Source organism: Calliphora vicina, chromosome 1 (genome assembly GCF_958450345.1).
Source record: "Calliphora vicina chromosome 1, idCalVici1.1, whole genome shotgun sequence".
NCBI classification, from domain to species: Eukaryota; Metazoa; Arthropoda; class Insecta; order Diptera; family Calliphoridae; genus Calliphora; species Calliphora vicina.
Genome location: NC_088780.1, coordinates 107,428,434 through 107,500,522, shown reverse-complemented (window position 1 = coordinate 107,500,522; position 72,089 = coordinate 107,428,434). Strand labels below are relative to the sequence as shown.

The 72,089-nt window shown below is 28.6% G+C and overlaps 2 non-coding genes across 2 annotated transcripts; both read left to right on the top strand.

Annotated features, from left to right (window-relative positions):
- The first annotated feature begins 34,718 nt into the window (after window positions 1-34,718).
- Window positions 34,719-34,926, top strand: LOC135949630 (small nucleolar RNA U3). Its single transcript, XR_010575881.1, has one exon. It is a non-coding gene; the product is annotated as a small nucleolar RNA U3 (small nucleolar RNA).
- Window positions 34,927-44,892: 9,966 nt separating this feature from the next.
- Window positions 44,893-45,100, top strand: LOC135949629 (small nucleolar RNA U3). The gene has a single exon (XR_010575880.1). It is a non-coding gene; the product is annotated as a small nucleolar RNA U3 (small nucleolar RNA).
- The last annotated feature ends 26,989 nt before the right edge of the window (window positions 45,101-72,089 follow it).

The following is a 72,089-nucleotide window of genomic DNA, read 5'->3' as shown; positions in this document are numbered from 1 at the left end:
TGGTTATTTATCGGAATTAATCTTCATCTATATATATATGTAGGTTTTTAATGTTTAAAAAATTAGCTGCCACTTTTTGCCTCAACGATTTTTATTTCATTTGGAGTTTAACATGTCCTTTTTGCTGCTATATCCTATCCAAAATAATGCTAAATGGATTTTTAAATGCCAAAAAAATGCTAAATTTGTTTTTAGTAATATTATGAAGAAATTCTTCAATATTTGTACCGCTGTTTCTACAAATTATGTTTGATTATCTTATATATAAATAGGCCACACTTTTTTTTGTGGTACACTTTTAAGTATGTTAATTTATTTTTTTTAAAAATTCTTTCCATAAAAATGTTAAAAAGTGTTTTTAAATTTGCTTGAAAAACAACAACAACATGTTTATGCACATCTGAATACACGTGTATTTGTGCACAATCGTGAAAAATATTTTTATTGTATAATTTTGTTACTAGTGGTCGAATTTTGACCACCAGGCTATCCTAGTATAAATAAAACCACATCGAACTCAAAAACAAAACAAATTATGTATTCTCTTCAAGAATGGTAAATTAAAATTATAAAACCAAAATTAAAACTATATATTTTTCAGTTTTTATACATATGTATATTTAAATTAGGCTTGCCAGATTTGAAATTGTCAAAAAACGTACATCGGAGTTAAAAAAGCAGTACAATTGAGTAAAAAGAAGTACAATTGTTTATTTTCAAAATTTATTTAGGCCCTAATTTTGTAAATCACTTCACAAAGTGATATTTATATGGAAAGCAAAAACAAAATTTCAAAAATTTTAAAAATTTGTTTTTGTTTTATATACAAATTCTTAACAGAACAAACTCACCAAAATTCAAACGTTGATTTGCCTTTCATAATTTGAAAATTTTGTATATAAAACAAAAACAATTTTTTACAATTTTTGAAATTTTGTTTTTGCTTTCCATATAAATATCACTTTGGTGACGTGATTTACAAAATTAGGGCCTTAATTCAATAAAAAAAACTAACAAAAATAGTTCACAACAGTAACAATGAAGATCATAAAAAAGAGATCATAACTACATATTTCTATTTAATATAATAAAATGAACTTAAAATTTAATTTAAATCAGTTTTTCTGATTTTAAATCTTTTGAATTTATATATATTTCAGACTAGACTAAAAACAATGTATATTATGATAGTATTATTGGTTTCTTAATTTAACTGAATAAAAACTCAAAAACTAATTTTCATTGTTTAATACTTCAAAATTAATTTAAAAAGTATAATTTTAATGGTATACTTTGATATTATAACAATTAAATTATCTTCAGTTTTTCGTGGTTTTCCTATGGAACGTGGCGGCTTGCGGATGGATAACGCATTGAAAACAAATTCCTGGGACGTCCTACTAATTTAGCAATTTCACGTTGAGATCGGCCGGAACAACTTAAATTTTTAATAATTTTCCTTTCTTCTTCAGTGCAATGTTTTGCGCGACCCATTTTTTGATAAATATTTTATTACCGATAGCTAATATTTAATAATTACTATTAAAATATTTTCTCATTAACAAAAAAATCCAAAAATGAAAAGTCAAAGCCAACTTTTAATTTCATTTTTTAAATGTGATTCTATTTATTGTCGCAATGTATTCAACAAAATTTACGTTTCATATCATTTAATTTGAAAAGTAACAATGTTATTAATATTGTAATAAGTTGTAATTGTAAGCGTTAGAGTTTAATATATTATATACAAAACATTGTTTTATATGAAATATTGGTAGTGATTCTATTGTAATGTCCGTCACTGTATATACATTTTTAATTTTTGGAAATTATTGACTTTAAAATGTACTGATACATTTAAATAAATTATAAATATTTTTCACTTTTTTGTATTTGTTGTACAATTTAATTTTTACCTTTTTCGGTTTTTAAAAAATTGAAAAACTCAGTACAACTGTATTCAAAGAATGTTTTTATTATTAACACGCTTTCCAAATTTTCTATTAAAAGTTTATTTCGTTCCTTCCTCCAAAAATTATACATTAAACTAAAAATTCGTTCACTGGCTGCATTAGAATGAGGAATTGAAAAGGCGAATCAACAAATCTTTTCAAAATTAGGAAATGATCCACTATTTAAGAATTCTTTCCATTTTTCTTCTGCAGATTTTTCTTTTTCAATGTTTTCAGCAAATGTTTTTAATGATACAGTAATTTTAACTTCCCTGCACAATCAACTTTTCACGATATTTTGTGCAGGTAAGTTAAAAATGCAGTTAACCTCAATGCACTTACCTGCTCATTGATGCTGGTAAGTGCATTTACAGTTTACTGCCCAAAAAAGCAGCTAACGGCAATTAATTTACACGAAGCTTTGTGATTTTTCCGTCTAAAAATAACGTCAAATTGATATTTTACGTCTGGCAAGCCTAATTTAAATAGATATGTCATCATATAGATATAAATACATAAAACAATTTTGGACAAAAGCGACCTTAAAAAAATGTATACAAACAGTCAGATACTTGTTCTCACACTCACTTCCCAACGCATTTTTTTATTTTATTTTTTCGTAGTTTTTTTTGTTACTTTTTTTAAAGTCAAATAATTACAAGCAAAAATCGCATTTAAATCCAAAGTTGGTGGAATAAATGAAAAATAAAAGCAACCAGCCACTTACTTCTCTTACCAACGAAATGGTATTTTATGAGTGTATTTGTATAATTCACATGAATGTATTTTTAAAATCCAAAAAATAACGGTTTAAAAGGTTGTATTTGAGTTGTTTTTGTTTTTTAGTTTTGAATATATCCGATATTGTTGCCAGTTTTTTTCTATGCTGTTGCTTATGTTGCTGCTTGCCTGCCTGAATGTTTCTTGTAACATTTTATGTATTTTATATGTTCTAAAATGTCATAAAACAAAAAAAAAACTATTTGCTATTTAATAGCATTTGTACTTCACAAATAAATTAGTTTAAACAAAAATAATAACTTTTGGCTACTTGTATCCAAAACTCAATAGTTGTCTTCTGATTTTTCCACTCGTATGAAGTTAATTTTTGCCATTGTAATTCTAAAGTTGTAATTTCATCATTTGAAAAATTTTCATATAATTTACTTTTATTTATTTTTAAGCTATTGTTTAAGCTTAAAAAATTTATGGGTAATCTTTGCATTAGTTAACATATTAACTCTTCTATGAAATTTCTACATATTATTCTAATTTCTTTTTCTTTTTCAGTTTCAGAATTTATATTTGTTCTTGTTTTCAAAAAATTTTCAAAATCATAATTAAAATATGGTGTAGGTATATAAAAATTGTCTAAAGATGAAGTTAAAGGATCAAAATATTCAGATTTTAAAACTGTTTGAGATGAAAGATTTCATTTCCTTACTTTCAAACATTTTATTTACTTTTTGCATATCTGATAATAAAGGCTTTAAACATTTTTAATACAATAAATTTGTATCTGTATATAACTCTTTTAAAATTTTTGCTTGATGACAAGATTCAAAATGGGTTTTCAAAATGGGGTTTTAGCTCCAGCCATTGAGTTTCTATATGATTTACAGCTGTTTCAATTGACAACCATCTGGTGTCACAGCCTCTAACTATTTTTAATGGTTGCATATCGTCATTTATTGCAGCGTAAATGCGTTTATAATTTTTTTTTGTCTAATAAAACCAGTTGTAGGTTTCCGATACCAAATATTCTATATCTTCTGGTAGAGTTTTCGATGCGAAAGACACTGACAATTGTATCGAGTGGCAGACACAGGGTACTAATACAATGTTTTTATTTTTTTATTGGCGATAACACCATGATTAATACCTGTCATTACTTTGGCATTGTCTGTGCCTAAACCATGTTATACAGCCCAATTATGAATAAAAAATTCCGCGGGAGTTTGTTCCCCGGGAGTTTTTTCCCATTGAATTTGAATAGGAAAAATGATAAAAGGGAAAAAACTCCCGGGGTATTTTTATTCATAATTGGGCTGATAGTATTTTCACACTGAGTGGTTCTAATGCAAAAGTTGGTTTTATCATAAAACCATCTTAAAACCTCTTTTGAATTGGTTTTAAGTAGGTTTTATGAAATAAATTCAGAGCTACCAGCATTAAAATGTTGAAAACAGCTGATAAAAGAAAACAAAACAAATATAAAAACGAAGAAAGCCAATGACAAAGTGTAAAAATTAAAAAATTAAATAATAAATTCAAGAGCAACAATAAAAAAATACAAAAGAAAAAGAGGCTTTTTCACAGAAAATACCGAAAATGTTTTTATTGAAATGTGGGAGGAAAAAAATAAACAAAAACAGCTGTTGTACAGTTTGTCCAATAAATGTTAAAACCAGATTTATGAAAACTTACAGTGTGAACACAAAATTAGCTTATTAAGGTTTTAACCTTAAAACCAGGTTTTAACTTTAGGTGTGAAAACACTATTAGAAATATTTAAATTAAATTCCTTTAAAACATTCAAAATCGAAAACTCAGTGTGTTTATGTTATAATCTTGTTATACTCATTCCCTTGTGGCGGTTTGTTACGAGAGAGTGTACGACGCACTTTCTTTGTGCCTGTAAGGTGGCTAATGTACACAGAACACGCCACCTATTAATTTTTATAAAATTCATCTATAATATATTTCCTCACTTTTTTCGAATATGACCATTTATATCATTTATCTTTATTAACTTGCCTTTCGATTTTAAATTAATTAGGTAATGTTTTTTTAAGGCTTTACTTTTATTCTCCACTGTATATTTGTTGGTTACATACTAACGTCGAGAGTATCATATTTATTTCATGTGAACATTATTACACCCCCAAACATTAAACAAAATATAAAATAAATGTATAAAAATATAGAAATTTTTCTTACTAAAAATTTAATAATACGAGTACCTAAATATTTGCTAAAAATAATATATTAAATTTCTAATGAAATAGAATATGTATGTTTAATGCAATACTTAGCTAAATAAATACGATTTTGAAATTTTAATAAAACAAACATTTTTAACAAAGCGTAAAAATAATATTTTTGTAATGATTAAAATTATACTTAACCCCCTATAACAATGACAAAATTATAATAAAACAGAAAATTTTACATATTTAGCATGGAAATTGATATAAAAAACGTTGGTCATTGTCATAATTATTAATTTAATTTAATTATTTATTTATATTAATTTCTAGTGAATTTCTAGTGTGATCAAATTTATCATCGCTGGTATCTGGCAAATCTTCTTTATTATACAAATATTGCTCTACAATGAAATTCTTAATATTCATTTCAAAGATATTTGTTTGCTATCTGTTGCTGACATTGGATACTCGCTACAAGTTTTGCAAAAAATACTAAAAATAGTCTGGACTGATATAACGATATAAAAACATTAAAGTCGCACAAATCTGAATATTATCAATTTACTATGGCTTTATGAAAAACTGGAACTTATATATTTGTGATGAGAAACGAGCATCTTATATTTCTAATATAAATATAACACAAATATTTTATTGGAACATTTTTTCTTTTTCTCGTTAAAATAAGTCAAACACTTGTAGTTTGAATGATATCCTTTCCAACAAGAAATGCTCAAAAACCTGTTTATGCAGATTTTTTTATACATAAAGGGTCCAATGGCACTATGCACGGGAAATGAAAAAGATGTATTGACCTAAAATACATAAAAATAATTGATTTTGCTTTGAAACCATGTTTTATATTTCAAATACCATGTAATAATGTAGACCATTTAATAATCTTTAGAATATGCCAGATTACAATAAATTACAAAGAACCTTTCTCTTAACAAAATATGAATGCAACTTCAAACGACATTTCTTGGCAATACACATATATGTTAAGTACAGTAGGTATTAAAATGTTAAAATATGTATGTTAACATTAGAGTGATCAAATATTCGACATATACAAAAAACCGATTTTCGAATAATTCGAAAAAGCGTAATTTTTAAAAACTGGTTTTCGGTTTTTCTATCAAAAACCGGTTCGATAACCGGTTTTTAGTTTTTTTTGTCACATTATGAATTGAGGTATAAATTATACTTAATTTTATTTTATTAAAACTAATTAAATCGTTTAGTCTTTTAAAAATTAATTTAACATAACTTAAATTTCTTAACATAACTTTAAATTTTGGCATACAAATTACACAGAATGTTAAATCAAAAGAAAGGATATATATTAATATAATATTAATACATACTTTTATATAATACTAATAGTTAGATGTATTTTTTAAAATAATATTTCAAGAAGAGAATACAATTTAAATGATTTGAGGCATAGATAAATACACAGATCAAAAACATAACTCAGTTGTCAAAAACAAAAGTGGTGAGAATGTATTAGTAAAAAAAACTATGTAAAAACAGAAACACCCCTCGTACATTTCATTATTTTGAGTAATTTTTTTGTTTTAGTATTTTTCTAGTTTCCGCTCTATGTATATTTCTCTATGTTTTGAGGACATACGATTCCTTAATTTATTTTTGATTAAAGAAGAAACAGAAATAACATGTTCTCTAATAGTTGAAGTGAGATTAACTGTTAAAATTGTATTGTATAAAATTGTATTATATTATCATAAAGTTTAGATAAAACTGAGATTTAAGAACCAGAATAAAGAAATTTTATAAAGCCAGCTGATTATTTTTTGCTCGCAATATTTACCGTCTTCCATCTGCAAAAGTTTGTTAATTTAAATATAACACAAATTACCATGATATCCCACGTAAGACCCATGTAAAACCTATAGTCGACCTATATCCTCGTATAGGAAGCTGGATAAATTAGTTTTTATGGTCTCCACCAGGGTTTATCCAAATTAAAAGACACTACGTAGAACAGGAAACGTTATACGAAGCTACATCACACACGCGCTAGAACGAGGCGCAAAATTGTCGAATGCGATAAAACGAAAACGAGCCTTAAGAAATAATGACAATGACGCGCGAGTTATTCAACCCAGACCTACTTTGCGATTGCGCCTGGGTCTTGATGTATAACTTGTGTATAAAATAAATAAAAAAAATTATTCGATTTTGTCGAATAATTCGAGACAAAAAACCCGGTTTGTCGAATAACTCGAAAACCGTCCTTTTATAAAAACCGGTTTAAAAAAACCGGAAAATTGGAAAAACCCGGTTTTTCGAATAATTCGAAAACCGGTTTGACCACTCTAGTTAACATACTCATACGTCTAATATTTAATGCACATACTCGTACATAACTTCATATCCCAGCGGTTCTAGGAGACAGTCCCGAACTAGTGATTTTACCCATCATTTTGGATGGGAACTAGTTACTTCAATAGCAACGTGACTAGTTATTTTACCACGTGCATGTCCTAAGACCCACGATACGATAGCTGGTCCAAAGTAGTCAACGCAATGAATTCAAATACTGGTTACACAGCGGAAGTTACTTTACTAGCTACCTAACTGATTACATAACTAGTTATTTTAATATGTACGGGTGCTAATTGACCACAAATAGTCATCTGAAAAGACATATCACAGACAGTCCAATAAACAAACCTTCTTCCGACAACTCTCCAATATATTGCTTCTGGTGGCTAAAATAAATATTTTCAAAAGTTCAGTTCAAAATAAACGTTTAAAGTGACTTCACTATAGGTTACAAGAGACACTAAAGTGACTATTGACTTCACGCTATGTTACATGGGATATCAGTATACTTAAGCAAAAATAAACTGTTTGAGAATTATATCAACACATTTTGTACGAATTTCACACAAAACGTTTAAAGTGACTACACTCTAGATTACTTAGATACACTTAAGTGACAATTGTCTTCACGCTAGATTACCTGGGATTTATAAAGTAACCAATTGTCTTTTCTCTCTACTACAAAGAGAACACATGTCAAATGACCCAAAATATATATTGGAGTAAGCCAAGTGATAATACATTAGTGACAATTACTGTCTATAAGGATACATTGACTACTTGCTTAACTACTGGGATGCATACATATTTACCTATATATAAATATTTACATATGTTTTAACCGTGTAAATACAGTCATATATACAAATAAGTAGTTATTAGACTGGAGCAAAAAAGTTAATAATTTTAATTGATTATAAGATACCTAACGAAAGTGTTTGTTCTAACCAATGTTTACCAAGAACAAATGACAAAGATAACGTTTTCTAAAATATTTTCACTACACTGTGCCCTCGAAAATTTTAAATTTATCATACAAATTTAACATTTTGAAACATTAGCTTTAATTTATATTCGTGAACCTGTCTAATATTTGTTATATATGTATAAACTCATATATACTAAGTGTTCATTTGTATCTGCTTATACTAAATGTAAGTAGAATATTTATTACACATACATATGTGTATTGTATGTATTTCCATTGGCAAACAACAATAGAAAAAGCTGACTATGCATACGACCAAATGTTACAATCAAATGCATAAAATTGTAAAGCGTTGAATTACACACTTCATGCTACATCAAAGTGAGTGTCGGAAAAACTCAAGTACGAATGCAAGTACAAAGTATGTACATACGAATGTATGGATATGTTTTGAGTTTGTTTACAAATTTCTTCACAACATTAAAGAAAATAGAACATATTACTCGTACTAGTGTCTGGGGGAATTCGTAAAGAAATTCAAAATTTACATACAATTTGATTACATTTGCAGATTTCTTCCTGTTCTCAAAACAGTAAGAACTAATTTTCCAGCGAAAGTTGAACTGAAATATGCTCTAGACTTTTTAACCCAAAACTTAGTGTTTTAACGAGACATCAACATAATTTTCATTTTCACATGAACTAATTACTCGTATTTATTTACATACATACTTGCACATGTGAATTGGTATTTTTATATAAAATTTGTTTTACTAAAATTTAAGTTTTTACATAAATAATAATTATTGATGAAAATCTGGTATTTTACGACATGTACCAGATCTTATCAAGTTTGGCAACCGAAACGAATAACGGTATCGGTATTAATTTTATTATTATTTCGGTATTGGTATCGGTAATGGTAATTAAATTATGTCGGTATACCGGTATAAACCTAATATATTGGTATTTATACCGGTATTAAAATTAAATGAATCAAATGTGACAAAAAGTTTAAAAAAATCTAAATATATGTAATCAAATTTCTTTTAATTATTAATTAATAATATGTAATAATGCACGTTTAAAGCTTAGGAACACAAAAGTAATTAAAGACTTAGGCCAAAAAACTTATACCCACTACTCCAGCCAAAACTTATCCTTAGTCCAAAAAAATGATTATTTTTTTAATCACGTTATATGTTATTATCTCTTCTAAATCATTAATTTCCAATTGTTATTTCGGTCAAAGTGGTCACAAAAAAAAGTACGTGAAAAAATAATTAATACCTCTCAAAAAATTCCAATATGGACTTTGAAAAAATTGCTAAAGATCTGAAGGTTCTTCGTCACACTGTTTCCAAAGCCATTAAACAGTATAAGACATGAACATTGAAAGAAAACCTTGATCAGGAAGAAAAAAGGCTTAACAGATACTGGTAAGACAAAGAAGTCGAATAAGTCTTTCGAAGAGCACCGAACACTTCTATCAGAAAAGAAGCTCGTAAAGTTAAATGGTCTGATTCTTTTATGCACTAATGCTGGGTTGAAAGTTTAAAGTTCAGATAGTTCTAGATCGTAATGTGGTAAAGACGTGTGAAAAAATTGAGGCAAAATTTTATAAAAAATATTTCTGTTGTGTGATAAAACTTATGTACTGAAAGACTTTTCACAACTTCCGGGTTAAGATTTGTACATATGTGGCTGATGGACTAAAAAACAAACAAAATTCCAATCATTTGTGACATCTGGCACGATAAACACAGAAATATATATTACGGAGTGTCTACAAAAACGGCTTTTACCTTTATTAAAACAGCATAGAGTGCCTTCATATTTCTGGTCCGATTTGGCTTCATGCCACTATGAAAAAAACTGTCCAGAACTTCGGCCAGTGGACTTTTGTAAAAAAAATAATTAAAAAACACAGAAAAGGTATAGCAGGACGTGTCCGATTTTAAGCGTAAGTAGATATTGTCCAATAAGGCAACGGAAGCAAATATAAAATCTTTAATGGGGGGATTTACGGAAAAAGTGGATAAATACCGAGCAATATGACAATATTTTAATGTTTAATCAATTCGTACAATATTTGAATAAATTCATATTTTTGAGAATAGTATCAAAAAAGTACGATCGTAATAATTTTACCATTCCTTGGCGCCAAGGTTCAAATACTATTTTCAACCAGCAGCAAAATTGCTACATTATGTATGTAATTTTAATCATTTTTGCAAAATTTATTTATAATTCCGGTATGATATCGGTATTGAAACTGGCATGAAACCGGTATTAAGAGAAACGTTATGTGATCCAATTTTGTATGATTATCACTATTCTATAGACATTTATGTATCATACAACCATATTCCGGGAAGATATTTATATGGGTGCTAGGAGATCTCATATACCGATTTTTAAAATTTTCTATACAAATTGTTCACTTTTAATAGAAGTAACATGTGGAAAATTGTAATGTATTATTTGCAACATATTTAAAGAAAATTGAAAATCATTTTTGAAAAATGTCAACATTTTTGGAGTTGCCTCAGAACTCTGGTTCTACTTGAACGATCCCAAACATTTCTGATACACAAAGAATATTTGAAGTAAATTTTATCGCCCTAAGTTCTTCCCTGTAGGCGCTATCATGCCTTCAACAGACAGATGGACGGACGGACATAACTAGATTGTCTTTGTATTTTTTAAGGACCCAGAATATTTGTACTTTTGAGGATTTCCGTTGAATATTTCGATGTGTTACAAACTGAATGAGAAAATTAATAAACTTTGAATTTTTAATTTTAATATGTAATTGTGTTCATTGAAATCTATAAAATATACAAATTCTAACTTTGTTAAATTATTTTTAATTTATGTAAATTTTATTAAAAATTTAATTCTGGATGAAATTACCGTTATCATTAAAATTGGAATCAAATATTTAATTATTCCAGTCAACTGCGGAAAATTGGCAAATAATTTGACTTTATCTTCTAATTTTCTAAAAGTCACTTAAAATTGTCTGTCCGGTACTTTTTGGCTTCAGTTAATTGTTTACCTATAATCAAACATTTTAGAAATATAGCGCATTAATGTCACGCTTCGATATGTTCATCTTAGAATAACATTCTTGTACATAGTACGTTGTTTGATAATGTAAATTTTGTAATGATATTACAAAATTATTATCAATTAAAATTATTACACTCTTTCCATGGCGAAAGGATTAGCATTACCGATGTTTGTGCCATTTTACCGACATTTTTAATTTTAGTACGTTTGATTCAGCAAATTACTACCGTAATAGTTACCAAAGAAACTCATTTTCATTGCGAACATCACCAACTATTTTTGCCACCAAACTGAAAAGAAATACATAGTTGAATTTAGTATTATTTTACTTGGCCATAAATATAATGAAACTTTCTTTGTAAACATTTTGCTTTTCAACATTGTTGTGCAACCTAAATAACTTCCATTTTATCCACTTATTATAGTAAACATTTGTCGCCCCATTTACAGTCCACATTTACAATATCCACATGATTCTCTCTTATTTGTGCGCCTCATTTAGTGTTGCCGTTTAGTTATATTGTTAAATATTTTGTAATTTGTTAATTCCCTGTGTAATATTTATGCACATACATAATTTTATTTAAATCCTTTTTGATACTTACAATACACCATTTAAGAGTTTATGTAATATTAGATGGAGCATGAGTGATGAACACTAATTTGCAACATTTGTTCTTGATATAGATTTTCACTATAACCCAATATCTTTCCACGAAGCAAAAACTATTCGATCTGATCAATTGAATTAAGAGTTTCGGGTTCGGTGTTAATTAAGGTCTACCACCGAACACCGACAATTGTTATTATTTCTTTTTGAACTGTTTTTATGAGAAAATACAAAATTTTAAAATGAAAAACATTTTTTATTATATACAGTGAACCTCAAAAGTGAGTATACACCAAAAATTATTTGATTTTTTTTAAGATAATAAAAATCCTAAAACATATCCATCGATTAAAATTTAAAAGTTTCGGTTTGTTGGAATTTGGGTTGAATAATAGATTCGGTTCTGAAAAAAAAGATTTAAGTCGGACTATAATGATTTTCATGATCTTAAAAAAATCAAAAAATTCACTGGTGTTTACTCACTTCTGAGGCTGTGTGTATATTATAAGGTAATTGACAAAAACAGTATATTTGTATAGAAAATGCAGACCGAATAGGATTTTAGATCCTGATGATTCATTAAATTTGTCTTAAGTCAAATCGATGTAAACATATCATTGGATTTATTTTAATTTTTTAAATTTCATAACAATAATTGCTTCAGTATGCTGCCTTTCGTAAGCTAAGCAACATTATAATCCATTTTTTGGAAACCTTCCAATTATATACAAATTTATTTAAAAATATTGATCACATTTGCTTCTTTCAATTTAAAGGAAAAATAATGCAAATTGAAAAATTAAAAATTTTTAATACCGAAACTTTAAATTGAATAGTTTATTAATTGTGTTGGAATATCAATTCTTGTACAACAGTTTTTCTTATGCGTTAATTTTTGTTTTGTTTTTTAAAATGAAGAAATCCTGTTAGACCATTTTTTTCTTCCGGATCCAGATTTTTAGTACTGCATTTAATGACTTTTAAAACAGTATTGTGAAAGTTTAAAACTACTTATACAATTTCTTTGAATCTTGTTTAGGTTTTCAGAATAGTGTTAGCTGATTCATAACATTCAAATTGTAAATTTTGTATTAATTTGAATGCACTAGTCTTCTGAATTGTAAACAGTCGACAGAATGTGTCAAAAAGTTGACAATTAATCAATGAATCTTTAACTATTTTGGCAAAAAAATTAAAAATTTAACAAGTTTGGCTATCGTTATCCCTAAAATACCTTTTCAGCTCGACTAACGTTACCGCTAGACTACTGTTACCGAAATAACTACAATTACCCTTACCGTTGTCGATATAATCGTAAATACTGTTATCGCTATTCGAAAGATAATTTCAAATTATGAAAATACTATTTTTTTATTTCAATTATTGAGTTTATTGTAATACAGATAATTTCAAATTTCTGTTAATTTTGTTAAACATTTAATTCAGATCGAAATTACCTTTAGATACCGCTAAAATACAGTTACCGAAATAAGACAAAATAATGTTCAAAATGGAATAAAATAACAAATGTTAAAATAAGTGACCTGTCAAAAAGCCTCAATTTCACACCTAAGACAACGCTATGCTGAATTTATCGTTACCCCGGAGGAACTACATGATTAGATATATGCCAGATCCATTTGAAAATCAAAATGTTGGAAAAAAATATGTTTGGAAAATAATGCAACATTTTAGAGGCAAAATATTTGCTTAAAGAAAACCTTGGCAACACTCATATCAAATGCGGAGAGCAAGCATTTTACTTCGTAATTCGAATCTCTGTTTAGTTTCATCCACATTTTTTGCCGGCATTATTGGAGCTTCTGTGACTTCAATTTGTTTGCCAAACCATTGTTTGGCAGCACACGTACGTTTGGTGTTTAGTCAACTTTGATAAGTCAGACATGTTGGTATTTTTGTTGTCGTTGGTTGTGTTCCTTTTTGGATTGGTTTTTAGCAAACAACAAAATACCGTAATTATTTTTCTTTATGGTTTAATACCAAACAAGAATACCAGCATGGATTGAAGAGTTCCAGGACTATCCAAAGGCCACATTAGTTGAGTAGAGTAATTTTAATAGTTTCAAGAATATTTCATAAAATTATGAAACTTTTAAATTTAATTCGAAAAATTTGTCCTACACAAATAATGTACTCCAAACGAAATTCTGGACTAACCCACCTACTGCAACATTTAACTATAAAATATGGCACTAGGCCAGTGATAGGCACTCATAGCCAAAAGGAGACGAACATGGCGGATTATTTAACTGTAAACAATACGAATGTCAACGATGTTCACAAAAATATTGATAAGAATTATAATAACTTACAATAGAAACAGAAAGTCTAAAACATATTACTATAATCCATGTTCAATGTTCTATCTATGCCGACCACTGATCTGATACCTAGAGCATACGAAATGAGTATTTAAACGAATACTGAAGTCATATCGGAAACGAAGGACTTTTTTTAAAAAAATTTCATAAATCATAATTTTACAACATTATCAGTAGCTTTCAAAAAAGTGTAAAGTATCTTCCAAAGAAGATTTGGTTCAAGAAAACTTGATTTCCAGCGTTAGGAACGGGACTCTTAAATCCATGTAGTAAGTACGTAGGGGTATGCTTATGTATATTGGCTGAATGTATGTAAGTTTCATGCGTGCTGAGTGAAATATGATATTAAAATGTTAAGAATTTTTGCGTGTATTGGGTATGGTTTTCATGACATTCATTGTTTATTGTTATTGTCTTATTATGTAAATGCTGTATGTATTAATGCTTATATAAATGTATCTATGTACGAGTACAATTGTCTGTATTTGTGTAGATTTTTTTTTTGGGAAAAATGAAATTTAGCGTATTTTATTTGTTTTTACGGGCTGAGTTTAGTTGGTATGAAATTGTCAAATAAATCTAAGTGTCAAATCTCATTATTGATCCTGTTTAATAATATTCCGTTTGTTGAAGAAATTGTTTTGTTAGTATGAAATTAACATGTTTACTCTGTGTGATTATGTTCATACAAAATATGAAATACTTTTTGAAATGTATTAAAATAGATAATTCTTTGCTACTATAAGCTAATTTATAGGGCTTATGATAATATATGAATAGTATATGAATTAAGTGATATTATGTACAAGGAGTGCTTTGGTTTAAAAATGTAACACATGATTTTTTTCATAATGAACAACATAATATTTTGGTATTATTTAAAAGTTTTTTGAAAGGATCAGAGAACAGCATGAACATTTCAAAGAAAGTCGAATAATATTAGAATTTTTCGAAATTTTTTAACACATTTAGTTTAGTTTGGAAATTTTATATTATTGAAGGTTTAGGTTGTGAAAATTAACCTTTTTGAAATAAATAAGTTTTCTACACAAATCAACTCTAAATACAACCACAAAAACAATACTTTTTAATAAATTAGGGTTTTGGCTTTTAGTTACCATCTAGAGGTTGCATATTTGAAGTTTTGGGTTAAAGTGACAGAAAATGTAATGTTGAAAAAATATTAAATTAGAAGCAGTTTTTATATTTTACTAGCTGTAGCTATTTACTAATGCCTTGTATTTCATCTATATATATAAAAATTAAATGGTCCATGTATGGAAAAATGAGAAGTGAAAAGGAGTCAGTAACAATTAGGTTTTTGAGTTTCCTAAAATTTTCTCATACTCCAAAAAATTAGAAGTGAATTAAAAACTTAAAATTTCCAAGTTTTACCATTAATTTTAGATTTTTTGTCTCCTCCCATCTCCTGAAAATTTCGAATCGAATAAAAAAATCAGAAAAATCGATCCAGCCGTTCTCACGTGATGCGATTACATACATGCACCATTTCATTTTTATATACAGTCAGAGTCAAAATTTAGAATACAACACGCACTTTCATTTATGAATTAGAGAAAGAAATATATAATGTTGAATAAACTTAAAATAAAATTTAGATTTTAATTTTTTACATCTTTAGTAATTTGGCCCTTCCGTTAAAGCTGTTCGGAGTTCGTCCGTAGATGAAATGCTTCGATTTCAAATAATCCGGTCTAAAATTTCGCGCAGGTTCTCTATTGGGTTGCTTTGGGTCAAGACTAACTTTTCAGCATTTACTTTCAAATTGTCCTTTAAAATTTGTAAGCAGTCTCAGCTGTTCATTATACTTTTCATGAAAGGTCCTGCATCTGACATACACCCCCACACCATCAAAGACCCAACGCATGTGTTTTCGAGTTGATTTACGTTTGTTCAGCTTCCTAGCGCTAATGGGGGCCAATGTATAGCACCTCAAAGTTGGTCCACTCGGGTATTAAATTTTTAAACAAAAAATCGCCAAAAATCAATTTATAATCCGAATGAGCTGAAATTTTAAATATAAATAGTCCTTGAGATCTACGTTTACATGTGTAGGTTATCTCTATTAGCCCCATTAACACGAAGTCTGGTTATGTTTTAACTAGGGTATTCAATTAATCGGGTTTCTGGATTAATCGGTTAATCGGGCAAATAATTAATCGGGGTTTAGATTTAATCGGTTAATATTAAATTATTCGATTAACCGAAATAAATATATACACATGTGAGTTCTTTTTTCGATTTTAGGGAGATCTTCTGAAATAATCTTTTAAAAAAAGAATGTAATTTAAATGCTTCCATTTTAAACGATTTTTTTTTAGTTTTAATTAAACTAAGCATATTTTTTTAGATTTCTAATACTTTAATAGTTTCGTTAAGTTCCGATTAAAGACTCGTTTCAGTAATGTCTTTAGTTTTGTCTATTACCATGTCGTCCTTCGACTCATTAGGACAAAGTTCATCATAGAATATTCTAGAAAAATGTAATTTTCAAATTCCTTAGTTTCAGTTTTCGTACTATACTTCAAAAAACTATTGCTAAAAGGGAATGTTCACGAGTTAAGAAATAAAATTTAAAAAATATTTCTGTATAAAGTAATATCTCTTGTAATACTATTGGAATCCATAACTGTCGACATCTACAGTCTGTATATAATGCAATATTTATCCAAATAAGTACGTATGAAATTACGAAAAATAATTGTAAATTTTTCTGAAAAAATGATTTTGGTTTGGAATTGTCAAAATATTTGGTTGCTTTGATTTTTTAAATTTTTTTGTCAACAGAAATTTAAATTTAATTAAAATAAATAATTAAATCAATTAGTAATTCTATTGAATGTAAAATCAAAACCAAAAAAAGTTTTAATTTAAAAAAATCTACATTTATTTTTTCTGTGTACATGGGCAATAATGTATAAAGTAACCAATTGCTTTCTCTCTGCATTACAAATAGGAGATACGTGTCAAATAAGATTGAATGCTACTTTACATCACGATCTAAATATTAACGATTTTCAAAGTCAAGTCGCAAGATAGATGATTTAAAGATTATTGTTTTAAACAAGTATTCATACCAAGATATTATAAATAATTTTACAATTGAGAAGATCCATGTGAAAGCGGACAGCAGTCGGATTTACCATCTCCGATTTTAATGAAATTTACCAAATACAAAATATATGCAATATGTTCCTCATATCAGTGACTTTTTCAATGGAAACTCATTCCAATGTAAAAATATCGCGATTTGAAAATTGAAAAATTTCTTAAAATTGTCTAAAATTATATACGCATAATTGTCCATAACTTTGGAACTACTCAAAGACCAGTATAATTTTTGACTCCATTTTAAAGCTAAAGATATTGTCGTTAAAATGGTGTGAATAAAATTGCTTACTTCCAAAAGGTTAGAGGTCAATTTTTGGAATATATATTTCAATGTAAAAAATATCAAAGATCGCGGTGTTAAAAATTAAAAAAGAATATGGTGTGAGGATAGCTAAACTCTTATAACTCCTGAACTAATCGAGTCTCCATTAAAATTATGAAATTTTTTTTTCTGCAAACTTGACGAGATTCTCAATGTCAAATGTTAATTGTACGTCGAATTCCTAAATAAAACTTCTCATGAGCTTTTTCCGACTTGATTTCAGATTGTTTTTGAAAAAACAAGGTAACTGACATCGATTTTCAGTTTTAATGTCCAAAAATTAGTTCAATGAAATCAGAAATCTTTAACATTGTTTAAAATTTTGTTTTGTTTAAAGTGCATGCACAATAACATAAATTCATATAAAATAATTAGTGAAATATGTTTAAAACTTTAAGTGTGTTTTCAAAAAATGGAATTACCTAGTTTTTCCATACGACCACAGAAATGTACAATGTTGTAGGCAGATTATTCAGTGAAACAAAATATAGAATACATAAGTTAGAAATGTCAAATGTGAAAACTTTAGGACCGATGGGTACTACATCTTGCAGTACGAGTACTGCTTATATAAAAATTATTTGTGCTGAGTTTGGTTTGGATATGTTTATAATTAAGATATTTATGAGAGCATAACTATTTTCAGATAAGTCAGTTGTATGACTGCTAGGGGAAATAATGGATTACAGGTTTTGATTAGAAGGTTTACATTGACGGACATCGCAAAAAGTGATCCTGCGCAGATTGGTATAGTTTAAGGTGGACAATACTTTTGCACGTTACACACATCAGCACTAACCCAATATACCCTCCCCACTATGGTGGTGTAGGGTATAAATAGCTCGAAAATTCATCAGTTTTAAATACAGATAATAATTATAAACGTTGTTATATGTTAGAAATGTTACAAAGTATAAACGTACCAACTAATCTAAGAGTTAATTTTAAAATATATACAGATAATGTTGCACAAATCTTTAGGCACTTACTTTTTAAAATATTGTTTGTTAGGGTAATATTTAAAATTTTTAATTTTGATAATTTTGATTGTTGTTTTAAAAACATTCTGGTTTATAGTTAATCAATAGCTTAAAATTAACTTTAAAATAACAGCAAATCTTTATTTACAATATTTTCATTTCTTTTACACATTTTTTTTCACCATGTTCATATCTTAAAGCTAACGATAATGTTGTCAGCATAAAAAGGGTAATTAAAGGTTTAAGGAGAAATCCTTAGAAAAAAACAACTAAAGAACTGTAGCAGACACTGAAACAACCTTGTGTAGGTCTTCGAAAGAAATTCTCAAGAACTTGTTACTTTTAAAAATACCCACTAATACCGTCGTACCAAGTACCACTTAATGATAAAATGTAACAAAACAAACATCAAAATTATAATATGCAATTGATTATAGTTTCAGGCAATATACTCAAACATACATGTGTACATCGCGATGTACATAAACCAAAGAAAAGGAAAAACCTAAAGAAGAAAAATTATATTTTCTTTATTTCAGAGAAATATAAATGCAAAATAATTTATGGGCTGTCGAAGTAGTTAATGGAGATATAAAAAAATATTTAAATAAAAATAACTAAGTATGGTCTGTCGAAAACGAACATAAAATAACCTACACCGAGTATTTATCTTTTAATATTTGTTGTGCATTACCTTGGAAAAGTTATCAAGTTAAAACTTAAAGTCTATTTCAATGATTTCACATTTTATGTTAATGTATTGCTGTTAACAAATAAACTTAAACTCTTAGAGCTAGTTTCTTACTTGTCAGTTAAACTTAGCTTAACACGCTGTTATATTAAACCTGAAACATATTTAGCCGGGATTTAAACAATGATTGTGTTTCTCACTAATGGATTAATTTTGTTAGCAATGCCCCATACTTTTCAATCAAATCACATGTGCATTCCTCAAAATTCTTCATATAAATATGACAATACTTTAAATTTTATAAGAAACAAATTTTTGTAAATTTTTACTTTGTAAAAGTTAATATAAAATGTATATTAAAAATTATATTGATGTTAATAAAGCAAATAAAAACAAAGAGCTGCTGTGCTGAATTGTTTATATTATTTTTCATCTGTTTGTGCTTTGTCATTTTATACTGAGGTTTAACTCACCAATGATGCTCAGTTAAACCTAGATTATATAGCATATAAACAATAAGTGAGAAACACAATTTTTAGTTTAATTTAGGTTTAAACGAAGAATGTAGATTATCTTTATCCCCGAAACTAGCTCTTAGTCATTTCATTACACCAAACATAGTACATATGTGTATGTTTTACGGAGCATATGAAAATGTGTATGGTAAATAGGGTATTCAATCGATTAACCGTTAATCGGTTAACCGATTAATTTTGGACGGTTAACTGTTCGAATAATTTGAAATTGCCGATTTTCAAATAACAAATAAACCGATTAATTTGTGTCGTTTAACCGATTAACCGAAATTCCTTTTTTTTGCACTTTAAAAATTTTTTTTGTATTCATTTTTCCGTTTGAATTCAAATGCAGATTTCAAATTAAAATTAGATATTTTTTTAACATCCAATAAACATGATTAATGAGTATGTATAACAACTGACATATTAAATTTACATGTATTTGAAACTTTGTCTTTTATCATAACTAAACGAAACTGTTAAATTAATCAAAATCTAAAACAATCCAAAAAGGAATATTCTTTATCATGTTTTTGATTTCTCAAACATATACAATCAGCGAGAGAGTTTTTTTCCAAGAAAAGTTTTATTAAATCTAAAGAAAAAAATCGTTTAAATTATATTCTTTTTATAAAAGATTATTTCAGAACCCTAAAAAACTCACATATCGTTCATTTGCTGCAAACAACGTCATAATTCAAAAGAAGTTCTTTCGACATTTTACTATTTCTTAAATAAATTTTCAACAAATTAGGCGATTTCAGAAATATAAATAGTAGATGTTAATATCTTTCTAATCTGTATTTAACCCAAATTTTTACTTATCAAATATACGAGAAAACATGAATTTTAATTTTGATGTTTACAACAAAAAAACACTCTCATACAAAAAATAATTGACTTTTTTTGAAAACTGATGAAACTATATGAAAGATTATAGAACAACGCATTTTGTATTACTCAGTTCATAAAACACGGATTTTGAGTTATGACGTTGTTGCAGCAAATACAAAAATTATCTCAAATACCTTATTAGCTGTTTTTTTATGTTTTTGTACACAAAATTCATTGTTGTATTTTCAATTTAAAATGAAAATAGAAATTATTCGGTTAATCGAATAATTTAAAATTAACTGATTATTAACCGAATAAATGTAAACCTCGGTTAATTATTTGCTCGATTAACCGATTAAACCAGAAACTCGATTAATTGAATACCCTAATGGTAAAAGTATTTTTTTAGTCTTACACCAGTTTTCCTCAAGTGTCTATTGTATTAATTATTTATAAGATTTTCTACCATGGATAGTTTCGATACAGTAATATAATGTATTAAGTTAGTATATGTATGTGTATATATGCCAATAAAGATAAGTTTTATAATAATGCTAACAAAACCCTCAAATAGAACTCAAAACTTAACCCCAAAATAACAAGAACTAAGATATAATGAAAAGAAGAAAAAAATCAAAATAAGAATATCTCTAACAATTTATCAATTTATTTAAGTGTTAAAAGGAGGGGCCATTTCAATAGAAAACTAAAGTTTTAGCAAACAAAATAACGTTAAATGTAAGTTTGCAGTTAAAGCCAAATTCTACAAAGGATTTAATATGGATACTTGTAGTAAAATAGTATTTGGCATGTTACATTAAGTAAATATTAAGCAAACAAATATTTAAGCTGGTCATGCTTGGTATCTGTAGGTTGTCTTTGTAGAAAATGTAGGAAAAATTCTGTACAAATTATTAATAATTACAGAATAATTGTAAATATGTATGCTTTCGTAAACAAAAAAGTCTTTGTTGTCTGGTGACAAAAGAAAAAGTAGTTGTAGTTAATATTTATACATATTTTTACTAATTACTTAAAATAAGTATTGTATATATCTTTATTATTCTGACAAAAAATTGCAAATGATTCATCAGACATGTAGTCAGTTTTCAGGAGCAAAAACATTTAAAATTTTAATTTATAATGTTAGCTTAGTGTGCAAATTAGCTAAGTCAATTTTTTATGCAAATTTAGTTTTCAATATAAATTGATAGAATAAGTAAAAATACATACATTAAAATGATTTTGTGTGATCTTGATGTTATGCCATGACAAGCAAAAGTGTTATTTCGAAATACTGACAAAATCTGCTTGCTTACTCTTCTTAAAAATTTCAAATTTATCATCTCTGTGAAAGCAAGTTGTTAAAAATTTTAATTTTTCCAAAAACGAATTTTGTCTTGCATTTCGAAAAACTCACTATAAAAAATTAGAATATTTGAGTTTATTTTTAGACGACGGACCCCATAGATCCATTTAAAGTTACGTTTAGAGAAATTAAAAAAATTAATGGGAAGCAATTTGAAACCGTAATGACTCAATAATCACTTAAATAATGTTGCCATTAATGGAGCTATCTATTGTACATATTGTATATAAAATAAAAATGTTTCTACCAAGTCAAAGTATTTTCGAATAGTCGGGGCAACAAATTTGACAAAGACATATTAAAAACATACTAAGGTATATAAAACTATGTTCCAGAGTTTAGAAAAAATATGCTAATTCCGAAATTCGATATAAAATGAGTAAAATTTGCAAGGACCTTTGAAGGACACCTATTAAAAATTCTATACATTTTTGATGTTGAAATAATTTCTGTATATATTTTGGATTTGGAATACATCGCAGTATCTAAAACTTTTGCTCATTTTGTATAAATCTGTGGTCTTTTGGAAAAAGGTGACTCCATTTTTTGAAAACACGAGTTTTAACCATATTTCATTAATTATTTAATATGAATTTATGTTATTATGCATGCGCATTAAACGAAACATATTTTTAAATAATTTATGGTTCCATTGTACTCATTTTTGGACATTAAAACCGAAAATCCATGTCAGTTATCTTGTTTTTTCGAAAAATGGAGTTACCTAGTTTTTACAAAAGAACATTCTTTTCAATTTATTTTTATACTTTACGGAATTAAGGCAACTTAAGCAATCATATTTTTCCCTTTTATTCTTATTAAATTCGGAAGGGCCAAGGGAAACGTTATTAGCATATTTTGGCATATTTTATTGTTTACCGAACGGAATATTTTTATTAAAATCGGTCATATATACTATACGAAATTAAGAGAAAAAAATCTGGGTATGGTTATGGAGTAACTCAATAACTATCCGAGATATATTGCACACGTTACTGTGTTCTTATTGGCTTAATCGAGACAAACCACAAAAAATTCGCAACCGTTGCATGTCTGTGCTCTATTTTGAGTCCCCACAGCGTCGCTCCTGACGGGCCCATCGTCAAAGACTAAACTTGAATACTCCTCTGCTACGCCTTTGTCGGATGAACCATTTAAAAGTTGCAGATTAATTTCAAAATATATGCAAAGTACAAAGTAATATAGTCAAAGTGTACATTTTCTCATTAGCAACCATACAAAATAAGGTAAATAAGTGTACAAATTTTTAACGCGAAATTGTTTGTCTCTCCTATAAAATTGTACTTAACACCTTTGCACCCTAAGTTAACGATATGAAATTTCTTATTACTTAATAATAAGTGTGAAATAATTGTCTACATGCATTCAATTTTAAGGAACTCGTAAATTTTAATTAGTTGCAAATGAATACAAACAAATTGCCATATTTATTAATTTCTTGAGTACAAAATCGATGCTAATTGCACATGACAACTTAAGGCAAGACCTGTTGGCAATTAAACGATATAAATTGTAGCATTCACAAAAAAAAATAAATAAAAATAGTGAAAAATAATAACATTTTAACAAATTATGCAAGTTTTATTTTTCGTATTTTTCATTAAAAGCCAGTGAGTGTGATAAACATGTTATTAAAAGTAATGAATTGGTCATTTATACATATATATTTAGTTGCTTAAAGAAGGCAACTTGCATATGGTTTTATTTGAATTCGTGAGTGCAAGTGCGAATTAAATTCATTCATGCACACACAAAATATTGTATCTCTTAATACAAGTGCAACATGCAATTGGATATTTAACGTTAAAAAGTTGGCAAGATTAACTACATATATTGCTGGTTATGTAAAAAAAACAAAAACAAAAATAAAAAAAGAAATAACACACAAGGTAGAAAGTAATTATTAAAGTTAACACGTTGGTTAAATGTGTTATTTAAATGTTTGATGCATTTTGAATTGCACAGACCACACACACCGTCAAGTCATGATGATTAATGTTTGCACATGCCTGGTTATTTGCCTAAAGAGTGGCACTTTAAGTTTTGACGTTCCAATTAATTCTTAAATAATGTATATGTATGTAATTAAAGTTGTCTACACACTATAAGCTACATATTATGTTTTACACATTTTCACGCCTTAATTCTACAATTCAAATTTTTAGTGGATTTGAATTTTAAATTTTGTAGACATATTTTAATCAATTAATGTGATAACAAGCTAACATTGAAAGATTGTAAAGTAAACGTTGCTTACTATGTGGCTTACTGCAATTATAATTAGAAACAGAATAACACAATTCCTAGAAAATTTTGTAAACAAATACCATATACAGACAACATCCATTCGTCAGAATGAGGAGTTGAAAATCTGACTCAAATCTCAATGTATTTTACTTTACCATTTATGTGGAGTCTACAATAAAGACTGTACATATGACTCCAGTTGATCGAAAAAACTGCTTCGATTTATTATCTCCTGGGCAACTTCATGTCTTTAATTCTTTCGGCCTTTGATAACTCTAAGAGACAAATTCCTTCAAAACTTAGTATGTATATTTTTAACTTATATATTGCAATACTACCCAAACAGATCACACAAACTTTTCCCTTTTATAAAATTTCCTTCTACCGACCAATTAGCTTACTAAAGGGTCTTCCAATAGGGACTTCCGAACTTTAACAGTTAGTAGCGACCATACTGTTGAAAATATAGCTGTTGAATTGCAGCATTGGTCATTCTGCAAGAGCGATTTGAGGGCATGGTCTTCTCACTTGTAGGTGATGTAAACTTTGTCCCCGTTAGACTTGTAAGCCACAAACGATAGCGACCTTCAAAAGTCAACATAACCCATGCCATCGATAAAATTCAGCCTAATTTATGCGCCAGAGTCATGGAAAATTTGACGTGGAAATTAGGCCAGCTAAGTCGCGGCGGACATTTTGCACCTTATATTGCATAATTTATGGAAACATGGTTTCCCCTCAACTCTTAGTTTTGTCCACTTATTCAATTCATTAAAACAAACGAAAAATATTGGGTGTATGACTTAAAAATGAGGGATTTACAATAAATGGTGTAACTTTTGAACGCGGTTTTTGTTTTTAATAACTAATATGTCATTTTAAAGGTTACATATCTGTCATTTATTCTCACGTAGTTATTGAACATTATAGTGTAAAAAACAAAGTTTTTTTGCTTCGAAAACGCCGAACTTTGTACTATCTCTGAAGCACACCAATTGCTCACTAAAACTTATGGTGAATGCGTTCAATCGGTTTCAAACGGCGTTCGATGGTTTGTGCGGTTCACGGAAGGACAGCCAAAAAAATTTTTTGCATGATATAACATAAAATCAGTTTTGTATTGAATCAATACATGAGATGAAAATCGGATCCTTTACGATAACCCGAACCGTAAGAGATCATATGTGAAGCCCGGCCAACCAGAAGAATCGAATTTAGCAGAATTTTTGGGGATTGAGATTAATTGTTACTAATACATTCTTAGAGTTAGGTTTTTTCTGATAGTAGACATAGGTTATTTTTTGCCAGCGTCCCACTTCTTGTTATTCTCTGTTATATGGGTAATATTTATATTTTGAATGTATAATAACGGCTACTTAAAGACTTTCGAAGTTATACTACCTATAATTTCCTACTTCTTCTAAGTAATAGATTATTTAAATAAAAGTAATTTTATTTACTCCATCTAAATCCAAATAATCTGCACTTTAAAAGAAAATTATTAAGTTTACTTAAAGCTTAAAATTTAAGTAAATAAATTCCTAATAGAATTCAACACGTTTTATTATTTATTTAGTCACACGAAAGTATGTAGGCTGGCTGGATGGCTGTAATAAAGTTTCTTTCTCATGCCAAAATGATGAGTAAAGTTAAATTAAAGTTTTAAATTACAGGATGTAGAACACATAAAACATCCATGTTGTGGAATAAATAACAAATATTTATATACCTATATATATATAGAAGAATATTATCAGCAGAAGGAGAAAAAAACACGTGTTATATCCGACATTACCACACATTTAGAGTAACTCCCTTACTACCTATATAGTAGTATATGTACGTATGTAAGTATCTATGGTTATATAAACTGGGAATCGACCTTTCCAACTAATGCATGATACCAAAAACTGAACTTAACTGAAAATAAAGAAAACTTTTCATAACAAGATGTAGAGCTATAAAAATATCGTAAAAATATATAATTTCCTTTGTAGCCAAGTTTTACGACTTACGCTTCACTTGATGAATGCGTTTAATACATGCCCGTATATGGAAATGGTTATGGATTTTTTGTTTCTTTCTTTTCTTCATTTTGTGAGCTCAATTCTTTGCCATACTTACAACAGCGACAAACAACACCCCCTTTTTCTTCTATGAGGAATTCCTAGGTGCTATTTCTGGGAACATAAAAATTCCTTGTTTTTGCTGTTAGTTTTCTGTTAGCAATATTACAAAGAGCTTGTCGTAGTCATCCTTGTCGTCATTCATAAAACATCTAACCAGTGCGAACCAGTGAAAACGGTTTCCCTTCACAAATCCTAAATGAATAGAAAGTACAACATGGCAAACACTTGGCAACCAAAAATGAAACAAACAGAAAAACATGAACGAAGTTGAGCTTTTTAAGAAGAGAATTATAACAAAAGATAAACATTCCACTGTTGTTTTTTCACTTTTTTATACAATATTTTTTTCTTTTTTGTTATCTTTTATTTATTTATTTTTTTGTATATGTGGAAGGAAAGAAAAAATTAAGTTTATTATACCCAAGATATAAATGCATATACAACATAAATAGTCGTATATTTCACACATACATTTATTTAATTGTCAAGGAGTGAATTCAATATGAGCATCTTTCGAAATTTTGTCATTCTGTTTAAATATAAATTTAAAGTTTAGAATTGGCTGGACCTATTGATATGTAATTTATCAAAGAAATGCATTTGAGCATTAGTTTTCATGATTCCAAACAGGGCTGATCGGGCCTTAAATGTTTCTGTAAACAATTGGTTTGAGATGAATAGTCGATTGAGCTTCTACATCCGATGCTGAGTCCCAAATTACCCATAGATGTTTAAATATAAAAATTTTCAGACATCAATAACCAAATAAATTTCAATCCAAAAAGTGCAAAATAAAATAAATATCTATAATATTGAACTCTAAATGGTGACGCAGTGAAAAGAAGGATTAAAACGAGGTCATTAGGGGTAATTCTAAAAAATGTCAACCCTTGATGCATTTTTAATTTGTCATTATCCTTAAAAAACTCATTACTTTAAGACCCTGCATAATTTTGTTGGCTTACATATTTTATAATAATACTAAAATTTATATGTAGGTATGTACGTGTGTTTCAGTGAATTTGTAGGTGAACATTTTGCCATCAAGTTAATTAAAAATACCTTTGAGAAAATCTTATTTACATACACAAACTCACACGCACTCTGTCATAAACCTTTTACAATCATAAATATCATCACACATAAATATATTTTTATTTTATATATGCGTTTATAAACTCGTAGAAATTCTTTATTTGAATTAAAACCGAAAACAAGATGAAAAAAATCTCATAAAGCATTGCAAATTGTTTGACTAATATTCACAACCAATTTGGATTTTGTTTCTTAAACATACATATCAGCATTCGTATAAGTATGTTTAAATGTAAATATTACTTGTATCAAAAAACATATTTGTAATTTGGATTTTCCTTAAAACGATTCATAAAACCAGCAACCGCCGCCCGCCATTAACCATAAAAAGTCATAAAACATAATTTCATTTAATACTCCAAACTCACACTTCAACTTATGAATGCGAATGAACATTTATTCAGACTTTAACTACGCAACAACAAATTTCCAGAAACGAACAAATATTTATGGATGAGTTTTGAGATGGATAATGATGGCTGTTGTGTATGGAGTGTTAATTTTGACTGTCTGGTGGTATGTCAACTTGATTTTAATGTTAACACCATTTACAGTTTTTACACCACCAGCCAGCAAAGCCTGCCTGCCTACTAGGGTATTCAATTAATCGGGTTTCTGGTTTAATCGGTTAATCGAGCAAATAATTAACCGAGGTTTATATTTATTCGGTTAATAATCGGTTAATTTAAAATTATTCGATTAACCGAATAATTTCTATTTTCATTTTAAATTGAAAATACAACAACGAATTTTGTGTACAAAAACATAAAAAACAGCAAATAAGGTATTTGAGATAATTTTTTTAAACATATCGCCTATTTGCTGCAACAACGTCATAACTTAAAATCCGTGTTTTATGAACTGTTCTATAATCTTTCATATAGTTTCATCAGTTTTCAAAAAAGTCAATTATTTTTTGTGTGAGAGTGCTTTTTTTGTTGTAAACATCAAAATTAAAATTCATGTTTTCTCGTATATTTGATAAGTAAAAATTTGGGTTTAATACAGATTAGAAAGATATTAACATCTACTATTTATATTTCTGAAATCGCATGATTTGTATAATTTAAACGATTTTTTTCTTTAGATTTAATAAAACTTTTCTTGGGAAAAAACTCTCTCGCTGATTGTATATGTTGGAGAAATCAAAAGCATGATAAGGAATATTCATTTTTGAATTGTTTTAGATTTTGATCAATTTAATAGTTTCGTTTAGTTATGATAAAAGACTCATTTCAAAAAAAGTTTCGTCCATACATGTAAATACAAACAAAGTTTCAAATACATGTAAATTAAATATGTCAGTTGTTATACATACTCACTAATCATGTTTATTGGATGTTCAAAAATATCTAATTTTAATTTGAAATTTGTCTTTGAATTGAAATGGAAAAATAAATACAAAAAAATTGTTTAAAGTGCAAAAAAAAAGGAATTTCGGTTAATCGGTTAATCGAAACAAATTAATCGGTTTATTTGTTATTTGAAAATCGGCAATTTCAAATTATTCGAACAGTTAACCGTCCAAAATTAATCGGTTAACCGATTAACGGTTAATCGATTGAATACCCTACTGCCTACTTTGATGTATATGGATGTTGGCAATTTTCAATGTATGCTCCAGTGGCTTATTATGTGTAGCTTGGTTACTTTTACTGCTCTCATATCAATTTCAATTGTATTTGGTAGGGGCAAAAGCTATTTCTTTAGGTTAAACCGTATAATTTTAATTGTGGACGAAACTAGCACACTACGATATCAATGTTAATAAATGATTCATTTGTGATAAATGATGCACTTGCTTCAACTTCCATTAATTACCAATTTTGTATCGAAATGTATATATGTATGTATGTACATTAGAGCAACTCAATTCGTTTCAAGAGGAAAAAATTGATTTCAAAATAAACCTTGATTTATTTTAGGATATCTCACAAAATATTTTAAAAATAATCTTTTTTTTAGTTTTTTGAAAATATTTGAATTTAATCCCAAAACAAGACAAGAAAGGGCTCTTCCATCTTCATGTCCAAGTTTAACCTTAATATTGTGATATTCAATAAGGATTTTTTATGAAAATATTTATTTTTTCAAATTAAATTGAAATATTTAAAAATAGTCAAAAATTAACAAACCATTTCTTCAGTAAATTTATCAATAAAATTGGGAATTTAGCACAAAATTTTACTAAAATATTAATTTTGTATTCCCGAATAACCTTTTAACAATATTTTAATTTACTTTCAGAATAATAAACATTTTGAAAAAAAATCATTGAAAAATCTTATAAATTAAGAAATATATTAAGGGTAAGCTGGACAATACTATTTCAAATGACACCCGACAAAATATAAAAAAAAAAATTTTGAAAATGGTTCAGCTAACGAACGGTTATCTCTAGACCCAAAATATTGTGGGACACATCCTGAAACAAATCATGGTTGAGGAGCCTAACAAAATCACTTTTTTCTGTGAGTCGGCTTAATATAAATATTATGGTGTGTTTTTACTTTCTTTTGAATTTTGAGGAGTGTGGATTAGATTATGTGACATTTGGTATAAGAAACTTGAGACCACATGTAAATAAAAAATATATGAAACAATTTTATTCGTTGTGGGAAATTTTATAACGCACGACAATTTTTATTCTCTTAAGATTCATTACAAATCTGAAATTAGTTCGTATCTAACTAGATACAAATTACCTATTCCAATCGGCGCACTGTGGTTCCAATTCTAAATACTCTACAATGTAGAGTATGGCTATGTAGAGTCTAAATAGATTACAAAGACTAAAATCCCGATTACAAAAGGCTATGTAGTTATAATTAACTACTTCGGGTGCTTAAAATTATTACATTCCAAAGTGACTAGACCACAAATTACTTAAATTCATAAAAGTGACAATTGTCTTCACGTTACATAACACTGGATGTATAAAGAAACCAATTTACTTAAAAATATATAAATTGGAGTCAGCCTAGAAACCCATACTTTAATGTTTGAAATAAGATTTTATTTAATGTATATTTTATTTTATTGGTACTCACCTTTGTTCCATTTTAAGGTGGGTATGAAATAAAAAAGATTTAAAAAATATGTCAATATTATAACTTTTGAAAAATTCCATTTAATATATTTCCAATTTTAACGCTAAAGATTTTGTAGAAAATTTACGACAAAATTTAAACTTAAATAAATTTTGCTGTATAACAAAATTGTTTAAACTAGTTTTTGATAAGCCTTTATTATATTTAATCTAGTTTTCAAAATTTTTTTAGTAAAGAGATAAACAACTTGTAAAACTCGAATGACAGAACAGAGCCTTTTAAACATAATTTATTTGGTCAGAGATTTCTAAATGTTACCACCAGAGTCATACAAATTGTTAGATATTTATGTATGTATGTCTCAGAAATATTTATTAAACAAACAAATGCAGTTCCCTAAGTTCAGAGAATATCGAACTCATACTTTTATTAATTTTTGTGAACCAAATTTTGATCAAACAAAATTTATATCTCAGCCATTTATTGGCCGATTTTCTGGATTTTAAATAGCAACCTAAGGTAGATTATGACGCACGATGATTTTTATTCTCCTAAGATTCATTAAATACAAAATACCTATTCCAATCGGCGCACTGTGGTTGCAATTCCAAATATTTTACAATGTCTACAACCTAAGTTAGACTATACCGGAAATATTGATGTATTAATCATGTATGTAAGTTATTTTGGGGGCATTGGAAATTTGATTTCAACCAGCAGATGGATAGACGGACATGGCTATAGCGACTCCTCTATCTATATATATAGTTTGTGGTGTCACATAAGATAAACGTATATGTACCCTTGCCATGGTAAAGGGTAGAAAAAAATCACAATAAAGGTAAAGATTTTTCTTGTAAAAAGAGGACTTGTTTTGTTCAAAAAAATAAATGTAGGTTCAATAGCGCAATAAAACTTTTCATAATACATTGGGTGAAACATGCAATCAAAATCCCTCATGAACGTATTATGTACTTATTCATTGATTATATTTACGGCCCTGTATTTTCATAATTAACATATCAATCGAAAAATTTTGAATGCATTTTTTAATAACAACTATCAAGAATTATTGTATGATATATGTATATTAGAGTTCGTTTGTGACCAGGTCATGTCATTTGATTTTCGGGTATCATAATTTTTCTGAAGGTCTTTGCGCAAATAAAAATAATGGCGCACCTAAAGACGCGCATTTTGAGCACATTTTTCTGTAGAGCAAACACGGTTGAATATATTGCAAATCTGATTTCACTAGTCGATTGTGCATCAAAAATTAATACAATTGATGTTTTTTGAATACTTAAAAATAGTTCCAAAAACCCACAACAGGGGGCGCAAATTTCATAAAAAAGTTTTTTAGATTTTTTAAATATACACGATGAAAGGGCATTTTAAGCTTATCAAAATGGTACCAATATTTCCTTTCTATGACAACCCATTAAAAAGTTATGTGGCTTTAAAAATGTTTTGTTAAGCCAAGCTAATAAAAAAATGTCTAAATTTTTTTTTAACAAATATTATTTTCTTTTTAAATAAATAACTTTGAAGCCACATAACTTTTTAATGGTTAGTGATAGAAAACAAATACTGGTGTCGTTTTGCTAAGCTTAAAATGGCTTTTCAACGTGCATGTTTAAAAAAATTCTTTTGAAATTCTTTTTTTTATTTTTTTATGAGATTTGCGCCCCCTGTAGTGGGCTTTTGGAACTATTTTTAAGGATTCAAAAAACTTCAATTTTATTAATTTTTGATTCAGAATCGACTGGTGAAATCAGATTTTCAATATATTCAACCTAATGTATATATATGATTAAAAAAAAATATATTTTTTAAAAGCTAGATTGGTCATTTTTCATACAGTGCGATCCTCGAAAAGGCTCAATATTTGTATAACCCTATATGTTACGTAAATACTTACAAAGTTTTTTTGTCACCCATGGTAAAGGGTATAAAAAATCACAATAAAAGTAAAGATTTGTCTTGTATTGTACTTTATATATGGCCTGGGATAACATGATCCGATTTGATTCAAATTTCAAAGTTAAACTATTATATCAAGAGTAACAATAATCGAAATCTGTGAATTAAAAAAAAAATTGTTTATATTGTAAGAAGTTTAAGACAAAACTGCTTCCTATAACCAATAATACATACTAAACAAAACACCTATATAGAAAAGTTGCAATAATTTGCCATTAAGAAAAGTTGAAACGCAAACGCATTTTAATGTATTTAATCATAAAAATATCCATTTTATGACAATTTTATTATTGCAGTTTAGTTGCTTATATTTAAGGCATTTTCCACTGTAAATATAATTTCAATATGATGGCTGAATGAATTTACAAAGTTACATACATATTTAGCTGCTGAAACTGATGGTTGAAACGCGTTGGCATCTTATCGTTTGACATTTAATCATTTTATGCTTGTTAATAATTATAATTTTATTACAATATATAATAACTTATGGAGGCATAAATGTTTAATTTGTGATAAAAGAAAATATGATTTGCAAGACTCACATAAAAAGTGATCGATCGTAAAACACAGTTTAATGGCGGCATAAAATTATGATAATTTAATGGAAAAGTTTTATAAATTGTTTAGTAACGGCAATTGTAAATGGAGGAATACTCGTAAGTTGTAGATTGCTTTTAATGTGTAAGTAATCTGGTACAGGTTTTTTGTGTAAAAAAATACATATATTTCAATTTAAATTAAATAAAATAAATTTTGTCAATTTACATACATATGTATATTTTCAGCTAGACAATTTGTCTCAATACCTTATTAGAAAAATGATAATAAAAATCTTTAAAATTCAATTTGAAGTTCAGCAGTTTTAATATTTCATTGTTTTGCATTTTATTCATTATCTTAGGTTCTTTTTTTTTTTTTGCAAATTTTACTTGCAAAAATAGAAGAAAGCTCTTAATGGATTCTTTTAACATTGTACCAGTAAATTAAACAAATTGCTTTGTCCACATCTACTAAATAAAAAATGAATCTAAAACGTTTCTTTTGAAAATGTGGTTTTGCTTTGATAAATGTTTTGAAATTATAAAATAAAAATAAATAAAAAAGAAGCATAACATAACAAATTCAACAAACGACAGAGACCATTTGAGTAAAAGACTAAATAATGTTTAACAGAAACTAACTATATGTTCTTTAAAACGAAAAAATAAAAAATATAAAAAATATGTATAACAAAAATACAACATCAAAGATTGTTTTCACAGTATTTTTGCAAAAAATTTTAATTTATAAAAATAACAAGCAAAATAAATGTTTCAAGTTAAAAAAAAAACTTAAGAAAAGGAAAGCAATTAGTTTTTATTAAAAAATGTTTAAAGAAATAGTATTTTAAAATCATGTATATGTATGTAAATTTTAAAGAAATTTAAATAGAGAATACCTAAATTTTGAATATAAAATTGTTAAATCATTATACATATACAAAAGTAAGGGAAAAACTAATCGTAAATATTTAAACAAATAAAACATTGAAGATCATTCTGAAAGTAATTTCAACAAATAGATTAATGATTTCAATTTATTAATTATGATTTGAAATTTCAATTTAACTCTTATTTATGTGCTTTGAGTGGACGTTTTCATGTATTTTGTTTTTGTTACAATAACAAAACACATGTTAAATTTCCACTCAAAGTACTCGTTCGCCATATAAAAACAGCACATTAGATAAAGATATTGGTGAGAAAACTATGTATATGAAAAGAAAAAACTCGTATGTGAAATTTTTTTAGTATTTTCTTTGTTTGAGTTTTTTCTCTAGTTTCTGGTCAATGTATATTTCTCTTTGTTGTAAACAAACTACCATACCATACCCTACCTTAACACAACACTAAAAGTTAAACAAATCTATTTTGAGCACATACACACATACTTTTTTGTATCTACGACCAACCACAATCAATCCAAACTGCTAGCACGCCGCTAAAAAAAACAATAACAACAATTATACACAAGCATTTGCGTACATACAAAAGAGTATCTTTACCTCAAAATTATTTTTTTCGTTTCTATTTTATACACACAACTTTTTTGTATAATTCTCATTTAGTTTAATTTGTATCTTGTAGATATAGTTTGAATGTAGCTATGAAAAATTAAGACTATACTTCACAGGATCATTTCTGTAGTCAGTCTTCATTTATTTTCATTGCAAAATGAAAAACACTAAATCTGCGATGAAGAGGTATATCGTTTTATCTGTAGCGTGAGGTTTTGAATTTTGTCTTTATCTTGGAGCAATCCAATGGGACAATATTTCTTCGATGATCGCTTGGTTTTCACGGATAAAACGACTTCTGAGTGGCTTTTTTAAATAAATCAATTTTATTATTTAACTACTTAGTAGATTTTAGAGAACTTTTTAAAGAAAGATTTCAAAATGTTTAAAGTTAAACATCTTTGGGCAGTTTTTCCATGCCAGATTTGACGATTTATAGTCATTTTGACGATTTTTGGCACAGTACAAAAATAGAAGGTAGTTTCATTCTGTCTTTATTTTTTCAAATTCTATGTCTGACATGCTTAAGGATCAGCGTTGCCACTCATAAAATATTTTTCCTACCAAATTTCTGATTAAAAACTACCAAAAATTACCACAACCTACCAAATTTTAAATATTTGAGAAATTTTACTTGGATTCGTTTCAAAATTAATAGTTAAATTAAAATAATATTAATGCTGTTATAACATTACCCAGAGGATGAATATTATTTAATTACACTACAATCATAAATATGTCACACCTAAAAATTGAGTGTGAATAGTTTCATTATTCACCATAGCTCCCATATAGACCCACACCTAAAAATTACTTTAACTTCTAAAAGTGTTGGTAGCCCGACAGAATTCAACACAAATTAGTTTCAAGAACTTGATAATGAAGTTCGAGAATTACGTAATATGAAATTCACCGAACTCGAAACATTGGAAAAATGTTTCTAATTTAAAGAGAGTCAATAATGCAAAGGCCTTCCCAATTTTTACACAATTTGTTTCGAGTTTAATGGCACTACCACATTCGTCGGCCAACGTTGTGCTTTTCAATTTTTCGATTTCTTTGACGATTTTTAAAATTCGAAATGACTTGATTTTTTTCAGTTTTATCGCGATATTGACGATTTTCTATCAAATTCAACTGGCAGCCCTGATTGCAAGGTACTTATCATCACACCCCAAACACAATTGAAAATATCCCAAATTATAGTTTTTCTTAAAAAAATTATTATAACATTAAGGTTCCTTGAAGTTGATATTCTTAAGAGTTAATCAAAGTTTATTTTTGGAAATATAAGATTCGTTACACATCATTTCAAATCTTATGTTAGATTTAGCAGAAACAGAAGTTTTGAAAATTCAATTCGAATAGACAGTTATACACCAGACATTGAATTAGAACATCTTATAAAATCTAAAAAATTTTTGCAAATACTGATTTGGAAGTAAAAATTTGCAGATTTACCGATTTATCAACATTTATGTTAATTATAAGCAAAATTAGAAGTCTGAATTTCCAAAAAAACAGCTATGGTTATTATTAAGGGTTTAATTACACTTTGGAATTAATGTAAATAAATATATTATATGTTTGCAAATCTTTAATTTAAAGGTTAATAATATAATTGTAAATACATTATCTATAAACCTTTTATTAATAAATACATATATGTATGTACGCATAAACATATGTATATAACCGCATATCTCCATGAATATGTATTGTAAATAAACAAGATTTTATTTGAATACAAAATATCTGCAACAAAATTACTTTTGATAATACGAGTAATTTATTAATTTTTATTTTAAATGCATTACATAAAATTCTTTCTTTTTTATCATTAATGTTGATAAAATAACTTTACATAATAGGAGAATTGTAAATGCCCTGCAAAATAGTTAAAATTCAAAGCTAAAATTAAAAAAGGTACACGAAGAAGTTGTGAAGTTGCTCGTTTTAAATACGAAAGTAATTTTAACTCAAAAATTCATTTGTATAAGTAGATTATATATTACACTCTGTGTAATTTTTTCAATCTTGAAGATGAAGTTTTTTTATTTATATGTTCACAATTTTTGTTCTTTATGACAAGGCCTTCAACTTTGCCTCAGAGAGTAAATTAAAATTCCGAACTGTTTGCAAGATATGAGCCTGAGAAAATTATCACTTTTTTTGCAAAAATCTTTGGGGGCCCATAAAAAAGTGCATGACTTTGGGCAAAACTTGGAGACACGGGTCTTTTTTTTGGTCTTTTATCATGTGTGGTGTCCGTATATGGTTATTTTTTTCGTTTTGCACTACTAGCTAAAAAAACGGTTTGATTTGATTTTAAAATGTTGTTTAAATCAAAAAAAAATTTATGGATAAGGCCTTTAGGATATACAATATTTTTGGTGCATAGACATATAAGTCTGTGGGTTTTCCCACATGCAACTGAAAGCTCAAATGGCATTTCCGAAGTTATAATCGAAATACGTGGCAACAATATATGTATCTGTCCCTTTATACTTCCCAGTAATAATGGTGACCTCGATTAGATTGTTCATTAATTTCTTGACTGTAAGTCGAGTTCCATTATAAAGTCGTGGTGTATTAAAGTAATTCTTAGCGGTTTAGCCTTTTATACAGTACAAATAAGTAAACAATCATACAAACAAACACAAATTCATTTATATATGGGGGATTTCATGTCAACTAAACCAACTTTTGAAATCGATGTCATCCGATCGGGAAGAAATTTGCACCAATAGTAATTTAGACACAATTTTTCAACAAGATCGGTGAAAAACTATCTGAGTTTGAGGGTGTAAAAATTTTACATTTTGGCCAAGCAGGTGGTTTTTCCCATCCATGTAATTTATTACCTATTGTTCTTGGCAAAATGTGTCCCAAATAGTTTAGATAGCTATTTCTTCAATCTTTACATATTACAATTATACAGATATATATGAATTTTATTATTTAGTTTGTATGGGAGGTGCCACTCCCACTATTGATAGTCCGTCCATTCTTATCCTAAATACTGATATTGATGGTAAACTTGTCCGTACAAAATTTGTGGACTCACTCTCTTATAGTATCCTATATATTCGATATATCAATACTTTTTTCCTCAAATATTTATAAAAACGGCAGTATTACAGTTTCGTAGATATTGTATTTTTATACCCTACACCACCTTAGTGGGGAGGGTATTATGCGTTTGTGCAGATGTTTGTAACGCCCAAAAATATTAGTCTAACACCCACCTTAAAGTATACCGATCGACTTAGAATCATTTTCTGAGTCGATTAAGCGATGTCCGTCCGTCCGGCTGGCTGGCTGTCCATGTAAACCTTGTGCGCAGAGTACAGGTCGCAATTTTGAAGATATTTCGATCAAATTTGGTACATATTATTTTTTCAGCGCAAGGACCAAGCCTATTGAAACTGGCTGAAATCGGTCCATCATTTCACCTAGCCCCCATACAAATGTCCTCCCAAATTGGACTTCATCGGTCATAAATGTTTAATTTATATATGTATCTCCACAAATTCCGCTCCAAATAAGTTTTATATACACAAAATTCATGTCACCAAATTTTGTTACGATCGTCATAGTCATAGCTCCCATATAGACCCGTTTCCGAAAATCACTTTAACGTGCATAAATCGCTTAAAAATTTTGGTAAGCACACAAAATTCAACATAGTTAACTTTAATATAGACATAAATCACACGACCGAATTTCATGGTGATCGGTCCATAATTGGTCATAGCCCCCATATAAGGCCCACTTCCAAAAATCACTCAAAAATATAAATTATTGAAATTTTAAAAGAAAAAATTTTTTTCCTCTTTTACTTAGTGTAGGGTTTTATATGGTCGGGCTTGACCGACCATACTTTCTTACTTGTTTTAATTTACAGCATATGGGAGGTACCACGCCCTCTGTGGCTACTACTCCCATTTTTGCCACTAATATTTATAAAAATACTTTGTAGGGGAGGTACCACGCCTACTTGAAACAAAACAAAAAGTTGCATATAATTCTTTCCAGAAATACAGAAACATACTGTAAAAAATATCAAGCAAATCGGGTCAGCCGTTTAGCCGTCTATGGCCGTCAAACAAATAAACATACTAATATACAAACACACATTCAGTTTTTTATATACATATATAATCTATACTATAGATAGATAGTTGAATTATTTAATAAAGTAATACTCAAAATTGGTCTATTTTTGTTTAAAACACAATCACAAAACCTAGAGCCATTGTGGGAAGGTTTAATTCCTAAATTGTCAACTGTAATGATTAATCAAATATATGTTCTGATAGTGAAGTATGTAAAATGGAATAAATTAAAATTAAACACATAATTGCAGTACACAAATAAATAATAATAAATTTACTACAATTATATTTGTACAAACAATAGTGGTGTAAAGTCAACGAACATACAAATATCCAATATAGCTTTTGAAGTTGTTTACTTTTTCTTGCAAAGGGCAATTCATTTACGGGTTTTTTTTTTCATAGATCACGGCTGACCGCAACCCACGCTCCCCAACAAAGTCAGCAAATCAGCTGTTTTGATTGGTAAGCAGCGGATCTGACACGCGAGATACCGGTATATCAATATAGCTATAGCAATGCTGGAAAGAGTGATCGAAAATTGGACCTTCCGAATAACCCACCTACAGCGGTAAACTACAAAACTTCTTTTTTTCCCTTCAACATGAGTTGCAAGGGCAGGAATGCCAAAATTATGTTTAGCAGGAGGAGTCCTTTGTGGCTGTCGATTAGTCAATTCTATTGCAGCGATTGTAAAGAAACTTTTTTAATTTTTACATGCGTGCAAAACAATTGCTCGTTAGAATAGCATGACATAAGTTTTAGTTAAGAATGATCTGGAGCATCACCAAGGGTCACTGTAAAAAAAGTCTTGTCCTGCAATGCATTGAAAGAAAGCAATATGTTTCGTCATTCATTGTTCTGGACATTTTTGCTGATCTATATTGTTTTGCTTTCGTATCTGGACATGCCTTTATGACAAATCTTCGATTTTCATATTTTAATAGCGATTGTGCTATTTTATATAAAAATATCATTAGTGATTACTTATCACAATGGTATAAGCCTTTAGATGGACACATGCATGGAGAGTGGCTTCTCGTGCCTCATAAAAGCCTCATAATTACAATATACCGATTACACGACTTGTCTATCAACCATGTAATGCATATTACACATCTCTATTTAAAGTACTTCAATGGTATTAAAACGAATGACTGAATGTTTCGATATAGTCGTGTAAGTATGCTTAATGAAATTGCAATTATGCTTAATTTATGTTCGCTGCTTCATGACAATACGTCCACACATAAACTCAAAAACCTTCATCCATCCATACAAATTACGAGTATTATTGTGTAAATATTTTAAAAACATTTTAACCTTTAAACTTCCACATACATAAATTTATGTATGTAAATGAGCTGATTTACATAAATATATCTATATACTATAATGTACGAGGTAACATCGAAAAATTATCGCATTTATATTGCAAAAACTGCTGTTCATCTTAACCAGAACGGTGAAGATGTGGGGTGCAATTGCAGTTGGAGGTGTTGGAAATCTCATGTTTGGGGAAAGGACGATAGACAAATTTAGTTATTTGAATATTTTAAAAGAAAATTTTAAAGCTAGTGCCACTAATTTGGGCATACAAGACGACTATCACAACGACCCAAAGCATACTTCTATGGTTGTGTGAGAATTACTCCTCTAAAACGTTAAGGAAGTGGTGCCTCACCATCCCCAGAGCCCAGATTTAAACCCCATAGAACATCTATGAGTTATTTTGGAGAAAGAAATTCGACAGCATAAAACAACTAATAAGGAAATGTTGAAAAATGTCATCGATCAAGAATGGTGGAATATTGGTGCAGAAACTACAAAAAAAACTGGCTTCATCGATAAAACATCTCTTCAGAGACGTAATTGGTGCTAAAGGACACAACATTCAATATTAAGGACATCACACATCATCATAATATGCATTTTATAAATAGATATGGGGGCTATGATCAACTATTGCCCGATATCCACAAAATACAACATATATATATATATTTACACACTTAAAATTTTGGTTCGAAAACGATATTTATGAAGATTATTTTATTTTTTGAAAGTGGCCCTTATATGTATGACCAATTATGGTCCGATTTTCATAAAATTCGGTACGACGAAAGAATATGTGTATATACTATTTGATTCTACAACCAATATTTCGATATGTTGGAAAGGGAATGACAACATCAATATACCAATATACATACATATATCTTTTTGGTGGCGGGTATAACATCAATAAAGAACTTAGCTTTTTTCTAAATACTTTCGAAACGAAATTATGTGATTAACCCTCGTACAATAGTTGCAAGTATCAAAGGGATTCTGCAGTACAAAACGCTTGAAGGATAGTTCAGTCGTTTGTGCAATGGTTTGTAATGAAATAATTACAAATGCTTTAACTGCGGGGATAAAAATTAATGAAAACGCTATTGATTACTTAAGAGCGATTGAAACAAAAAGCATACTTTGCCATAAAATAGTTAAATTCCCTTCGAAAAATTTCAATAATTCCCAAATAATGCACACTTATTGCGAACAAAGTAGTTTAATGTAAAATTAATTATTTCAATTTTAATTATATATACATATTTACATCCTGTATGAAATTTGTTTTAAAGCAGACCCAATTAATTTATAATTGTCGATTTTAAAAGAAATATATTATGCACTTATAGCTAGTGTGGAGACGAAAAAAGTGGAATATAGAGTCAAGTATAATTTGGGAACGAGTTCTTAATAAAGTATTTGAAATGTCTTATTACAAATTCGCTATAAAAAATCCAAATCTTCTAACAGTTATCAATAAAATCCGGTTTGATTGCTACAAATTATGTAAAGTTTTAGAATTTTATCAAAAAACTATTACTCCGATCAAATGCAAATGACGAGCAGAGTTTACACAATAAAAAATACATTCAAACTGGTTCGATTTGTTTTCAAATCTGTCGAGTTCTACTGTCGAGAAATACTATGTATATTAATATGTATATTAGGGTGGGTAGATTTTTGGTAAAAAAAATCGACCCTGAAATGCATTCTACTGAAAATTGTAAGAAATTTTCCCCAAGTAACCATAGGTCTAAAATTAAATCATATCTTGAGCATTTCATCTTTCATCTTATCCAATGATATTTCAGTATTTCTTTTTTTTAATAGTTTTTTTTATTGGATAAAAGACGAAATGTGCAAGATAGGATTTGATTTTAGACCTATGGTTACTTGGGGAAAATTTCTTAGAATTTTCTGTAGAATGCATTTCAGGGTCGATTTTTTTTACCAAAAATCTACCCAACCTAATATTCTCAAATCGCAGGGAAAACTTAGGGAAAACTTAACAACTCGCTGAGAATTTACTTAATTCATTTAATTTAAATTTTGAAATTTATAATCAGGAATCCCGAAATTCCCAAAAAAGTATTGAAAAATTCCAAAAATGATATTTTTTCGGTTTTTGGCTATAATATCCATACCACGGGCGGGGTTATCGGAACCCTTTACAAAATGATTAAGAACATATTGGCCCGTCTAAAATAGGTTACTATATTTTGATATCGAGTATGCGATTTGAGAATTTTTGCCCTAAAGTTAAATTTTAAATAAAAAATAGGCATTTCTTGAATGGACCTGGTCCCCTAGGTATCCAAAATGTTTTTTTCATTTAAAATATTTGACGTAAAGTTAGTTTTTCAAAAAGTACAAATTCATTATAAAAGAATAAAAGTACTTTTTCCAAAAAATTGGGAAAAATCAAAACTTTGGATTCAGTCATGAATTTTAAACACTTCTTTCTTTATTTGATATATAGACCTATTGTTAATCCTATAAAAGAAAAATGGATAAAATCGGGTTTGGAACCGCGGTCACCAAAAATCTGGAGTAGGGTGGGTAAAAATGTTGAAAATTAAATTTTCAAATGCGAATATCTCCTAAGCTATAGGAGATAATTGATAGCTTATGTAGTGATCGACGAGGAAATTCTATATGTGTAATTTTTTTAAAATCGGAACGCAGACGAAGAAATAGGATCATTTTAAAAATTGAACATACCCGAGGTGTCCTACTTTGGGAACCCCTGGTCCCGCTCCTGGTGGGCTCATGAGGTCCAAATTCAAAACTTAAACTCGACTACACTTCCTCTTTTCGCATGTGAAATTTCGGAGTAAGGGTTAAGAAGTTACAGATTTATTTCCCTCTTTTTTTATTCTCATACCACTGTTCCTACACGGGAAAAATTTCCCGGGAATATTTTTTTTGTTAATTTTCGGGAAATGTTTGTCGGGAATTTTCGGGAATTTCTTCATAAGTTTTCTTCTAAAAGATACAATTTTAAGATTCGTTTCGATGGCCAATTTTGTTGCTAATTGAATCATTCTATTATATCCATAGATATTTCGGTGCTAGCAATAGATAGACAGTTGGCAAGAAAGTATTACTGTTGAAATAACCGAATTTTTTTTTCATTCAACACAAGCCACAGCAGAAAAATTTGGTTATTAAGAATGCATCTAATTTAAAGTTTATGCTCTCAAAGGAATTATTACGATGCCTAACATTACAACTTTTAGGGATATTCAATGAATATTATTCATATTTAGAGAAAATAATAACAATAATAGTGGTTCAAATTTACTTATCTACAATCATATATGAAAAATGTGCCTAACTACGCATGCTTTATAGATTTAGCATAGTCGAAATTCTTAAGTTTTTTAATTAAACAAAGAATTTATTGATTTTATACTGATTAAAACTACGACTGTGATAATACCGATAAAATGCCACTATTAAATTAGAAACCCTTATAAAGGTTGGACCAACATTGTACAACCAAATATAGTTATTTTATACTTCTTTTAAAACCCAGATACAATTATAAGTCAATTTATTCGAACAAATTTTCTGGTTTTTGGTTTAGTTTAGTGTCCAAACGATTTTTTAATTTCCTCCCGGGAATGAAAAAAGTCCGGGAAATTAGGAACCCTAGGCCTAATGTATATACTTTTATATCAAAACATAATTAATTAAATTCTGAAAATAGTAAACTAACTAAAAAGTATTTATTATTATTGTAATCAAACAATGGTAATTTAGGTTTAATTTTTACCAAAATTAACTGGCTCTTTTAGTGACTCAGTAGGCCTTTGTTTTTATGACTGCTTTACAACAACGATATATTGAACCAAATAAAGATTTTGAGTTTGTTGTTAAAGAAATTTTAGTAGAAAATTTTAATTTAGAATAGAAATAAACATTCAGTATTTATTATATAATATTTTTAGTTGCTCAAAAATGTTCGGAAAAATCGGTACAACATATATGGACAAAGATATGTGGAAATACGTTGACCCACTTCAGCAAACATCCGCTGTTAATAACATGATATGACCGAAATATTTTGAACTAAAAATACGAAATATGATCTCAATATTTTCTAATAATACAAATATAATTATATAAAAGTTAGTAAATATGTTTTTAATTAAAAAAAAAATCAGGTTGTAGAAAAATCGCAGCTGAATAAAACACACTTGTGTGTTAAAACAGTCCTTATAGAATTTAGCAAACAATTTTGTCCCTAATTAGCTGGCCGCCACTGTATATGTATTTGGTAAAAGGTCACGTTTTAAAAAACTGAAATTACGAAATATAGTTTTTAAAAAAACTGTATATAACATTTTTAGAATGAAAATTATTTATTTCCGATACTTTACACTGAAAAATTTGTAATTCAGACATTAAGATTCTTAACAAATATTTTATAAACTTGTTTTATTGTAATTTAATTTACTGACCATAAATTAAATACGACAAAAATCAGTTCAATATTTTAAACAAACTACCTACCATACCCTAACACAACACGAGATTCTATTTTGAGCACATGTATCTACGAGGTACGTACATATACACATACTTATTGTATCTACACACCACCACTGTTATCAGCTGTTGACAGTCGTAATAACACACTACTAGTGCGTCACTAAGTAAACCAACAACAACTAATTATACACAAAAATTTAGGTATTTATAAAAAAAATATCTTTAGCATGAATATTATTTTATTTTGTTTTTTGCTTTGTATAATTCTCATTCAGTTTAATTTGTATCTTGTAGATATAGTTTGAATTTAGCTATGAAAAATTAAGACTATACTTCACAGGATCATTTCTGTAGTCAGTCTTCATTTATTTTCATTGCAAAATGAAAAACACTAAATCTGCGATGAAGAGGTATATCGTTTTATCTGTAGCGTGAGGTTTTGAATTTTGTCTTTATCTTGGAGCAATCCAATGGGACAATATTTCTTCGATGATCGCTTGGTTTACACGGATAAAACGACTTCTGAGTGGTTTTTCAAACTAATCAATTACATTATTTATATGGTGACAGCGTCTGCGTTTGTCTTTATTCTATTAATCAAAAACGGTTAGTGCGATATTATTTAATATTAAAAAAATTTAATTCACTTAATTGTGAATATATTCGAAAAGAATCAATCGATTTTTAAGATCAATATCTCATTTTGTTGTTATTGTATGTGGCTTTGCGATAAAGCAATAAAACTGAACAATTACTGCCGTTTACGATTTTTCATGAGTTTTTTAAAACAAAAAAATATTTTCACATAAAACATATCGCACTCGTTCAACAATACTGTATTAACTCAAAATTTTTAAAAATTCACTTTTTGCAAGAAATCAACTAACAACATCAATATCTATCTACCGTAAAAATTTCAACGTATTCCGATTACTCTTTCATTTCGAAAACCACATTTGAGATCATTTTCGTTATAATTAGTGACTACCTTGTATCAACAAAAATGTATTATTTTGAGTTAGTACAAAAATTTAAATAGAAATGCATCGTATATTTTCATAAAAAATTTATTATTTTGATGTTGATTTGGTTGTATTTTGAGTTGATACTGTTTTGTTGATAAAATAATACAAAAAAATATCGAGAAGTTTCCGGAAAATGGTGTTTTTTTTTAAATTTTAAAATTTTGAGTTGCGAACGAATGCGATATATTTGTTGCTTCAATATCAACTCCGACACTACGTAATATATAAACGGATTAAAGGTTATATAAATTTAAATTTTTCTATTTTAATAATAGCGGACTAACCTTTTTTGAGTCATAGAATAAAGTCATCTATGTTTTGAGCACAAAGTATACAGAGGCGTCACGATGCAGAAAATAATATCGTTTTATATTTTCTTTATAAACTGCCCTTTCGAATTATTCGTGTTATTCAAACAAAAGAAAAATCTTATAATTAGGATACATTTATATCCAGTAGTAAGTATATTTTTCTTTGATATGTGTCCCGATAAATGGATTGACTATTTTGAGTGCGTTCGTTACCACATGTTTATAACTATCATTATGAAAACTTAAACTCAATGAAATCCGTCTTTTGAACTAAACATAGAGCTACCAAAATGCTATCGAATCGCAAAAAAATGCTAGGAAAAGTATTTTGACTTTGGCCAGCGTCAACATTTTTGTTGCAACTTTATTCCGCGTATGTTATTTCAACTATATTTCAGAAGACTCATTTCAGCTATGTTTTGTTTAGCTATGATTTACCGATCTTATACAAGATTGTAAACATTTAGAGCAATCATTCTCAGATGTATGTATCTATTTCTAAAACTGATACTATATATTAATAACTAATTACTATACTATAATACAAAATAAATAATTAAGATTTAACTATGATACCAAAAATAAATTTAAATATTAATTGCTCATCCCTCTTAAATTACATAAAAAAAAACTAACAATTTCACATTTTATTACATTTAATATGCTTGAAAATACATACATACATACATACAATGAAAATACATACATAAATTAATGATTACAACAGTACAACGCACAGATACAAATACATACAATATCTAGTACAGTTAGGAGGCCTTTTTAAAGGCCTTATTTTAAACAGTACGGAGTTTAGTACAGTAATAAGAAATAGATTCGCAAAAAGTTTAAATACCTTTACATCCCGAAAAATTATAGCGAAACTGTGTAAACAGATAAAAGACAAAGTTTGAGGAATCTTGCAATTATAGTTCTCAAAATATTTAGAAACTACTATTTACTTTGTATGATAGGTGCCACGCCCACTAATCGAATTCCGCTTATTTTCAGCCAAACTTTGTATAGTCATAAGAAATTAATTCGTAGAAAGTTTAAATATCATTACGATTGCATTTCTTTTGATATTCGAACTTAACCATTTACATTGTATGGGAAGAGCCATACCCACTAATCCAATACCACCCATTTTCAGCGAAACTATGTAAAATTTAAAGGGCTATATTCGGGCAAAATTTCAACACTTCCACAATTATAGTTCTAAAAATATTTAGAAATATATAAAAATTTAATTTGCATGGAAGGTGACACACCACACAGAGAGATTTTTGTGTCAAAAACTGTATTTTTCGATCACTCAATTTCAAAAATCAAATGATGTAGTTTTGTAGAGAAATGTTAAAGATGAAATGAAAGATGAAATGTGCATTTATAGTTTTTAGAAAAACTGTATTTTATTTTTAAGGCGGTGGGCGTGACCAATTTCATTGAAACTCGGCTGTTTTTGTTTCAAAAAATGTATGTACCAAATTTCTAGACTTTTGCTTGGATATCAAAAATTTTATGCGAAAAAATCGATTCGGATTGTATGGGCAGTGGGGAGGATGATTTTGATAAAATTTAATTTTGCAGATATTCGAAAATAATTATTTACTTTTTATGAGTGGTGCCTGTTTGAAATTTTTGTTGAAATCGTTTAACAGCTTTAGTAGGGATTTCAAATGATTGTGTTGCTCTAGAGTTCTATCTAAACATGATTTAAATAAGAGCCGTCTTAATACTGCTGTAAGAAATTTTGGAATTCTTGAAATTTAGAAAAGGTTATTTAACTGTAGCTATAACAAGAATATCCCGCGATATTTCTAAGCATGTCCACAATTGAACTTTTCTAACTTCTAGCTTGATTTTAAGTTAAAGTGGTTTATGAAATGGCAGCTACATTGATAACATACAATACTGTCAACAGACTTTTTAAAGTGACTAAATCAGAGCGTGATTAGCCATTACATTTGTTGTGTCTGACGAAAACCGTACAATAAATTCGATTGCTCAACAGTTCTCAAAAGGATCTAGGATTTTCTGGTATTAAATTATAGAGTTGTTTAATAGAAACTTTCGTCGCATGGTGTCCATTTAAAGTACTAAAAATTTATACTACCTTTCAATATAGTACTTTATTTATCAGCAGTACTAAAAGGTAACAAAATAAGAAAATGTAACCAAACTGCATCACTGGCATCGAAGTAAATCTCGCGATGTTTTGCGGTTTTCACAATTATAGTTCACAGATATGCCATAATAATTATTTACTTTGTATTTGAGGTACCACGCCTGCTTGAAATTTAAAAATCAAAAGTAGCCTATATCCTTCCAGATATAGAGGAATATATAGTAAAAATTTCAAAAGGAACGGTGCAGTAGTTTAGCCTCCTAAAAGATACAAGTCTCGCAAAACGTATCATCTTGAAATTGAAACTCATGGAATATTATATTGCTTTCACATCGATAAAGTGTCAAAGTTCGGAAAAAACGTTCCACTCATGTGATACATACGAGGTGAAACTATTTCGATTCATTTAGTGTCAAATTACTATATGTAGGAAGCATCACATTGCTGTCTAACAAGTGTCTAGAGATAAGATCATGTTTCCAATTCTGCTTCTTACATTAAAATTTAAATATTTTATTGCTTTCCAGTTATGCAAACACTATAAATAATTTTTTGTAGAAGAATTTGTTCCTTCTTCTGATTTCATGTAGCAGTTTATATTGTAATAAAGAGAACAAAATAAATTTTATTATAGAGAGACTACATATATTAATAATTACAAAATCAATCATATCGGAAATTTTTAAATAAACGTTTGTTGGACATTATTTTGAATGTGTATAAGCTTTCTTAGAAGCAGAAGCAAAGTCCTTCTAGAACATCTTCTGCGAGAAGACAGGTTGGAATGAGTATCTCATCTTTATGAATGTGTAAATATGCCTTTTAGAAGGCCTACAAAATGAAGCCCCAGCATTTTTCCCACGGGGTATAACCAATCACAATTATAACAAAAAAACAAACAAACAAACAATTTCTAAATTGAAGCTCCTGTTGTGTACGAATTTATTTATTATTTGTTTAAGAGTGTGTGGGAGAGAGCGAGTGTGTTTGGGTAATATTTTCATGTAGAAAAGTAACTTCAGGGAACCGGAAAAGGCCGCCATAAAGTGATTTGTTATTTGGCTTAACAGAAATTGTTTCGGTACTTTCTTTAGATGTTTGTTTGTTTGTTCGCCTGTTGGTTTTGTTGCTTGATACTGCTCATACCAAATAAAACTCCCATTTCAATTTCAATATCAATCCAAAAATGTATACAGCCACTTAACAATATAAGCTGTGCTTCAGTTCGTTTATAATACGAGGAAATTGAAAGTGAAAATGTATAAAACATACAAAGAGTAATGAAAACGGATAATTTAATCAGGCAGAAAGAGTTTGATTTTGAATGAAATTTATGTCAATAACATATGTAAGTTAGCTATTATTGTAATTTCTATGTATAAAGATATTTTCAGTTTTTTATGAAATAATATTATATTACTTTATGGATGCGGATTTTTTATAATGAAATTTAGAAGTACAGTGAGCCTCAAAAGTGAGTAAACACCAAAAATTATTTGATTTTTTTTAGGATAATGAAAATTCTAAAATTTATCCATCGATTAAAATTTTATAGTTTCGGTTTGTTGGGTTAAATAATACATTCGGTTATGAAAAAAAAGATTTTAGTCGGACTATAATGATTTTCATGATCTTAAAAAAAATAAAAAAATCGCTGGTGTTTACTCACTTTTGAGGCTCACTGTATTTCTATTATATAACACCGTATATAATAGCATAACACATGAACCACTCCACATACATATGAAAGTACAGGATCTATGTGGTAGAGCCCCGTACTCAGTTTTAAATATCCTGATCATTTTAAATTTTGAAATGGCTACTTAAACATGCACAACTATATTTTTTCTCTGCGTGCATATCAACGTTTAATATTCATGTCAAGTGAACCAACTTTTGAAATCGAATCCGATCAATATGAAATTTGCACCAAGGTTAGTTCTATTGGATAGTACTCAGACATAATTTTTCAACAACATCGGTTAGAACTAACCTTGATGCAAATTTCATCCCGATCGGAAGACATTGATTTCAAAAGTTGGTTCACTTGACATGATGTCCCATATATTTATTGGGAAAAACGTATATGAAATTTACAAGGATATTAATGAATCCTTTATTTGATTTTTTTCTCTTATTAAACATACGTATATATAATCAAGTAAACCTTTGCTTCAGATATTGGTAAAGCCTATTTCGTGAAATATTTGAAAAATATTAATTTTTCTAGTTTAGAAAATCGCATAATACCCTGGTGTAGGGTATACAAAATTGGTTTAATATTCGTTTAAATTCATAACTTAGTAATGGGAGACAATCCAATTTGCAGGTGTACAAAAATAAAAAACAAAATTAAATCCTTTAAAATTTTCTGTTAGCAAGTATATAAATGTTTTGGAAATATACTTCATTTATGCTTCACTAAGTTTTCATCATAACCAAAATTCTCTCCAGGGAATAATGTTTATTGTGTAAACATGCCTACGCACACATTTAAACACCTTCAAATGATTTTGAAACAATACCCAGCAGTTCTAGGAGACTGTACCGAACTAGTGATTTTACCTATTAGTTAGGGTGACAACTAGTTATATAACTAGATACGTGACTAGTTATTAGAGTGTCCAAAAAACGGCAAATTTAAAAACCCGGTTTCTGGTTTAACCAAAAAGTTGTATTTTTGAAAAAACCGGTTTTGATTTGTATCTTTTAAAAAAACCGATTATCCGGTTTCGGTTTTTGTCTTCAAAAAAACCGGTTTATATTAAATTTTTATTCAATATCAAAAATACGCTAATTTAAAATTTTTGAATTCTTTTATATATTTTACGAAATATTGTAAAATGCTACAATTTTCTATAAAATATGTTTAAATGAGCTTTTGAAAATATATTTTATTAAAACCGGTTAACCGTCTTACAAAAAGCGGTTTTTCAAAATACCGAAATGTTAAAGAAAACCGCAACCGGTCGAGTTTACAAAGAAGAAAAAACTTTACTGGATACTCTACTAGTTATTTTAACACGCACATGTCCTAAACAGGGTGTCAATTGACTCTTTTGGATTACAATGATTACATACCGGTAAATTAGAGTCAGTTACTTTACTAGCTACCTCATGGATACTTGATCAGCTACATAACTAGTTATTTTAACATGTACGGATGCTAATTGACTTCATTTAGTTAGTTAGAAAGGTATCACATAGACAGTCCAATAATTGAGTACTTTTAAACAAGCCTTCCTCCGAAAACTTTCTAATAGATCACTTCTGGTGGGTAAAATATCTACCCACAAAAAAGTGCATTACAAAATAAACATTTAAAATTAATACACTCTGGATTACTTAGAGACAGGTAAGTGACAATTGCCTTCACGCTAGACTACATGAAATGTATAAAGTAATCAATTGAACCAAAATATATAAACAGGAATCAGACAAATGGTCACACATTGGTGACAATGGCTGTCTATAAGGACTACTTGCTTAACTGCTGGGTATTAACAGACATACATACATATGTAAGTACATACATACAAATTTCTTATCACAACCAATATATTATGCGTACTGTGTTATATACATACGTGTGTATCTATTAGGTTTGCCCTTATTTTACACATTTTCGATGCTCCCAAGGTCTAAAAGTCACCTAAAAACCAAATGCTGAAAATTTGATAACATTTAGAGGTTTGACATTTTATTTGTTTCGAGTTTTGGGTAGCAAGATTTTGTAAAATTAAAGTTTTAAAAAATTTTAATTAAATATACATAGTTTTTGTATATCATTCAATTGTTGATGTTTAAATATAACAGCATCGATTACACATTATGATGTTATACCAACCAAAATCATAAAATTTCATTCATATGGGCATTTCCACAAATTAAAAATTCTTGAAAATTCTTCTTTTTATAGGAAAGAATCAAGTTTAACTAACATAAAGAAATTTTACATTTATCATAACCCATTTCGAAATATTCCAATGCAAGGTCGCATAAGCCCAAATTTTATCATTTGGATATTTCTATTGCACGTTTTGTGTTCAACCTTCAAGTATACCAATCATGATCACTTTATGAGTTTTACTTGTGTTTGTTGCAACCACGTACTTAACTTTTTTTTGTAAATTTTAACTTTGTTAAAGAAAAAGTGACATTAAAATATATAAAGCATCTGTTTTATATTGCATATCGATCTCAATTTTAATATACAGTGTCGGAAAAAGTCGGTAATCCAATCTTCAATGTTAATACATGTTGGCATTTCGGCTGGTTCCAATGAATTCAAAAATTCAGTAGGACAATTGACGACTTGTTCTTCGTTCATTACTGTATCAATCGATTTGTATTTTATTGTTTCTCCAGACACTTTCAATTGTATTTGGTCATCGAGCTTGTTAACATCATAATTTTTTGATTAAAAGTAGATTTCATATGGAAATTTCTTATTCATGCACCTAATATGCAAGAGTAAACAAAATTGTTTATCACAGACCGAAGATCAAAAATCTGACTATACACTGTTAGCCAAAAGACTTTTCTGAAGATACCGTGAAAATTTTATCAAAATCGGTCCAGCCATTTTTGAGTCTATACCGAACATATATCCATTTTTATGAAATATATGGCATTAGCGGTATAATGTAAAAATTGGATTTTTACACGCCCATCCGCCCACATACCGAATATTAAAAATCTGACTATACAGTGTTACCCGCTGGGCTATTCTGAAGATTCCCTGAAAGTTTCATCAAAATCGGTCCAGCCTTTTTTGAGTTCATTCGGAACATACATCCATTTTTATATATACACAGAGAAAACAGATTCGTAATCACAACCGAATTTGGCGCCAATCGAATTTTGTCGGTTGCAAGTACTATTACCAAATTCGGTTACAATTACTGAATGAATATGGTACTCGTAACTGTTTTCAAAAACAATAAAAATATACTATTGTGAATTAATTTGAAATTTTTTTTTCAATTGACATATTTTATTTAATACAAGAAAACTAGTAAAATGCAATAATGAATGTTTTAAATATTGAAATATTATGACGTCTGCATTTATTTGGATCTGGACAGCAAATAACGGGAAATCCTTACGGTACTCTACCTCAGATGGTTGACTTCACAGTCATGCATCATTTCGTAGTGTGGTTTGCAAAAACTTTTCAGGAGTTACACGCAAGTAAATCCTTCAGCAAGCATTAACTTCATGACAATATCTTGCAAAATAAGGAAGTACGACGCCTAATGAATTCATTAATCTGTAAGAGTATAAAAAAATCTTTAGTGAAAACATTAATTGTAGGAAAGCTCCAAAATATGTATGTGTTTGCCAATAAATACATAAACTATGTTGTATCTAGCGAAAATAATTATCAGCTTACTCATTCGAATCCTCAGCACAATCTTCATTATTTTAATTGATTACTTCTTTAGGTTTTTGTGGATAATGTTTTAATTTCTTTCATTTTTGCATTCGTTTTAAGTATTTTAATAATTTTGTTTCAAAATGTCAAAAAAAAACAAACAAATATTTCTATTGGTTGATAATCTCGAATTTGGCTTTATTATGTAAATCATAACCGAATTTTTCAATTGCACTATTATTATACTAAAATTAATTCGATTGTGATTTCCGAATTAATTTATTTATGTTTAGTAAAGACACAAACCGATGTTTTACAGTTGTTGGAATCATATTTTAATTACGATTATGGTTTTATGATACTAAACATAGAAATTCTATTCAATTTATAGTTTTTTAATAATACCAATACAATTTCCTTCCACATTATTGAATTTGTATAATCAGAACCGATTTCCAACAAATCTCTTTTCTGTGTGTATGGACGAAAAATGTTTGTATGAGAAAATTCGAAAATCTTCTTTACGAAATCACCGAATGGACCTAATGTAGTATTATAGGTGTCTAAAACTATATTCAGAAAATTTCCTTTCCAATGATACCAGTTTGGAGCTAATCGGTTGGATAGTCTCAGAGTCTATAACGGACATAGGTAGAAACATTTTTTGTATTTTATATATATAGATAGATAGATTATAATGATGTTAATAAAGCAAATCAAAAGAAAGAGCTGCGGTGCTGAATTGTTTATTTTATTATTCAACTGTTTGTGCTTCCACATTTTATACTTAGGTTTAACTCACCAATGATGCTCAGTTAAACCCAGATTATATACTAAATAAACAATAAGTGAGAAACACAATTTTTAGTTTAATATATGTAGGTTTAAACGAATAATGTGGATTATCTTTATCCCAGAAACTAGCTTATAGTCTGTTGTTATTACACAGAAAAAATAAATTCATAATTGGAATGAATTTTTTCATAAAAAAAACATTTGTATTGTTAATACTGCTATCTTCATCGTTTTTAAAAAATTAAATCAGAGTCTAAAATGTAATTTTTTGAAATGAATACACTTAGTCTGTTGTTATTACACAGAAAAAACAAATTCATAGTTGAAATGAAGTTTTTCATACATTTTTCGACAAAAACTCGCGCAAAACCTCAAAGCCATCGTTTTTAGCGTACAATTTCACCTCGGAATGGTATTTAAAAAGAAAAATTAAATCAGCTACTAAAAAAAATAATACAAGATGAGAAAAAGTAAAAAAATTTAAATTTGCGACAGTTCGACAGTGATTAAAATTAAATTAACAAAATAAATCATTTTTAAGTAAAATCAGAATCAGTTTTAAGAGACATCAACAGCACAACACATCAAAACACATATAAGTGAAAATAGAGAGATTTTGTTTTATTTTTTCAAATTGGACATTATGACACTGATTTAAATAGTAGATACAAATATCTTTTTAATCTGTATTTAACGCACATTTTTACTTTTCAAATATACGACAAAACAGGAATTTTCATTTTGACGATTACAATATGATGGTGTGGAACCACTTAGACTTGGGAGCGTCGAAATTCTAAAAAGTACAAAATAAGGGCCACCCTAGTATCTACGCATATATTGTATGTACAAAGCATGGATGTATAACGCAATCTATGAGTATCATTAACACCAATACTTCATCATAATATTTTCAACATAAACAATAAGCACAACGACACATGCAACTATCCTTTATCCTTCTGCTCCTTAGCCCCTGAAGCTGTTAGTTTATTATGTACAAGGCACAGTGAATTGGATTGAAAATACAAACATCTGTATAGATTTTTTCATAAATTTGGTAGATATAACACTAAAAATCTATTCTATTTTAGCTTATTTCGCTAACGGTAATTGATAGTTCTGACTTAAATAACACTATGCTACACCAAAAATACGAAGAGATTCTCATATAACATTGATCCGAGCGAGATGTGGTTTCAACAGTTGAAACCAAACTTTGTTGAAATCAAACTTTGCGATAACTTGATTTCGAGAAATGGACTTCTCAATTGGCCTCCAATTTCGTGCAATTTGACACCTACCGATTATTTACTGGTCAATGTATATACAATAGTCCGACGTTATTTGTCAGCTCACTAGGCCTTATCGTGAATTCAACCCCAAACCAAAGATTGTATTGTATTACATTTTAACTTCTGTATATTTCAATAATCTCAATTAAGGTAAACATAAATGGGTATTTTCATAAGTATTTATAGAATAACCGTAAAGGTATTTTCGATTATTTCTTTAAGGTTATTTTAGGGGTAACATTTATTTTTCAATCTCTCTCACTGTGCGTTAACATCAAGCACACAAAACAAACCACAATATAGTATTGGTACATACACGACTATTTTTTTTGTTCTATCTGAATTTTAAAACCAAAAATATATAAATTCTTTTTTTGTTTAACTGAAAACTCAGATGCCGTAAGTATAATAATACATCTTTTTATTCATACATAAGTATGTGGAACTGTATGCATGGATGTATCCATGGATCTGTGTGAGTTTATAAATGTATATGGTTACATAGTTAATGTTTTAGGAACGAGCAAACTAAAAAGAAAAAATATTTATCAAAGTAAAAATATAAAATATTGATGTAGTAAGAATATTTTTTTGTGATAAAGTTACCCAAATCGTCCATATAGACTCATTATTAAGTAAACGGATTTGGTAGTAACCCAGTTAATGAAATGGCGTAACACTTATTTCATATGAAATAATACCCCAAAAAATCATTATGAAATAAGTCCCCAATTTAAATTTTGGGGGATAATTTAATTTTTTAATATATAAAGAAAACTTATGGCGTTTTCTTTTCTGGCATAAATGATGCCTTTATTCTAACTTTTACCCTTTTCTGTGTTCTTTTCTAAAAAAAATGTAGTCTGGTAAGGGTATAACGTGTTCTTTTCAAATAATGTTGCCCTAAAACCCCGAAGATATGCTACACGTTTCACCTTCAATTTTATCAAAGGGTTAGAAATGCAGCACTTTTTTAAACAGCAAAATGTATAGTTTTACAACATTTAGAAGGTACATAAAATAAAATTGTATAACTGGTAATGGTTTTTGTTCTATTGTGATCGTTAAAAATGTAAAACATTATGAGGGTATGGGTAATATTTAATAAATGGTACAAAATATGTTGGCAACATTTTGTATCAGAAAAGAAAACGCCATTAAAATCTGTAAATTATGTCCCGATATATTAACAACTTGTATTTACCATTCACAAAAAAAAAGTGAAGTGATAATTTTGCAGAGTGAAGATCGTGATAATTTCGCAGTGCAAAAAAAGTTGTAAAGAATGCAAATTAATTTTGAAATTATAACTGGGTTCAGAATGACTTTTTTTGGTTCAGAAATTCAAAAGTAAATAAGAGTACAGGAATAAAACTTGCAAGGCAAGAGTAAGTGTGCTAACTGCTGGTAACTGCTTACTTGTCAAGAATTATGTTGAACACAACCACAGGAATGAAGAAGAATTGTATAAGGAGTTAAAGGCTCTTAATATAATCAAGGACGAATAAGTTAAAAAATATTCTTCTATTTTCTCTAAATTTCTAATGGTATTTGAAAATACTTTCCGAGGAAGCAATTCTATTTATTTATATTTAAATAAATAACAATTAAAAAGATTTTAATTTTAAGAAAATGTATACTTTTTCATAGGAAATTTGAATATTTAGTCTGCTTTAACTTTTTTAGTAAAAGCAATAAGGTTTAACTTAAAACAAGTTTAGTTGAAATATTTATTTGTAAATTACTAATATTACACCAATTCACAATATATTTATAAATAAATATTTTAACAAATCTCATTAATCCCAAATATATTTCGTATTTATTTATAGTTTTTATTTCATCCAGAAGTCTTAAAGGAGATTTCAACACAAAATGAGAAAGCTACAAGCATTTTTTATTTCGTTATTTTATGATAAAACAATAAAAATTGTTCAAAAAGTCGTATTAGTTTAAAACTTTTTTGTTTGAAAAACAACAAAAATGTGTTTGAACTATCGGACATTATAACAATATGACCTAATAGCAGACCGATTGAATCCCCCAATTGTTTTTGATCACCTTCACTGTGTTTGGGGACTTATTTCATTTTTAAAATTGGGGTTCTATTTCATGTGAAATAAGACCCCAATAATGGGGTGTTATTTAATTTCTATTTGGGGCATTATTTCATTTCATTGGGGTCTTATTTCATTTTCAAAATTGGGGTCTTATTGCATATGAAATAAGGCCCCACATTTTGGGGGGTTATTTCATTTTATTTTTGGGGTGTTATTTGTTATTTCGTGGGGGGTTATTTCATGCCGCCGATAAAGTCCATATACGTTTGAAACTATACACTTCGTATTTTTAGCTTTAAAAACCTTTTACATTTTAAAAGGAAGAGAAAGAAATGTGTTTTTTTTTATCACACTTGCCCTAGTATGATGATATGAATGTCAAATGGAAGAGGATTATCTTGACGTCTCCAGAGAAAATTGTGTTTTAATTTATTAAACTAAAAAACTCTCAAATGTGTCCTTTAAAACGTCTTCCATTTAATTTAGCTAAAAAAAACATACACTCCTCGCCACAAAATTTTTGTAAACTGAATATCTTTTACTTTACCAACATCAGCAAAATGGGTGTTATTTTTTAAGAAAGATAACTTTGAATTAGGTTTTAAAATTCGTTGATTTAAAAAAAAAATCTTTTATAAAATTAAATTAAAAATACTTCTTACAAATTTGCACCAAATGAATAGGACCCCTCCAAAATATATAGTTTTTGTATACTTTGTAGTTACAGTATTCAATTTAATTTACATTATATTTTATACATTTTCAATAATGTGTAGAGCATCCTTTGTTAACGATAGTTTCGAGTATTCTATTGGGAATTGAATCATACATCGACTTAATGTAATTAAGCGAAACTGAAGACCAAGCATTTTTGATAGCTTCAATAAATTCATTTTTGTTACTGAACTGCTGCCCAGAAGCGTAAACTATGCGAGCCAGCCATCCCCAAATATTTTTAATAATGTTAAGGTCAGGCTAGTAGGGAGGCCAATCCAGCAAACTAGCATTTTGATTCTGAAACCATGACTTTACCAACCGGGTAGTGTGGATTGTTGCATTGTAAGCTGAAAAGTCCACGGCAAGTCTCCTAAAAAGTTTTGAAGTATGGAAAAGTTTGCTGCACCACTTCTATATAGCAATATGGTGGTGCATACAAATTGTATATCGCAAGTGCTTGTATATCGCAAGTGCTATAATAGGAGATTACGCCCAACACCATTACACCTCCCACACGACTATGTAAGCGATCTAAATGATGCTCCTCTTTGCGTGAAAGTGAAGGATTGTGAAAGTAATAATTACTAATTTATTTAAAATTACCAAATTGCAATAAAATATATTATTTTTGTATTATTGTATTATTACCAGTATCTTAAACAGATGTTTACTAGATTATATATAAATATGTGTTTAAAGGAAAATATAAACCTTACTGTGATCAGAGATCGCTTATTTCGTCTAAAATATTAAAACAAAGAATTGTACCGAAAGCATAAGGGCATAGTGAGGTAAGTAAAACTATAAAATGGACAAACGATCGGGATATAAAAAACTGAGTACCACATAAAGCCATGATTTCATTTAATCCTCTCATACAAATTTCGACATGTTAATGAATTTTCGATTTTCTTCTAGCCGAATTCGACAAACAATGTTCACAGGGATATATTTTGTAGTTATGTAGTCATAAAGTAATGTATGTGTTTAATAAATTGATATTATTTCTTAAAGCCAATATTTACCAAAATGTAAGTAAAATACATCAATAGAGGATGTAAAATTTGTTTTCGAAATTTAAACGAAAAGTAAATGGATAAATAAATCCTACTGTTCGTATCTTTAAATTTCGATGTTATATTTAAGAATGTATAGACTTTTTAAATATGGAACTAAAATAATCTGGTTCTTAAATTAAATAATATAATATATAAAAAGTCCAGAGTTCCTGCTAAATTTAACACAAAGGCCTCTCTGAGATATTTTTACAGATTTGCGACACTTTAAAAGTTCTAAATTTATGTAGATCAAGTCTTTTTTTAATATTTGCAGTTATTAGGCAAGCAATTATTAAATACATGCAGAAAAAAAATATAGTTGTGCATGTTTACTGTAACCATTTCAATATTGTTACAATTTTTTCAACAATATTATAGTCACAGTAACTATTTACATGATTGTGGTAACCATAATATGGTTAATTTACGATTCACGTGATTGTGTAAACTATATATATAGTTACAGTAAACAAGTATATGTTTGCGTATGTTACCATATTATGTTGCACTCGGCTTATGGATATCATAATCTGAGAACAACATATTATGATAAAATTATTCATCATAAATATGGTTGCCACAAACATATACTTGTTTACTGTAACCATATATATGGTTGAAACAATCATGTTAATCGTAAATTAACCATATTATGGTTACCACAATCATGTAAATAGTTACTGTGACTATAATATTGTTAAAAAACTTGTAACAATATTGAAATGGTTACAGTTAACATGCACAACTATATTTTTTCTTTGCGTGTAAGAAATAAAATTAATTTGAAATTATTTGTACCCTACCCGAGGTACTAGCAGTCAAAGATCATCAAAATCGTTATACTATTTGAATTTAATGGAGTAAGATTAGGTTGAGTAATTGAGCAGATTTATTACCCATACCCATTTTCGATATACACCTATTGCGGTAAGAGGGCACTTAAGGAAAGTATTTTCCACCCTATTTTCATAAGCCTAAAAACTAAGTCGGTTAGGTTATGATCCTAGTCTTCGCAATACAGCTTCACCTCCTTTTCTAATTTTAATCTAAAAGATATTCCATGCTATACATATGCAAGCCTTTTGTTCCTTTCCTCTCACGTTATGTCATGTCATGTATGTTGATGTCAAGTTAGCACACTAACTGGTCTACTGAGTGTTGTCCTAATCATGTTTAGAATGTCCTTCGTTCTGTCGAATTTCTGGCAACTATTGTATTGCTTAATCTTCAAGTTCAAGTTTAAACGTTGGGAAGGGTTTGTAATTTTCAAGGATGCGGTATCCATTCTGTATTGGGTAGGTTGTTTCCGATAGTGCTATGTTGGCTTGGGACCCATATTATCTCAAGGTTCTGTGAATTAATGTAGGAGTTTTATTTTCATTCTTATTCCGATTTTAAAGGGCTTTAATAACCTCATAGCTATCCCTAAAAATATAAAATTATTGGAAAAAATATAGGACACATTTATCCATTGATTCACAAAAAGTCCTTTTATAGATCAAAATCTTAATGAAAACAATTAATAAATATTTTTCCATAATAAGCTTAAAATTGCGACAGAAATCTCCGTTTCATCCAGGTTTACACTTACACCTTTCTCTATCTATCTTGTCCAGTTATAAGGTATGTTGAGAGTCTCATTTGCTATTTCACATAAAATGTTGGGATCCTATCCTGTGACCAATATCGCGACATTATCTCCATAACAAATTTGTTTGGAACCTTCATCGAATAGAATCCTCAGTAGACTACACTCTAAAAAATGCATGTAAATTTATTACTATAAAGTAAGTAAGCTTTCATGTAAAATTGCACAGTATGCGTAAATTTAAGCACAATATGTTTATCAAAATCAATTACATACTTTTATCTGCGAAAATACAAACAAAATGTATTATTTTGAATGTTTAGGCATTTTATGTTTAAAATTACATATATTGTGCATAAATAGAAGTTTTACACACAAAGAGTGTAATCTGACTTTAAACGTTTTATATACAAATTGTCAACATTTGATTTCTAAAAAAACAAAGATAGTTACCCACAGTAGGGGACGTAAAATGGCATCTTATAATCTCTCAATATGGTTTACACCTTTAAAACTCTTTACAATTGTATCGACAATTCGCACAAAGGTTTCAACAAGAATAACGTCCAGCTTCAATGAGCAATATGAAATTCATATGCAATTATCGACTCGAATGAAAAATAAACTTTTTGGACATTTATATGATATTTATTTGTATAAGTTATTTAAAACAAATTCTAATTTCTTTTCATTTTTATTGAAGCTAAAAAATTGTTTAAAATAATCTTAAAAGTGCTGATGTTCAGTACACAATTTCACACAAAAAAACACAAATAAAAGCAGTATGTAGTTAGTTACAAACGATATATGTCACCACGCTTTACCAAGCCTACCAAGCACAAACATGAAAGTTGGTAAGATTGAAACGTCAGTTAGCATAATAACTCTTTATATTTATCACAGATATAAAAAAGTCCTTTGCTACTAAAAGGACATTTTTTAAAAAAACTCATTTTTTACTATGCTAAACAATTTTCCATGAAATAAAATTTTCCAAAATATTCAAAAGGATACTTTCAATTGTAAGAGAAATATAAAAACTGCATTCATCTAATGTAACTGTCAGTAACAAGGAAGTAAGTAATATAGAAAATATGTCAGTAGTCTATTTTACTATGGAGTGTTTTTTTTTATTTTTAGACAAATGATAAAGTTGGTACACTGAGGAAAAATTTGCAAAGTTCTAAAATTGCTATAAATAAAAAAAATAAATATTTAAAAAATTGCTTCCATTCCATATTTGGAATATTTATACATATGATAAGAAAAAAATTAAAGTGTACCTGATTCAAATGTATTAGGGTAGTTCACAATATATTTCCTGAGGCTGAGCGGCATCCACACAGAGTCTCTCGAGCCTTACTTTTTCTAGAACATATGGCATTTCAGCATGTTGTGCGCTCTCAGGAAAGTGTTATTCTTCATATCCATAAGCCTATTCATTTTCAATTTGTATTTCTACGATATTCCAAGTTTGGCATTTTGACCATATGAAAGTGTTCGTCTCTAATTCGGCTATAAGACTTCAGCGAGCCAGAAACGACTTCAGATCTTTATGTCCAGTTAATACATTGTCTAGTCTGCTGGGTGTTGGTCTTATTATGTATTATCTTGGTTTGGGTAGTCCCATAGATGTCGGTCGTTCTGCCGACTGTAGAGTTCTGCCAGTTTAACTAATTGCTAATTATTTAAGGTCGTTTTTAAACTTTGTGAAGGACGATGGTATTCATGATCCCATTATATGATGCCATGATGGACTGGGAACCACATTATATCAACATATTCGCAATTTCAGTAAGAATTTATTTAATTCTAACATTGTAAAACGTTCCGAGATTTAAAGGCATGGGTAACACATATATTGTAATGCGGTTAATGTGACTGAGCATCGATTGATGAATTGTAAATGGAGGACAAGACGGTGTAATTGCACATACAACTAGCGAGAAAATAGAAATTTTGAAGGATGTGTTTTTAGTAAGGCTAATGCCTTGTTATCGCGAATTTCAGATTATCCAATCAGTAAGGTCTAGGCACTCACTCTGGAAGCTCTCAAAAGAATATCAAACAACAGTGCGAGAATAAACACCTGATGAACACTTATCTACGAATAAGTAAAACCAAAGAATATAAATCATATGATTTATATTCTTTGGTAATACGTCATTCATTAGACTTTTTTGTCTGTTTTTTTCACAGATCACTGTTATTTTATTTTTATTCAGGTTTTTTTTTTTTTTTTAAAAAAGAGAAGTAACACTCAGGCAATTAATATGCCTATATATAATTGTGTTACTTTCTTTGGAAAGGGGATAGAGAGTAGAAGAAAAGGTGGTGAAAGGAGAAGAAAAGCTTTTTAATTGACAACTCTGCAATTGCGCGTTATGATTGTTATTAGTGCAGGTTGCAGCGCCTGTGGTGGTGAGATGGCGCATTAGTCAAGCCAACAACCTTTATTTAATTATTTTACTTCGGTGGCGTTTTTAGTGTTATACCACCGAAGGAGGGCGCTGTGATAAATATTAATTATTAGTAAACTAATAATTATTATAAACTGATGTTGTTGATTGGCAGCGGCTGGGAATCGAACCCAGGCCACAAATACCATATCATGCATAATGATCAAACGCGCTAACCAATTAAGCCACAGCACCCACAAAAATCGAAGTCAAAAGACTTCGTCGATAATCCAGCTACGACTCAGGACTTAAAAGCCAACATTACTCGTTTAATTGGCGATATAAAGGTAGAAATGCTGCAAAAAGTGATCGAAAATAGGACCTTCCGAATGGATCACCTACAGCGTAGTTTAAAAGGTAGCGTTACCGTTACCTTTTAAACGTTTTGCTACCGATTAGCCAACCTTGAAAAAAACTCTAAATGAATCACATTTTGGTGAAAATTATAAAATATTTAAAATCTAAGTTTAGGGTATAAACAATAATAGTATATTTAGTCGTGCTTGAAGGGCTAACATTTTCAAACTTTAGTTTTCCTATTTTTTATTTAAGCAAAATATGAAAGTTTTTGCATTGAAAAAAATTTAAACTTTTACTGTTAAAAAATAATATATAAAAAGTCTGCTTTTTTAAAATCCGCACAATAGAACTTTATTTTTTATTTTCTCTAAAGCAACAAAAAACTAAACGACATACTAAAAATCATAGCTGTTAATTTTGGATTACGATTAGTAATCAATTAGATTATTTTTTAAAAATAATTTAATCGATTATATAATTCGCTTCAGAACAATTTCTGATTACTAATTGATTACGATTACAAATAATCAAAAAATAATCAGGATTATTTGCAATTACGAGAAAATAATCAAAAATAATCAAAAGTAATCAAAAAATAATCCGACTATTTTCAAAGATTACTTTTGATTATTTTAGATTATTTTCCAAAATTTTTGCATTTACAACATTTTTTCATTAAAAAATATACGTATATTAATTTTAATAATAACACAAACAATAACAATTTTTGTAATTCCCGACTCAACAAAAAGGGAAAATTCATAAATAAAATAATAAAGAAACATAAATACATTCAGTGTACATTAAATTATTTTACAAAAAGAAAGGGCTATAATTTACAAATAATTTGCAACTATTGCAATTGGGCTTCATAACAACTAATTTTTCAAATGAAATATTAGTCAATGATTGCCACCTTACACTGTTAACGATCCCGGCAAAAGAAAATAGTCGTTCAACTGGAGCTGAAGATGTTAAGAAAAAATAAATGCATCCCTTAGCAAATCATATTTTTGCCAAATCTCATCAGTATTTGCATTATTATTTAAATAACTGAAGAACCCTCAAATTCAGTAGATATTCTAAAATAACCGTTTTCAGTGATGTTCGTCAACTTATCGACCTGTAACTCAGTCAGTTTATGTCTCTTTAAATAATACATTAATATGTTATGAGTATTGTTTTTATTTAGGTTGAAAAGTAATTAAACTTTTCATTAACACCATTTTTACTATTTCTCCCCAGCGCATATGAATAATAAATAAATAACAGAGCTATATCGGCTATAAGGATATATCGGTTGGAAAAAATGTTTGTGTGAAAAAAAGTAATTTGAAAATATCTTGTGTATCAAAATATTTCGATACACAAGATTTTCTTGTCTGTTCATGTGTAAAACACGCACACGTGTTATACTATTGTTTTAAGCAGTTTGGTGTTGAAAATCAGCTAAATCAATAGTACCAAATTTATGAACCAAAATGTGATACAACTTAAAAAAACAAATTACAATTTTCACATATTTTTCGTTATTTGTGTAAATATATTGCAGACAGTACCAATAACTTTTACACTCGTCCATTATGATAAATGGACTAACTCTGCTGAAAATTATAAGAATCGTTATTTGATTTATCATAGCCCCCATACTAATTTCTTCCCGAAATATGGTTCTTAATATGGTCTTTAAATGCCCACAGAATTGCAGTATCCACACAAAATTCAGGAAAAATAAGTTTCGTGCTAAAAGAAATCACAACACTAAATTTTTCGTGAATCGACCATACCCCCATATAAAGTTCATTTCTGAAAATCACCTAAACATGCATAAATTTCTTGAAAATATAGCTATCAAGTTGAAATAAGAAACAAAAAAATGTCAAAATATGTATATAAAACCGCTGTATCAAATTGTTGATGATCGGCCCACAATTGGTCCATATAAGAACCACATTAACCTACACAAATATCCAAAAAAATTATGTACTGAACCAAAATTTTACACCGATCTGTAATTTGTATGCAAGAATCATACTACAAGCTTTTTAAATATCGGTCCATAATTCCATAACTCCCATATATAGTCCACTCTTGATAATTGCGTTGTTTAAATAAAATTGTACAAAGTTAGCCCTCAAATACTTAGAAATCACGTTCCACTTGCGATAATATCTAAAATATTCATGTTTTATTGTAAATATGAAATTCGATTAAAATAAATAGACATCACGTCAAAATATTTTATGACAATCGAATCACAATAGGTCATAGCTCCCATATAAGTTCCACAATCCAGAAATAAATTAATGCATGTAAACATTAATATCGATAAAAAATTCCATAGAAATTAGTTTCAAGTATACAGAAATCATACTGCTTGATTTTGTGACTATGGGTTCATAATTATATATAAGGTTTATATCAGGAAAATTCATTAGTCGCGAATATATATTAACATTTTATGATATAACTCATTTCCATATGCAAAATTTTTGAAAAATAATCTAAAATAATCAAAAGTAATCTTTGAAAATAGTCGGATTATTTTTTGATTACTTTTGATTATTTTTGATTATTTTCTCGTAATCGCAAGTAATATTGATTATTTTTTGATTATTTGTAATCGTAATCAATTAGTAATCGTGCGAATCTGAATATAATCGTAATTTAATCATTACTTCACCTTTCGAAAAAAAAGTAATCTAATTACTAATTATTATGATTAGTAATCATTATTTAACAGCTATGCTAAAAATTAAATTCAAATAGTCGTATGTGCATTAGGATGGTCCCGTTTCTTAATTAAAATTGAGTTGGAGTTTGTTTTAAGATACCTAAAGTCTTTGTTCTATCCTCGATTTTTTTAAATATTTTTCACACCAATTTTGTTTAACCTTTAACCATTTTTTTCACAAAATTTTTTATTTACCAACGATTTTTTCAACAAAACATTTTTTTTCAACGAAAATAGTTTATAATATTTTTGAAATATTTTGAAAGACTCATCGAACTCTTGAACCTTCCATACTCCTTCAATATGTACTTTGTTTATGAACAAATCATAAAACCTACAAATTCATCTACTTTGTTATAGAATTAGAAAAGATTAAGATAGTTTTTGTATTGGGGCCACCCCAATGTATTTGGGTACACGATGACAATACGTCACAGGTATAAAATACATGTGTAAATGTTTACGTGTACGAGCACTACTTGCATATTGTATGTTGTAGTTTGTATTTAGCTAAAGTTTAGAAAAAGTTGTTACTTTTTTGTCAAGTTTTTCTTTTATTTAAGTTTGCTTTTTGTTCTACACATTTTTTTCGAAAGGACTTTATAATGCAATTACAATGTTTATTTTGTTGTTAGTTGTTGTTCTTTTAATTTTTTTGGTTTATTTTGGTATGTATGTGGTTAAAATAAAATAACATGTTCAAAATAAATTTTATAAAACATGCTAAAGAAAAGATTGCTTAACAATTTATTAAAAAATAAAACTGTACATACTTGTTTTTCTGATATGGCAACAAACATTTGAGGAAATGTTACAGAAAGAAATAAAGAGATGTTATTTTTGGATCGTAAGGAATATAAATAGTATCATTTAAACAGGATTTGGATGCTGTAGAGTTACCAACATTTTCAATTTTTAAATAGTATTGTAGGGGAATCACTGTCCATTGGAGCACATTATCATTAGCCATTTATTCTGAACTTTGACTTACTACTTCCTATTCAAAAATTGGAAAGATTCGGTTTTGTATTTTCCTTCAATGTTCATTGAATAATGGAGCAAGTGTCAATAATGGACCGACACAAATATTCCTAATAACCTAATATATCTGACCTCTAAAGAGCTGTACATACACAGCGAATAAAAACTCTGTCTCTTCTTTGAAATACCGATAAATGCGTTGGAAAGAAGGCAGAGCCTAGCCGCATGGTTAGAGGTGAAACGATGCTTAAAACTCAGCTCATTGCTGCATGTCCTAGTACCAAATATATTCGTTATAAAGTAAGTGCTCTTGTTTGTCAGAAGGTTGGTGCATGAAAGAGGTTAGAAGGTGATTTCCTTGCATGATTGTAGATTATCGCTTTAAGCTTACAATTTCTGTTACTCTTGTCATATATATGGGGCATTTCACGTCAAGTGAACCAACTTCTGAAATCGATGTCTTCCGATCGCGATGAAATTTGCAGAAATGTTAGTTCTATTGGATAGTAATTCGGACACCATTTTTCAACAAGATCGGTCAAGAACTCTCTGAGTTATAGGAGGTCAAAATTTGACATTTTGGCCAAACAGGTGTTTTTTTTATCCATATAACTTATTACCTATTGTTCTTAGCAAAATGTGTCCCAAATAGTTTAGATAGCTATTTATGCAATATTTCGAAAAAAAAAAATTAAAAAAATTTAATAAAATATTTTTGATTTTTTTTTTTAAATCAAAAATATTTTTGACTTTTTTTTCAAAATGGGCCCTTTTTATTTTTTTTTTTTATTTTTTTAAGAAAGCTTAGGTCTTTTCCTAAGCGACCTATATGGTCGCTTAGTGGGATGCGAGTGGGATATCTATCAAAAAAAATATTTTGTAACTCAAGATTTAAAATTTTTGAATTTTTTTGCAAAATCAAAAACTTTGTTGACTTTTTTAAAAAAAATGGACCCATTTTTTAATTTTTTTTTTGCTCAGAAGAAAGCTTATGTGTTTTCCTTTAACACCCTTTTTGTCGCTTAGTGGGATGCGAGTGGGATATCTATAAAAAAATGTTTTGTAACTCAAGACATACAATTTTTTACTTTTTTTTGAAAAATCAAAAACCTTTTTGACTTTTTTTTCCAAAATGGACTCTTTTTTTATTAATTTTTTTTTCTCAAAAGAAAGCTTAGGTCTTTTCCTTTAAAACCTTTTTGGTCGCTTAGTGGGATGCGAGTGGGATATCTATCAAAATAAATGTTTTGTAACTCAAGACAAAGGTTTTTAAATTTGCACTATTTTAATTTTTTTCATATTTGTGTGTAAACCTTAAAAATTAAACTTACGCAGAGAAACTAGACACATTAGCCTTTCCGATAGTATGTAACATACCCAACTAAAATTTCATAGCCTCGATACTGTAATACCCATAATATGTTAACCTCAGGAATAAAAATCACTTTTTTTCTATGGAAATGTTGAATAATTTAATTTTGTTATTTATTTGTAATAATAATTAATTTAATATATAATAATAATAATAAAAAGATGAATAATTTAGTAAAATTTAATCTTAATCACAATAGATCAATTTATATAATAACTATTACACTTAACTATATTACACTTAATTTATGAAGTTTTTAAATTTTCAAATATCCATACTTTTATCCTCCTTATTTGTCACCTTTATTTATTTTTTTTGTCAATAAAAAGTCATGGGTTCTCAAATTTAGCAATCCTCTACACAGTTCTTCCACAAAATCATCCACATTTAAAATTATGGTTTTCAGTGTGCATCTTTCAGTCTGAAGCCAAGATTCAAATTTTAACTCCTCAATACATTCTCGATCAAAAGAGTTGATTAAATTTTCTTTGATGGATGTGGTTTCCGGGCATTCACCTAAGTGGCAAGAAGTTGTAGCATTAGGGCACATAGTCTTCTGATGAATCATCTTTTAAGTAATTTAAGTTGATTTCCTTCAACATCAATTTAACATTTTCATGGTAAATACAAACACATACTGTGTGAGTTCCGCTGCTTCCTGCCAAAACGCAATGTTTTGGCCTCAGTTGTGTAAATTTTGTGAATCCAATTTTGACATCCTCGTATTTAGATTGAAATGTTGCGAATAATTCATTCAGGTTACAGAGAACCATTCTCTTCTGCATTTGAACTTTCTTGCCATCGATTCGTACAGACATCCAGTCTTTCATCCCTGGCATCAGGCGACTCATATCATCTCGCTGATAAAACTGAGTTATTAGAGATTTAGTATCGCACTCCAAAGTTTTTCCCTTCTTTTTGTTTGGGAGTGTGAGAATCCCATGCTCAGCAACCAATTGTTTAGCAATTCTTGCTTTTCGTTGAGACGTTCCAAACTCAGTCATTGTTTTTGCAGAACTCCATGTTCTTGGAGCAAGCGTGAGAAGTTGAATTCTTTCAGCTTCACTCTGTGACGTTTTGTATTTCTCTTTTATTTGTTCAAGAACTTCTACTGCATCCTTATGGTATTGGTTTCGACACTCATTCGTTGAATTAGAAAAGTTATAATAACCATCATCATCAACAGTTCTGTCTTCATTCTCGAAATTACTTTTGTCTTCATCTGGAATAACTTCAACGCAAGGCTCATTACTATTCAAATTCGGTAATTCGTTCAACTTTCCGAGCTCTTTCCTGCATGATCCACAAATTTTCAATCGTTTTGACAGCGTAGGGAATTTTTTTAATAAGCCGTCGGAAATATTTCGCATATCTGATGATCTGTGCTTCATTTTGTTAAAGGGATTAAAACAAAAGACGAATAAATTTCATTTTCAACCTTAGCCTTTTTAGAAGTCCTAGACATTTTGAATTTTGTAAGTATTTATGTAAATAACACACGTCTTAACTTTAACGCTGTTTCTAAAAAACTGATTTCCGTATGTCTTCAGAATGACAATAAATAGTTTTTTAAGATCATATAGGTAGTACGTTTTAATGAATGAGTCTAAAATCTTTTATTAGGGTCAAGAAGGGCTTACATACTAAAGTACCTAGTTTAACCAAATGTTACAAATAATAATAAAAATAAACCACCATATAAATAACCTACCTGTCAACTTCTACCTCTCCACCCACTTAAGTCAAATGTCATAAAATAATAAATAAACTGGTACTTCGGAGAAGGGCCATAAAATATTTCCACTTGATTCCAAAAATTTGTTTCTGGGGCACCTGATATTTTAACAATGAAAATCACGTGCGCTGATAACTACCTCTAGGATTGACTAAAAAAGCCGATACAAAACTCAGACAAATTTTGGGGGTGGAAAATTAATAGCGGTCGGCCTCATATTGCACCCCTCCAGTGGCTATTATCGGTCAGTTGTTGTGGTTTTTATTGTTAAGGTTTTAGAAACACTTACACACAAATATGAAAAAAATCAATTTAAAAACATTTGTCTTGAGTTACAAAACATTTATTTTGATAGATATCCCACTCGAATCCCACTAAGCGACCAAAAAGGTTTTAAAGGAAAAGACCTAAGCTTTCTTTTGAGAAAAAAAAATTAATAAAAAAAAAGTCCATTTTGGAAAAAAAAAGTCAAAAAGGTTTTTGATTTTTCAAAAAAAAGTAAAAAATTGTATGTCTTGAGTTACAAAACATTTTTTTATAGATATCCCACTCGCATCCCACTAAGCGACAAAAAGGGTGTTAAAGGAAAACACATAAGCTTTCTTCTGAGCAAAAAAAAAAATTAAAAAATGGGTCCATTTTTTTAAAAAAAAGTCAACAAAGTTTTTGATTTTGCAAAAAAATTCAAAAATTTTAAATCTTGAGTTACAAAATATTTTTTTTTATAGATATCCCACTCGCATCCCACTAAGCGACCATATAGGTCGCTTAGGAAAAGACCTAAGCTTTCTTAAAAAAAATAAAAAGGGCCCATTTTGAAAAAAAAGTCAAAATATTTTTGATTTAAAAAAAAAAATCAAAAATATTTTATTAAATTTTTTTAATTTTTTTTTTCGAAAGATTGCATAAATAGCTATCTAAACTATTTGGGACACATTTTGCTAAGAACAATAGGTAATAAGTTATATGGATAAAAAAAACACCTGTTTGGCCAAAATGTCAAATTTTGACGTCCTATAACTCCGAGAGTTCTTGACCGATCTTGTTGAAAAATGGTGTCCGAATTACTATCCAATAGAACTAACATTGGTGCAAATTTCATCGCGATCGGAAGACATCGATTTCAAAAGTTGGTTCACTTGACGTGAAATGCCCCATATGTATATATCAAGTAATTGTTGATCAATAGGAAATAATATAGGTAAACGTCTGAAGAATTAGTCCGTTAATAATCTGAAATCAATGAAAGTAGATCGCTGAATTATGTATAGTCTTCTTATTGAGATTTCTTTCTACCTACCAACGAATATTAGCGGCAGGTATCGTAACTCAAATGTAATTATTTGACTATTAAATTTTGATATGTATATATTTCAAACTGTTCGATAAGGCTATTTATACTGTTCGATTAAAGTTTCATACCAATCTATCAGACGATGTGACTTTTTTTTAATGATAAACTTAGAGTTTTGTTAAAAACAAAAAACATCACATAAAACTAAAGAAAAACCCGGGAATACCGTATAATTTTCAGTCCCGAAGTCCAGGTAAATTTTGCAAGAATTATCAGGATTTCGGGACTGAAAAT